Source organism: Ptychodera flava, chromosome 7 (assembly GCF_041260155.1).
Source record: "Ptychodera flava strain L36383 chromosome 7, AS_Pfla_20210202, whole genome shotgun sequence".
Taxonomy (NCBI): domain Eukaryota; kingdom Metazoa; phylum Hemichordata; class Enteropneusta; family Ptychoderidae; genus Ptychodera; species Ptychodera flava.
The window spans coordinates 12,241,418-12,313,506 of NC_091934.1; the positions used below are offsets into that span (position 1 = coordinate 12,241,418).

The 72,089-nt window shown below is 37.4% G+C and overlaps 1 protein-coding gene and 2 long non-coding RNA genes across 3 annotated transcripts; 1 reads left to right on the forward strand and 2 right to left on the reverse strand.

The window, feature by feature from the left end:
- Positions 1–542: 542 nt before the first annotated feature.
- On the reverse strand, positions 543–32,211 carry LOC139136798 (uncharacterized). The gene is made up of 4 exons (XR_011553245.1): positions 32,008–32,211; positions 8,765–9,084; positions 7,863–7,965; positions 543–688 (listed from the first exon to the last, which is right to left on the reverse strand). It is a non-coding gene; the product is annotated as an uncharacterized lncRNA (long non-coding RNA).
- On the reverse strand, positions 18,351–21,178 carry LOC139136123 (uncharacterized). Its single transcript, XR_011553112.1, has 2 exons — positions 21,141–21,178; positions 18,351–18,817 (listed from the first exon to the last, which is right to left on the reverse strand). It is a non-coding gene; the product is annotated as an uncharacterized lncRNA (long non-coding RNA).
- A 25,965-nt stretch (positions 32,212–58,176) lies between the features above and the next one.
- LOC139137825 (uncharacterized) lies at positions 58,177–60,557 on the forward strand. Its single transcript, XM_070706090.1, has 2 exons — positions 58,177–58,494; positions 59,451–60,557. Exons 1-2 carry the CDS (start codon positions 58,177–58,179, stop codon positions 60,555–60,557), a joined length of 1,425 nt encoding a protein of 474 aa, XP_070562191.1.
- Positions 60,558–72,089: the final 11,532 nt, after the last annotated feature.

Here is a 72,089-nt window from a genome sequence, read left to right on the forward strand (position 1 = left end):
CTCTTAACTAACTAATCTTTAACCATTCAATGGAACTGAACAGTTTCCAGAAAGAGAGAGACAAAATTCTAGCATTGATAAAGGTCCAAAATGTCTGCTGAATTGACAAATGTCGGAATTATCCACAAGGAACCAAAATGATCTGCTGCAAAGTACTATAATCATTTTATGTAAAAGGGGAGAAATTAAAATGTCAATAGTTTTGAAGCGTTGCAATAAGTATGACATGTTTATAAATTGCTATGTATATTTATTTGCTTAGAACTTTACCCTTCGGATATGTTACTGTCAGAGGTAAAACCGAATATATGAAATTTCAACGACAACGGTATTGTCTGTCACTGCTCAGAATTGATTAACAGATGAGAAGATTCTTAAAACTATACCACACTTCAATACCAATGAATATTAAGAGCAAACTGCCAGTATCATTTGCAAGTTAGAGTAACATGCCAAATAATATTGTTTAGATAACAATGATTTAGATACCACTCGCTAAAATCTTAATAACAAACATTAAGGTAACTCTTTTGCAACCCTACCTGTCTTAGGAGGTCTTTCTTTGTTCCTAAAATGATGACGGGTGGCGCAACTGCTGTCTTAAAACTTCCGTCTGATTGCTTGAGACGAACTTGAGATCCTTGGCTTGCATGTGTGTGAATTGAATTCATCCAAAAACTAAGAAATTCTACAGAAAAGACAAAGAACTAACGCCATAGTATACCAAACGATTTTGTACTAGTGAATTTACCTTTTCATATTACAACATTTCTATCCTATGTCACATTTCTTTCCTTCTTTCTTTTTTGAAAATAAAGTAAAATGTATTTAATAAATCGCAGCCATCAACATGAAGTGTCATGTCTAAATCACTGTTAATAAGTAAGGCAAACGGAAATTGTGTAAAGAATATTTAAAACACAAAGTGAATATAGCATAATATCTGTGCCATTGAACCGGCAAAATGAGTTCAATGTCGTCTTACCGGACCAGAAAATTTACAGTCAAAATCAACTTTATCCATCATCTTATTATAAAAGACAGCATTCGGGGCACATGAATATTCCACATTGATAAAGAATCATTAGCATAAAATTTCAACACCGAGACAATGCTCATTAATATAATTTGCATAAATTATACTAATATGCCCCTTATCGTGCACTAATAGCATCTCATGAAGATTTAAAAATTCTTCATCTGTCACGGTGAAAGCAAGCAGTATTTTAGGTGGCATTGTGCTCTCCTTTACTTAAACAACTTTTCTGTAGTGAAGATATATTGTATTTAAAGCTATCAAGACGGCCCATCCTTGTAAAGAGCGCTTGGTTTGTGTACTTGGTGTTCCGTAGGTGTTTTAGATTTTGAGCTTAAACAATCTTTTGCAACTCATTCATTTGCTAGGTCATCTTATTTTCGTGCAATGCTAATGGCAAAAGGCGCCCTCACATTGCTGCCTACTTTGCCTAAATATGAGCAACAGCGTGCATTTGTGAACGACCTTCATTCTGGTTACTGGGTGTGTTGCTGTTTTTACACTATGTTTTTTACTTAACTCATAAACAAGCAAGCGATTGATTCGAAGAGTGTTGTCTGCGTATAGCTGATATCGATTGAAAGTTCTGGGAGGAAGCTGTCAAAATAATGCAGAGTTTGCAGGGAATTCTTGCAAAAATTGTTTTTCTCTTGTTCGGTAATACCAACGGTAACTTTGCAAAGACAAGAACTAAGAAATCAATTATTGCACAGCAAAACATGGATTCCGTGACCATCTTCATCAAATCTCAGACAAAAGGTCAGTACTGTCACAGAGACCGGAAGAGATGTAAAGAAGATGCGGCGACTTATCTGATATGGGTTCGATGACGATCGACAGCTCTTTAACTCTGACATCTTATGAATGGATACTCGGCCGTATTTTACATTCAATATGAGGAAGGGCGACAGGAATGACTGCAAGCCAGATTTAATCTCGTGCTTGAAACACAGCATCGAGAGACATTTATTTGAAAAGCGGCACGGCGTTTCTTCGAATGATAAGTCATTCAAACTGGCTAACAAAGCAGTGAAGGCAAAGCGGAAGTAACTACACTGTAAAGTTAAGTGTTCAAGGATAGAACACCAATTAAACGCCTTTTTGTAACACTTTTTGAACGCGTCTAGACGTTCAGAAATTTAACACTACGTGTTCAACCAACGTTCCATTTTTGAACACACGTGTGCAGATTTTGAACGCTACGTGTTCATCAGACATTATATTGAACACCATGGTGTTCCATATCTGAACACTCGTTGCACAGGAAATGTGTTCAAAAAATTGAATGCTTTTACGCGTTCAAAGGGCTGTAACACTTTTTGAACGCATGGACGCCGTTCAACGATAAGTGCGTTAAAGGCTAGAACACATGATGCGCGCTTGTTGAACACCTTTAATTTTGGGCGTTCACGGGGTGTTCAAGCCTTGAAATAACATTACAGACCATTGATATCCAGTAAAATTATTTTATTCTAAAAATACACGAAACATTTCTAGAGTAACATACAATAATTTACTGTAAAATGGGCAAATAAACATTGCAACTTTGTATGTAAAGTTTGTCAGAGGAAAAAACCAATAGTGTTAACACCTTCCTATCAAAAACATAAGCAATAAAAATCACCATATTGTGGATGACGTTTTATGTTCATACTTGTTTAAAATGTACAAAAATCATCTGAAAAAGCTCAAAATTTGGCATACTTATTGTGTTGAAAAATATATGTATGAAATACATACTCCATTTTTTGACATTTCCTCTTGTATAGACAATTGTAAATTTTGAAGAAAATAGAAGTTAGTCAAGGCTTCTCTGGTGCACAAGGTATATAGTTGTCCAAACTAAAGTAAACACAACATGTCAAGTTGTCAAAGTGTCACAGTAAGGCACAACATGCAGAAAGTGTCTGAAACGTCTTTAATGTCCCAAAAATACAAAGTTGCAAATTTCTGCATAGACAAAGACTCTCAGTAGAGATCTATGTCCTAAATATCAAAGCTGTTCGATTAGCAGTTTTGAAATAGATTTTTTAAAGATTTTTTGACCAAAAAATGACAAAAATTGCCATGAAATATAAAAATTTGCATATTTCATCACAACTAGCACAAATTTGACTAAGGTCGTTTTAGGGACATGTTAACCCGTAATAAACGTGTAAAATTATTTTTTATACTTCCTTTTTTAGAAAAAACATGCTTTCAGCAATTGTAGGCCGTAAATATTTTTCACTTAGTGGTGAAATTCATCACATCAAATCCGTGTACGTTTACCTGACAGTGAAGCAATAGTAATTTTAAATAGCCATTGTAAACTAAAAAGACACAAAAGACTGTTAATTGTTTCACAGTAGTGTAAATTTCTGTGATGCTGAGTTTTTGAACACTTGAAGGAGATCGTTGTTAACACATAGTGTTCAGGTTTAGAACATCATTGTTAATATTATGAACACTGGTGTTAACAATATGAACACTACCGTTCAAATTTGAACACCGACATGTACATTTTGAACGCGTAAAGACGCGTCTAGCGTCCGCTATTTTTACAGTGTACAAAGAACAGAGTAACCTTGAACATCTGAGGCTATTTCTCCCATTGAAGGAAGAAGACAGGCATTCTGTGAAAGAAGGATGGGTAACAATAATCTTCACGTTATGGGGCATCATTAGGGAGTCGTCATTATTACGGCCTGGGGGTCTTAGGACTCTGATGGGGGTCACTCAAAAATTGAAAGCAGGGGGTCGCTGAATATATGGAGAGAAAGAAGGGGTGACTCAATTTTTAGTGCAAAATAAATTGAAACAACTCTCAAATTGCACCATTGCATACATTAACTTGTCAAAAATTTTGACGCGAGAGGGGGAGGACACCCCTCTCGTGCTCTCCCCCTTTGGGTGTTCTAACAGTTTTACAAAAGTAAAAATCCAAATTAGAAACACCTCTCAGATTGCACAAGACTGCACCATTGCATACATCAATTTCTCAAAATTTTCACAGGATCTAGGATAAAACTGAACTGGTGTGAATTAATCCTTAATTATCAAAGAAACATATATTTGAATTGATTTCAGTTCAATAACCATTTTGATATTTAACCATACCGTAATTCAGGCTTTTCATTCAGAAGCTGGCAGCTGGGGAAATTATATGGCTGGCGAGGTTGCAAAAAAACTAATGAATAGACTAAAAATATACTGACTCTGTTTGTCCTCTAATATCATCGTCGAAAATGTAAGATTTTACAAATGACACTAGAAGATCAAAGATTTTCCATTCCTACATATTCTTTTGTTTTCAATCGCTGGCAAACTGAGAACTGTTTTTGACAAAATTTATTGTCATTGTTTTATTGTTGAATATTGTGACTTAAACACTGATCACGCAAAAAATGTAATAAAAATACCATCGCTCAATGTCACTTCTAAACAGTTTTACCGAGTGCAAAATAAATTGAAACACCTCACAGATTGCACCATTACTCGCATCAATTCTCAAAATTTTCGATGCGACGGGTAGGGAAGCCCCCTCTCGTGCTCTTCCTCTTGGGGCGTTCGAACGGGTTTTTTTTGTTGGTAAAAATATAAATTTAGAATACCTCTCAGACTGCACCATTGCACCCATCAATTTCTCAACCTTTTCCAGGCAAAACAGGGGACAGCCCCTGACACTTCCCCCTCAGCCTCTCGCGTGTCCTCTCCCCCACCGTACTTTAAGTCAGATATCCTAATGAGAACCCTGTCATGATACCCATCCAATTTAAACAATACTATATGGTTGGATACTGGTTATAGCGTGAGATTTTATAAATATTTTGTTGTGACTTTGAATTTCATTTGTTGTTTTCACCTTTTTCAACCGTCATGAGATAACCGATGATCGGATAATTTAGCATGGTACACCATGATTCGAAAGCTCATTACTATTGCTATATTTTTATAAAGTTTAAAAATACATGTATTTATATTTAACTTTTCTAAGTGGGGACAGTCAAAATTTTTCAGTGTTAGAGAGGCGGTTTACTCAAATTCATCCTGGTTGGTGGGGGTGGGGTTACTCACAAAATTTCAGAGTTTCCGATTAAATTCCTCCGATCCCTCCCGGCTGTAAATCATGACGCCTCCCTTACCACGAACTTTGAACTCCATGGTTGCACAAAAAATGCATAGCTGTTTCAGAAAGACAATCGGGACATATTTCCCTGCAGAATTTCGAGAATGTGACATTAATCTCGAGACGGACAGTAAATAGATTATTGCTCTACTCTCTCACGCGTGCTTGCAATGAACGCAGAAAACAAACGCCCGCGAACGGCCTTACGGTAGAGAGCAACTCTGAGACTGATAGTCGGTGATTTAGAGACAGTTTGTTGGCCGTTCTATGACTTTTTCCCCAATTTCCGCTGTTTCATCACACGGTCCGTGATATTGAGAAGAAACTTGTTACAAGGCAATATTCATCGTGAAAGGCAATAATGCATTACATCAGTGAAATCTGTTTGTGCCAGGCACGTGCGCAGCAAACTTAAGGTTAAAATTGTTGGCCGTTCTATGACTTTGTCCCCGATTTCCGCTGTTTCATCAAACGGTCCGTGATGTTGAGAAGAAACTTGCTACAAGGCAATATTCATCGTCAAAAGCAATAATGCATTACATCAGTGTAATCTGTTTGTGCCAGGCACGTGCGCAGCAAACTTAAGGTTAATGTTAAACTACATGATTTTTAAACTTTAAATATCTATTAAGCGTTAAAATCTTTTTACGATTGACCTCTTCTTTCGATTCTTGCAATTTTGCGTCGTGTGTGTTTTGAAGTTTGTTAATGATAGCTCTCAGGTTAGAATAAGGGTATTTATATGTTAATAAGCGACGTCAAGCTCACATCAAAACGCGAGGTATTTCGTCTTTAGCTTGCGCTTATGAAATCACGATGTCATTAGCAAAATTTCAGAAGTAATAATTATACTTCTATTTGTGACCGCAGAAAGCTATCAGATAAACTGATCCGACCCTGATGTGGGTCTTTCGAGCCTCGGTCATGCGACGTACGGTCTCGCACACACATACTCTACCACCGTACTACCCTTGTCCTTAAAACTCGTATCGTGGCAGAAAGATTATTTTATTCGCATGCATATAAAATATTGAACAGCCATATTGAAAATAATACCAGGACATATCAACTTTTTTAACGTATTAGCAAATGCTGTCAGACGACCCGGTGTGTTCCAAAATCATAAAAATCGCATCATCAAGTGTATGTCAACCTACAGTATGCGTACGCGTGTCGCGCAACAGTCGCATTTTTCGCATCCGCATCGAATCACATCAATATTTTCCTACATCGCACAAGTATCGCATCGCACCGCACCGCATAAACGAGGAAAAACGAAGATTGCATCATTGTCGCAGCCTAAGGATGCATAGCATCGCATAGAGTCATTACTTTCTTGTATCACATTTGCACCTCATGCGTATCGCATCATTATTTTCCTACATTGCATACGCATCGCATCAACAGGGAAAAACGTAGATCACATCATTGTAGCAGCAGAGGATACATTGCATCGCATCGATCGATCACCTCAGGTAGCATCGCATCCCCGGGATCGTAGCTCGATAAAGGTACAATCGGTCACATTTTACCGGTTCAAAACCAAGGTTGAATCAGTAACTCCTTTTGTTCAAGAATTATGCTGAATAAAGAATTATCTCTGTAACAACAGTGAATGTGACGTTCAAATATGTCATTTTTAATTAAATGTCTGATAATGTCGTCCTTTCTTAGTTTCTTTTCTTTTAGAAAAGTTTTCTATTAGTAACGAAGGTATTCCTTTCATTTTCCATTTCAAAAAAACTGCTGACGTGACAAGTGTTTTAATTTATGATGGAACTATTACCTTCCGAGCTGGATTACACGATAATAGTATTTCTGTAAACCCATTTTACGGGCAATTTCCGACATCTACGGAGATAATGGTTATTCATATCGAATGTTCTATGTTGAGACAAATTTGCCGAGGTCGCATTTTACTATGAAAAGATAACTCTTTAAGCATATAATTCGTACAAAAGCATCACGACAGTACGATATTACCTATTTATCGTCCCATATCGATTTCTTTGTGATATTTGTGACTTTTTATTTTAAAAACAATCTTTGCTCTCATTTTAGTCATGTATTTTTTTTCTTCTTCAGTCATGTACAGCGCGCTGAGACGCATTTGTAGTGCGCTTTAAAGAAGTTTACAATAATATCGGTCAAAGCAATGTTAAAGGTTTTACACCTACAGACTGAAATGTTAAAGTCGGCCTCAGAACATTTCATTTGATTATGATAACAACGCGTAAATTGTTAGATCTTACCATGATTAAAGATAGAAAACAAACGTTTCGGAAAGTTTGTTTAGGTACGATTTGATTATTTCTGTACATTTACTATGTTCGATCTTTCCCTATAATGATGCAAGTTGACAACATTGATGCGATTTTTACAAGCAACGATTGATGCGTATGCGATATGGCGCGCAAGCGATCGCTGCAACTCATGAATGATGCCATGTCGATGCGACCAATCAGCGATGCAATATTTAGCCGATGCGATGCGGATACGATTGTGATACGATGCTGATGCGACCAATATGCGAGGCGATATGTAGACGATGCGATGCGTAACCTATGCGAAATGGTGCGATTGGTTATGAGACACGCGTGCTGTATATTCACTCGTCTGACATGTGACAACCGAGACCCTGGAAGAATAGAGAAACAAAGATCTTCAGATTGACCGTCAAACACTGCAGTCTTAATCACTGCCACCTTAGGTACTTACGCTTTACCGTCCAATATTCACCATCACCGACAGGCAAAGTGTCGTCAAGAGACTTGGTGAGATCAGTTACAAGAATGTAGATGACCCGACTTGCGAGGAATACCTGAGAGAGAGAGAGAGAGAGAGAGAGAGAGAGAGAGAGAGAGAAGAGAGAGAGAGAGAGAGAGAGAGAGAGAGAGAGAGAGAGAGAGAGAGAGAGAGAGAGAGACAGACAGACAGACAGACAGACAGAGACAGAGAGACAGACAGAGAGACAGACAGACAGACAGACAGACAGACAGACAGACAGACAGAGACAGAGACGGAGGGAGAGGGGGAGGGAGAGAGACAGAGCATACAGAGAGACAGAGACAAAGAGACAGACAGATGTGCATGAAATGCTGTTTATGGAAATCGTTAAAATTTAAGAGTTTTAAATTATATATATTCAATAATTATTTCTACATTTGATTAAAAAGGCCCACGTCACTGAGATATAGCAAGTATTAAGTCAAGTATAAGAAAGTCAAGTATTAGTGTCACTTTATCTCAACCACACATCATACTATTTTGGTATGTTTGGTACTTAGTAAATATTTCATCACCAATAAATCTCTCAAAATAAATATAAAAACGATTACTTTATCGGTGAAGTTTGCATTTTGATTGCCCATATAATAAGCTTACCATCGACTGACACAATGACAAAGCATTGTAGTGACTTTTTAGAAGACAAATGACTTGATGACAGGGAATCAAAGTATATTTCAGATCATTGGATGATATTTTTAGTAAGCAGTATGCAAAAATACAGTCAACGAGGTTTTATCTAAATTTAATGAAGCTATATACTTTATTAGGACAAGTATCTGTTTTTGAAAATTGACTCTTGAAACAAATATCACGGTAAAAACGAAACCAACCTGATGTGTGATGTAATATATACTCTGTCCTGCAAAATCCCATAAACTGAAGAATACGTCTGATTCTTCACTCCTCATCCATTGTCGTCTGCGCTTTTCTTTAAGCTGACGAGATAACCTTTCATGAGCTTGAGATATTCGTTCTCCTTCCAGTTTTACTGCATCCAATACATCGGCAACTTCAGCCGTTGTGGGTTTCTGTGTGTTTTGCGGTATATTGCCACTAGAGGGATCCTCGACTATTCCACCTATGAGGACATCTGTCAATAACTTCTGCGTTTCTATGATAGATTTATCACCTTTGTACTCGGTAGTAGACTCTACATGAAAACAATTAGATAATCACAAAGTTGCGTTATAAATGCTTAAATCATATAATTTAATAAAAAATACAACTATTCTGACATCTATATCTATCGTTCCTACGATCGATCTTTTGCGTTAGGAACAAACTGGGGAAGCGCAAGTGTCTTTGGTGAGAGTCATCATTTCAAAAAAACTACTCGTAAGCAAATTTGACTGAAAAAGATTTTCCTTTTCGTGCTCATATCTGTATTAGACTCCATTTTATCAATGGATACGATAGGTATCAATTTAAGAGACGTTTATTCAATGTTACTATCCCTTGATTGGATCGTATTGCTACGAGTGAGGATGCTTATTTCACCACAGGGGTCGAGGACGAATGTGATGCGGACAGCATCCTCATGAGTTCCATTAGTTCTGCTCCAAAATGACCTATGATTTATGTCCTAAACACATGTACCGGCCATAGTGATTGGTGTTTGCGGTCCGATAAGGTTCGCTTAAAGCTCACTGATTGGCTGGAACTTTTCTCGTAGGTCTCCTTGCCATGTAATGTTCTTCTCACGGCACTGTGATAGGTTGCCTTGTGTCCTTATGTTAATTCTATTGTGTAGCGTTCGCTGTCTCGAAATGTAGTGTCCCATGTACTTCCTGGATACGGCGCTGTGGTAACCAGATATTTAAGGTCACTTACCACCTTTGCGACTTTTTTCAAATGTGAGTTTTGCCGTCAAGTTGTGTATTTTTACCCAAGTATTATATATCACCTGAAAGCTATTTCTGTGATATTTTTGTTTGATCAAGAAAATTTAATGGGCGACGAATTTTTATGAAGAGTTTAGTGATAGTGTAAAGAAATTGGGTAAACTGACTTAAAAAAGTTTAAGTCAGAGTAAAAGGGAGCTATTTTCTAGGTGTCATCGAGTAATTGCACTTCAGAATACTGGCTACAAAACCGTGTCTCAGATTTTTGAAAAAAAGCCTTAGTTTTTTTCAGTGTTGAATCAAAGTTTATCAACCGATTAGTCTCACAATGCCGTCTAATTAAGCAGCAATAACTCAACTCTAAAGACCTAAATTAAAAATCTGAGACACAGTTTTAGAGACAACATATTCGACAAACATCTGTGAAAATCTGTGGACTTCCATTCACGCGTTCTCGAGTTAAACTCTTTTGAGCGTGCTGCAATGTGACAACATGCCAAACTGAGAAAAGGGCGATTTAGTAACGTGGTTCGTGTTTTTCCTTTTGAATGTCCATAAACAATTTACTCGACAGATAAAACACCAAAACAAGATAGTGCAATTAACTATTAAACAATAATAAGAATGTATAATGAGGTAATTGAACGGGTGGAATGCTTTAAATATTTAGGGGTCTTTTTCGACGAATTTCTTAACTGGAACGTTCATTTGTCATTGTTGAACAGAAAGATCTCTGCACGTCTCGGTGTGTTACGTCGTATCAGACCGAATGTCGATACTAAAACTTGCACTTTGTTGTACAACGCTTTAATTCAACCATTGTTTGATTACTGTGATATTATTAGGGACGGAGCAGACAAAACTGATATTGATAGGTTACAATCACCTTAACATAGAGCAGCCCGTATTATTCTGAATGATTTGGAAGAAACGGACATCATTTTGTTAAACCTGGGCCACAGCTATTCGCTGCATTGGGCTGGAATACCATTGATTCGAGTGTGTCACATGATGTTTAAGTGTTTAAATTCTAATCAAGGGGACATTGTTCCACAATACTAAGAAACCCTTTTCGATGCTATAAATCAACACATCGTTATCAGACAAGAAATTTCCACAGATTTATTCTTCCCTCTTATAGAACAACTACAGCACGTAATTCCTTTATTTATCGTGCAATAAATTATTTTAACAATTTACCTGCTGTTTTTCATGGTATCTCCTCTGTACGCCAATTTAAACAAATGCTTAAGAATATCCTCCAGTGTGATTATGTGTAGGTTTTGCAGTATTGTATACATTTGGTATATTGTTGACTTTTTGTTGCCACGTTATTTTACTTTGTCTACCTTGTTATGTATATTGCTTTTTATTCCCTTTAGTGTTATTTAAGTTTTATTTATCGCAATGTTTTATTTTATTTTACACTGGTCCTCCCTGGAAATCAGTGCATTTTGACTGAGGGAGTTAACTAGTATAAAGATGAATAAATAAATAAATAAAATAAAACTATTAAACCCAAACAGTATTTTCATTCATTGAAATTAGTGTCAGCGGTTGAAACAAGGCTAAAAGGGAGATTTTCGGGAGCGAAGTTTCCTTTCTGAGCACAATGTACACAGTGACCTATTACTAAATAAACGTGAGGATTCCCCAGGAAGGGATTATGCATAATTGTTGACGGATTAGCTGTAAGATTTAGACAGAGTATTAACTGTTCGACCTAACTGTCGGGACTGCTACGGCATCTCGATGCCGTCTACACAAACGTAAATACACTAGTATAATGTATTTTTATGTCAGCATTCGATCTCGGAAAGGGTTCATAGCCGCGGAAGGTTCTGATCAAGCAATCCCGATAATGAGTGACATAGCGAATGGAATATTGGTTGACAACACAACAAAAATACCTGCATTTGTATGTAGATATAGATTGGCAGTGTCTGTGATCATGAGGCTTAAAAAACCTCCATGCTGTGATTCAGTGAGTTGCTATTTTTTTAACTTCACGCGCCTAAACAGATTAACACTATTCAACTCCGAGCGTTTCTCAGACAATAGTTTGCCTTCGCTCTTTACGACATTTCTGTGGTGAACACCGTTTCTGGAGTCATTTTGGCAGCCATAACCAAATACCAGTCCGCGGCAACAAAGTCAAAGGAGAGAATTTGAGAAAACTTGAACATAAAAGACAAGAACGTCATATCATCTGATCCGCTATTCTCTTCGAGGTATGTCTCGAAACATTGCGTGTCAACGGTATCGTTACAAATGCTCTCATCGGACGACAAATCATCGAGCATCGGCGTTAAAGTGTGATTGTAGTATGATCCTTTCTCTGAAATTCGCAGCCTGTCTTTTACACTTATGGACATCGGTGTGGTTGTTGTGGACTTTTGAGGAACCCTTTTTCGTTTTCTTCCTTTCACGATGCTGTTCTGTCTCTGCCTTGAATGTTGAATATATAGGGGTATATGTAGATGTTGAATTAAGGTATTCGCTATCGATATGGCCTCTGGTGGAACGTATCATTTATGTATACGGGATGGGACGGCCTGAGCTTCTCTAAAAGATACTGAACATTAAGAAATGTATCCACTGCTCCGGGTGTTTTTGAAACGCGCAAAAATGTCTCAAATAAAGCATTCGGTATGTGGCAAAAGCAACTACAAATACACGACTCGCCGAAAAACTCGTCTGACTCGGATTATGCTGCTAAATATAGCCTTTGGATTCTGATGAAAACTACAGTCTGCCCCGATGATCATTGAAATGAACAGGCGTGATGGGCGGGCGATCTCTGACAAGCGAACTTGAATGTGACTTTTAACACTTTTCTTTGATAATAACTGCAGGTCCTGCCGTTACTCATGCTGTAGATTGTAACACTCGATATACGCTGCTTTTTGTGTTCGTACTAACCGGAAATTGGATCTTCAAGAACTTCACATGTATGGCCTAGTTGTGTCGCTAATACTTATAAGTTGCCATCTTTTAGGGGCGGCCACCCCTATGAGAAAACCGTATGATCCCCCTTGCTACGCCTGATCCGCTACACGCAGTGAACAGTAGGTGTCAATGGGATTTTACCGTGGACGAAAACAACAATTCTCCGTGCTGTGTTAAATTTATCTCCGCGCTGTGTTAAATTTATCTCCGCGCTGTGTAAAAAGCTCCGCGCTGTGTTAAATTTGTCTCCGCGCTGTGTAAAAAGCTCCGCGCTGTGTTAAATTTGACAATTTGATATGGGGGCTGGTACGGCAACATTTTTTTCACCCATCCTTGCAGCTTTTTTTCCCCCGAAGAAAGCAATTTGTTCAACAAAAGCAAAAACATTCAACAGCAGTCTTTGTAAAATACAATGTCCCTAAAGTGACAGTAGCAGTAACTAGATTCATTACGATGTTCAGTGTATCGACGACTATATATTTCTTGTTCTACTCTTGAGAGTTAATTTAAATGGCCAGTATAAGCATGGAGCTACCAAAAGGTAGCTCCATGGTATTGGCTTGTGAACACAATAGGTATACATATGAAGTTCATTTATATTGTGTACAAAGGAGCTCAATCAAGAAAAAAATATAATTGTGTACAATAACAATACAATGTACTCCTATAATGGCTGTAATTCTTGGTGTGTCCATTGCAAAACAAAATATTGTGGATAAAAATACTGAATTAAATAAGCAAATGTTGCAGTTACTTGTCTTTAACATTTCATTGTCACCGTCTTAGTTTTTCAAAAACCCAAAACTGTATTGTTCTCCATAGAGTTAGCACAGTGATGGTGGCCATTTTTAATGTCAAATATCGGTAAATCTTTGGTCATTTATTTGTCCAGTACCTAAATTTGCATGGTGACCCCTGACTTTTATTCTTGATTTTGAAAGAAAATGGTGGAAAGAGTCATTGAGAAAAGTTTGAAAAAGTTTTGCACAGCGCGGAGATAAATTTCCAACAGCGCGGAGATTTTTACACAGCACGGAGATTTTTACACAGCGCGGAGCTTTTTACACAGCGCCGAGATTTTTACAGTGCGCGGAGACAAATTTAACACAGCGGAGATTTTTACACAGCGCGGAGGAGAATTGTCGTTTTCGTCCACGGGATTGTCTCAGCGGATGTTGTCCAAGTGCATGCGATAATACTGTGACGTTGTCGCTTAGCTTAATCCTTTGCCAATCAAGATTTAACGGGAGTCTCAAAACGCAAAAACGTGCATCTGTTCCTCTTGTAAATCTTTATCGCAAAATTTAAGCCAGAAACAGAAACTTTCAGACCAAGATATTCTTCGCACTTAAAGATCAATATTACAGGAATAATTTTCAGGGGAAAAACAAATTTTCGTGTTTTCGACATAAAATACCCCGATAAAGGTGGAAAGCTACCTTATAATGTTTGCACCTGGAACGTGATTCGATCACAATGCACAAAGACAAAGACAGTAGGCCAACTTCGCCTTAGAAACATTCACTTGTATTGTTCAATGTCTATTTAGCTCCGAATACTTGCTGGAAACGATTCACTTTTAGGTAATATTTTTACTGTTGCTGGCGTGAACTAAAGTCTCTTCTATTGTAAATTTGTTCGAAACACAAAAACATTCTGAATAATATAGAACATATCGACTGTTCACCGATAGGGTATGTGAACCATGTAACACTTATATTGAACACATATATAGCGGGCCGTTTTCAATTTCCGAGCATGCCTACAGAATACCCTGAATTATAATATACAAGCTCGCGAATCCAACGCTCTGATTGCTTCAGAGACAAAAAAGACCCGTTGTATTACTCGTGATGTACCATGGTTGGAACACCACAGATGGTATCAGCCGGCTGGAGAGCCTTTTACATTCGTTCACTTTTGGTTGGGAGAACAACAATTAGTGTAAATTAGGAATATAGTACACAAGTTGTAATAATTCATTTTCTCATTGCGATATTTCCATCCAATTTTATGAAACCGTAGTGTACTTAGAACAATTTCAAAGACATCATCGCCAAATGACTCAAAACAGTATGCTGCTTTAATGTACCCCCTTTTCTAAGAATGAAATCGAAATATGGTTTGGTGGAATTACTGGAAACATGGAAAATGGAAAACGAAAAACGGAAACCGGAATCCAGGATAAAGATTCAGTTTGTCCTTTTTGTGACAAAAGGTTCCTAGCGATGAGTTAGAGAATAATACACAAATACGGTAAATCCTATACAGAAAGAGCTTGAAAAGCGCGGTATCTCATTTCATTCGTCTGCATGTACACAAACTTCCTTGGTCAATCGAGGTGGTAGCATAAGCGAAATTGAGACAACATCAACCGAACAAACACCGAAGCAGACAGCTCAAAGATTGCTGAAAACGTAATTGCAAGTATATTACACACCCTATCCATATTATTTGATGACAGTGTCATCACTGTAAGGCTATTATAAACGTCCAGATGAAATTCCGACAACAGGGAGCACACCGTCATCAACTGTGACCGAATTTTATGCCCTCTCCCACATCAGCGACTGTCCGTACCAATGAATGGTTCCCACTATTCCCAAAGAACCTTCGTCATCGTATCCACACACGTCCGTTCTCGTTTTAGAGGCCCTATCCATGTTTAGCGTCAGTTGTTTTTCCATAAGACGGAAACACTCATTCATAGCATTATTTATTTTCTTTGTTCAAGACATGGATATATTTGTGGAAAACATCCATGGTGAAATCAACACCATGAAAAAGTAACAGGGTCTGGTAACGCCAGCACGCCTTTTCAATAAAAAAAGATTTCATGACATTTGCTATAATGCCTGTATGTTTTGTCTGTGAAAACGTCAATTGCGCGGCACTAGAGAGTTCACACTAACTTTATTTTCGCTGTATCTGTGCTTACACAACTTTGAGATGCTAGAAAAACTCTCTACTGTTTTTATACTATATATTCGGAAAAGCTCAGACACTGTGATCTAGAACGTATGTATGTCATTAGTCATGAGCGATCCAAATTAGGACCGCAGGTAGCCGGTTTTGTCTATGGACCTTAGCAGGCTGTGGTGGGCGGCCGTATAACTCACAGGAAAACAGCATCGTACGCAAGGCTGTGTATCTTGATACGTCGGAAAACACAGTAGTGAGTGTTTTCACATTTCTCACATTACAAGATTTTCGTTTTAAGGCGCCATGCTACACATTCTGGATTCCATTTTCCATTTCCATATTCCATGTTTCCGGTAATTCCACCTAACGTCGAAATATCGGTAAATCCGCCAAATCGACACCTTATGATATAACGATATTTACAGCATTGCTACTTGACGTCCCAATTTTTTTCGGTAACAAGTGACATTAGTCGTAAGGGATTCAGAATTCAAAAGTTTACAAGTTCCATGCTTTACGGGCAGTGATGATGTTTAAATCATATGTTTCATGTCTGACCTCTGTAAGCATTGTGAATGATAGCAATCGTACCAGACGTCTTTCCTCATTGCACAAGATGTCATCACTGGCCAAACGTTTCCAATTTTAAAAAAAAGAATATGCTTATTTTGTGCTACCGACCACATCAAAATATTACTATTGAAAGGTGGAATCGCTGAACACCAAGCGTGCAGTGCAAAATAAAACAATAATTGAATGACTTCATGTTTCTCAGTGAACACTGATTCTCTTTGTCATTGTCTTCACGTCGCGGTCGAACCACGTTCAAACATCATGAATGACTGGTTACTACAACGGTTTCTAGGAAGTACATGGAACACTACATAACGAGGCAGTGAACATAAAAAAGGAGGCTATTAGTAACACAGGGACATGAGGGAGCCAAGCACAGTGCCGTCAACTGAACATTACACGGTAATGAGACCTAAGAGAAAGGGTCCAGCCATTGAGTGGGTTGTAAGCGGACCTTATAGGACCGCAGACACCAATCACTGTGACAGGTACATGTGTCTCGGACCTCACTTATGAAACAGGACGAATGTGTCCCGACCAAGCGGTGAAAACATGGGATATCACCTTTTTATCATATCCGAATGACTAAATTTAAATGAAACTGATTGAAAACCTACAATAAAATTTGATGTTGCCAGAATTTTGAAGGAACTGTTTGTCCATGCGCCCACAAAGAATTACTACGGCGACATTTACCGAAGTTTAGTAGTTTACTGGCATGAATTTACCTCTACTAGGGAAAGACGAGTGTCTGGATATTATTTTAAGTTTCAAATAATTATGATAATGCTGAGCGCTTGCCAACATATGGCTAACATGACTCTGCAGGAGACAATACAGCACATAAGATCGGATCGCAATTTGCATAGAGTGTGATTTACTATTAAGAATAACACTGTCTGAAAATTATATTTCTCTTTGCCAAAATATGACGTTAAACTTGTTCAATAATCATTTCCATTAAGTATTCATTTACTCTATCTTGCCTGTATTGTTCTTTGCTATAAAGTTAAGTGACATTTAGCCTAACTTATAATTTCTTTGCGCGTTTCGACATACTAAATACTATGAACATAGAGAATGGCTGCAGCCTGCCCAACAACAACAACGTGTTAACTCTCGACAGTATTGTACGATTACACGGCTCCGTACAGTGTTTATCTACGATAAAATAACACGTAACACGTCAGCACGTGTCCTGAACACCGTAAGGCCCAATTTTACCGGAAGTTCTGTTTATTCTGTTTTAATAATAGGTGATCGCCTTTAAATTATAGTCCATTCAATCTAAGCCAAAAAGGGTAAACCTACACTGCAAATTTTTTCTGGTTTGCCGGCCAGCTAAATTCAAGCCAAAAATAAACCGGCTTGTTTGTCAGTAAACGGATTGTTTCGAGTTGTGAATTTTGGCTTATATTTGGCTTTCTGGCATGCCAAGTCTGGTTTCTGTGCATGCCAGTTTTGTTTTTGATACGGCATATATACACGCCAAGCAAAGATCACTTCAGCTTGCCAGTAAGCCAGTTAGTACTGAACAATGGTTTACAGGCAATCCACTCTTATATGAACTAGGCTTGCTAGCAAGCCATGTTTAAGATACTGTGGCTTGCCCATATACCAGATAATGCTGAACAGTGGCTTATTTATAAACCAATATCACACTTCTCTGGCTCAACAGTAAGCCAATTCTGGTTCCATCTGGTTTGAAGATAAGCCAATATTAGTGCAATGTGGCTTACCGACAAACCAATTTCTGACTAATTCTGGTTTACAAGCAAGCCACTATAAGGATTCCTCTGGTTTACCACAAGCCATTACAAGCTGGCTTGCAGACATGCCACTCTTGGGCTTTTTGTATGGCTTGCTGACAAACCAGTTCAATATTAGCCATATTGCCGGGGGGGGGAGGGATAATTATTTCTGACCATCCTTCAAATTTAAATTGGATGTCTTCAAATTTTGTAGACACAGAGGAGGATTATCATCCCATGGAATGGCCTATTGGGTCCTCTATGTGATGGAGCTACACAAAGCAGGACTGTAAAATATCTGAAACACAAACAACAGCTGAAATAGTTAGAAATCCTGCATGCAAGCTACATTAAAAAAACAACAACAACAATCATCAAAATTAATTTCACATTAACATTTATTGCAATTTACAAGAAATGAAACAGCAATTGTTGCAACATAATTAAATCTAATACTTACAAGGGTATACTCACTGAAAATGATATTCTTATGAACGCCTTGATGTTATAAAGTTTACCTCATGCATCTGATGCAAAATTGCTAGCTGTTTCACCGGGAAATCCCCTGTGCATTACAGACCACTCATAATTGTCAGCACATTTAGTTCACATCCCAGCTTTGTCAAGCCAGAAGTACTCTACAAATTGACAAGTTCCTTTCAGACATCTGATGTAATTAAACTTTGAAACCCTAGATAACTAAGCAAACCCAGCATAACATTGTCTCTTTCCATGCTGCAGAAGATTACACCTTCAAGAAACAACACAAACTGCTTGCTCCTTCATAGACGAGCATACCTAAACAGGGCTGCTGCTTTGCATCTCTTCCTCAGAGTTTTCCAGTATCCTAAATATAAAAGATGTAAACATTTAAAATTTGAGGCACAAGATTAGATCATGGTAAAACACTCAGTGCCAAGCTACTAGTACAATGAGGGCAAGGCCTATCTACTGGTGTATTAAGGGAATTTGTACAAGTATATTGGAATGTTCATTGGTAGCACTCTAAGTTACAGTCATGTTCTTAAACACATATTTGACTGCAGGTACACTATTATCAAGTCTTTCTTGTTGCACCAATAATCTGACATGACTACTCAGGGTAAAGTCTCTTAGCATGAAAAAGATAGCTCTTACAAGTTATTGTCAATGTCATAGGCCTTGCTGCATCACTGCACTGGCAAAAAATGTGTAAAACTATGGTTTGACTGTCATGATAATGAATTTCAAATCCAGAATATCAAAATGAATATATTACAAGGCAAGATATATAGAGTCACTGTGCAATGTGCTTTTGAGACTTGCAAAGAAGTTTGAAAGACTTTGAGAAAGCATTTTATCACTCTGGTTATGCAACAGCTATCATAGTGAAAATACGAGTGACGTAATGACCGTGTCACCACTTGTCTTCGACTCGTGGTGACACGGTCATTACGTCACTCGTATTTTCCTTCGCTGAACGAAGAAAAATATCAGGGAATAATATCTAATTATCTTGAAACAAATTGACAAATGCAGATTTGACATGGCCATGTCCTTGTACAACATCCTGGCACAGCTTTGACGAGCACTCAGTGTACCACCCATGTACCTGACAACACTGTAGCAGGGGTAATTTTATACACATCCCTGATATACAGTCCGGGTTATGTCCATATAGAGGAGAGTAGGGAAGAGCCAATTGCGTACCGTATATGTAATGAAATTAAGGCAAGAACCAATCACGTACTGTATATGTAACAAGGGTCAAAGGTTACGTTGGTTCACTTCGTTCAGATCGCGATATGACCTGACAGATCCACCGATCGAGTGAGACTGTTGGCTACCCGGAAGTATCTTAGCTCCAGTCGATTGGCGACGTTCTACCGTGTTAAAAATTGTAAGATTTCTTCAGGAATAGTTTTCTGAGTTTCTTTACCCTTGACCATATTCGACAAAGAGTTATTGGACGTTTTTTCGTTCTCTTTTCCAGCTTTTGGTTAACTTCTCGGCGATTGATCCGGCGCGCGTTTTTCTGAGCGAAGGGTCAATCGTACCGGGAAACGCATGGTGATCGAAAAAATCGTGCTCCATCGTGCTCCGATGACCGACTAAAACAGTTGACCCATCTTTGTAAAGCTTGAAAAATTCTGCATACTGCAGATGGCAAGGTTAAATTGAAATTTGACCAAAAATAGGCGATATTTGGCGACAAATAACTTACTGTAGATTTACAAGGGTCAAATGCTGATTTCTAGGAGCCGTACCCGGCCAGGAAATTCATCCAAATAAGTAATTTTCAATGTACTAACCACTTGTGTCGGTCACCATCTCGGCCGCAATGAACATTGTGCGTACGTCTACAACTAAAAACTACCCAGTGCTAAAAATAAAGGGCGAAATCAAGCCGAAAAGTTCCAAACTCGTTGCAATGTACGAGCCAAGGTTTGCATGGTTACGTATTCATGACGTTGGCGGCGGCAGGTTCGCTGATTGGTCAATCGTACTATCCTCTCTATGGACATAACCCGGACTGATATAGAATGTGTGCTGTAGGTATGTGACGTGCCTAGCACTATATGCATGTACCAGAAGTGCTGATCACCTCCCTGTACAAGGACCTGTGTTCAGCATTTGAGGCACTCAGAGCTGGTACAGGTATGTGCACATCCCTGAACCAGCTCTTAGAATGTGACAGGGCTGTGGGAGATTTCCAGTGTAGGGTTACATGGACTTCGTTGTACTGAATCAGACAGAAATTATAAATCCAGCATGATGAAAACTCCATCAGCTGTAGCCATTGGCAATTTCAAAGTAGTTTTGTTGTGTGTATATACAGCATTTTCTTGTTCTACTTCTTAGGCATAATGAATGTCTAACATACATTATCAATCCAGTTCATATGTGTATAGCATGGTTATTAAAAATCTAATTTCAGTCTGGAATAGAATTCATTTGTCAACAATAACAATGGTTGTTAAGCATGTACACAGTACATTGTCAGGCAGAACACTGGTATTCAAGAGACTGTTACATAGCTATCAAAACTGCAGTTTGTACACACAACAATGAAGATTGAAAATTGCTAAAACTTACAGCTAATGTCAGAGCAAACTAGTCAAGGCACATTATGTGCCTTGACTAGTTTGTACTGAATCACAGTAACAAAATTTTCAACAAGCAATACTTACGTCACAACTGTTACCATTTTTCCAACTGCAGTTTTTTCCACCAAAGACACTCTTGAGAACCAAAATGTTCAATGCCTGTTTAAAAATAAGGGAAATGGCAAATTATGTTTGATACAACAGACTAAGATTCAATATCATAAACTAGGTGCAAGCAAGTGGCTCCCCTCTTATAACAATTTGATTATAACAATAAAAAGTTTAAACGTGTCTGTCTGTTGTGTGACCATGACAAAGATAATATGTCACAGATATGTACATTATAATAACAGCTGAAATTTAAACAAAACCCAAAGTGTTAGTGTAATATGTGGAAATATGAAGAACATTCATGCCTGATGTAATTATTATAACTGCACATAACGATACTTGATCACCTTTTATATTCGTTCTTTGAATTCCATATCTGAGGGTAGTCTTCATTCTGCTTACACATTGTACTCAGAGAATCAATTGTTAATTTGTGGAGCTGAAGGCATTTTCTGTATCAAGTATATTATGTCCTGGACAATCTGTTGAAAAAGAAACAAATAATTATCTATTACCGGTAAGTGGAAGTCGAAAGTCACATTTGTACAGGAAGTTATTTGCTGAAAATGAATCACTTTAATATTTACCCGTCTTGAGTGACAAGATGGCTCACAAAATTTGTGTAAGCAATGTTGAAGGACCCAAGTTCAAATTATGCTGTGGAAACATAAATTTGCCTTGAATAACAGAATCAACCATTACATCATTTGGACAAAGGATTTGTGAGGTATGTGTCTGTATTAAATCATCTAAGTTGCAAGTTTGAGGTTATTATCAACATAAACAAGAAATATCATCCATGAACAGTCTATGTTTGTTATTGAAAGAATGGCATGAGGATATCTGCAAATAAGCTGTGGCAAGTCAGTTTGCCTGAAAATCACACAGAAAGGTAGCGTGAAACAAATGTGCAGCATGCAGTTTTACTCACATTTTCTAGTAAAATCTCTTTACTGTGGCAATAGCTCTTGTTGCAGCTATTTGTTGGTGTCTCCGTCCTATACAATAATGACAAAGGTTTTAAATGCAATTTTCCTGTGAACTGATGGATGAAAAATTTTAAATGATTGCCATCTTTCCGTTCAGGATGGACAATGGCAAGGGGTTATTAAATGTACAGCGGACTACGGACGACGTACACCGGACGACGCATCCATGATCCACCTCTCAGAATAACCCTGCGTACAGTGTGTTTCCCGCGTTATAACTTATAGTTACATGGCCTCCGCCACAGCCCTGCAACGGTCTATGGAGATAACTGGGGTCTCTGCGGTCCGGATGAGGACCGCAACAAAAACGCGGTCTGTTTGGCCAAAATTCAGCTCTATCGTGCAAAATCCTTTTCCTGCCTACCTTTACCTCGTTACCGACCCAAGGAAAGATGCGATTAACTTATAGTAAGCAAAATTTATATTCTTTAACCTGAGTGGACAGTATTGCTGGTGGATATTTACTTGTCCCCGAGTCTGTCTGATAGCTCAGTAAAAAAGCTTCGTGCTTTTCCGATTACTATATGTGTGTGTACTGTGTCTGTGTGTGTACTGTGTCTGTGTGTCGTCTGCTCCACGCACACCGTGTTGTTCGGTCGCGCACAGAATTGCAACATCTAAGTCGGTTGCTGTGACCAACTCTTTTGGGTTGGAAGCAGTGGCCGACTGGTTTTGTGTGAGGCCTATCAGCTAGGCGATGTTGCCGTGAGTGTGTGGGGGTTCGAATCCCGTTTGGGTTATAGTAAAAAAATTATATTCTTTAACCTGAGTGGACAGTATTGCTGGTGGATATTTACTTGTCCCCGAGTCTGTCTGATAGCTCAGTAAAAAAGCTTCGTGCTTTTCCGATTACTATATGTGTGTGTACTGTGTCTGTGTGTGTACTGTGTCTGTGTGTCGTCTGCTCCACGCACACCGTGTTGTTCGGTCGCGCACAGAATTGCAACATCTAAGTCGGTTGCTGTGACCAACTCTTTTGGGTTGGAAGCAGTGGCCGACTGGTTTTGTGTGAGGCCTATCAGCTAGGCGATGTTGCCGTGAGTGTGTGGGGGTTCGAATCCCGTTTGGGTTATAGTAAAAATTTATATTCTAACATCCAAAACCGCTCGTTTTCTGAAACATAACGTACTCGACAAGTTGTTTACCCACGGGGTTCGCCATTTTGAATCTCGCTGCAACAACCCCAGTTATCTCCATAGACCGTTGCAGGGCTAGCTAGTGGTGGAGGCCGTATAACGCCGGGAACCGGGAACACACAGACCTGTACTCAGGGCTACTCTTAGAAAAGTTCCTCGTCGCTGACCAGCTGACACAGTGGAAATTATGCATTTGATTCACCGTGCACGGACGATTTCGGGGAACACATTCATTCGCGGTGGTGAAAAGCCATACAAACACGATAACATACAAAATGAACAAACACACATCAGTTCAGCCTGATAAATGAAATTGAGGCTAATTTGTTACATCCTTGGCAATGATCATTAATGAGCAGTGCTATCAATTTTCGCTGGTGCACCCGTCCATGGTCATGATGGTGTAGCGGTATGTCAAAGAAATTTTCAGTTTTTCCAACAATACTCAAACGCATGTATGTTACTTAAAAATGGTTCAAGCTAACCGATATGCTTTGAGGAAAAAACAAGCCCGGTTTAAATCAATGACTTTGCAAATCTTCCACAGAATATGCAAAAACAAGCTTACGTTGATTTGTGACTGTATATTCCAAGACGTCGGTTGCAACTTGCATCATTACCCGTGTATACGTGGTGGCGAATAGCTATCGTTGAGGTACATAACCAGTTCTTGCTTGCGAAGTAATTCTTCATCACTGACAGAAGCCATTACTGTCAACTTGTGCCGGGGTACGGAATCGTAAGCGCTGATACGATCGTCAATAACGCCTCGGCATGCTCGGCTACGGTGCGAAGGCCAGTGAAATTCAGAATATTCGCGCCCAGCAGTATTAATACTCAACTGCCTAAAGTGAAGGGATGGGGATTCCACTAGCCAGCGGTCCCTTTGAGATTACGATTACCAACAAGTACTATAATTCTTACATATGTCACGGAGATATAATATCTATAACGAAGTTTAAACATTGGCTTGGTGAATCATTGTGTAAATTGAACTATTTTAAAGTGTAATGTTACAAAGGGTGAAACGACGGTCAAAGGTTAAGGACTTCCTCCTTGTACGCTGTTTTGGTAATTTGAACGACCGTCTGAATATCAGTTGCGTTTGCTATGGCTTGTGTATATTTTTGGCGCATTCAGGGCATAGAACATCCATTTCAAACATGTCCTTATTAATAAAATGCGTCGGACTTATCCCAGGATCAAGGCTGTGGCCTGGCAAAAATTCAGGATATGCCTACAATCCGGGCCTACAGAGAATAGCATTGATCGCGATTTCAGGTTTGTTACTACAGCACGCGCGCATTCGGCCAAAGTTTGTTGTTGCATGCGTGACTCACGGTTGTGGTAGCTTAAGTCTGAGCCATTAATTATTGTGGTTTTTACTTTCGTCGTTGTCTTGGGAAATGTTGACAATCCGACGTATAGGCCCTACATTTATTTTTGCATGTTAGGCCTAATGAAAGAAAAATGACGTCATTTGAGATCAACGTTTTTTATTGTCAATTAGGCCTAATTCCTTCAATTTGTTTTGATATTTATGTGCCCACAGACTTCAAGCAAGTCCATGTCTTTTGTTCAATTGAAAACTTCACAAAATTGTATCGCCCAAAATTAAAGCTAATCAATCTGTTGCACTGAATGCGCATGGTCCTCCCTATCGTGCGAAAGGGCTGTCAAGTCGTGACGTGATGTCAAAAATTCTGGTTTAGAAATTAACCAGTGACTGATGATGACAATGGCTTGAAAACAGACCGATTAATTTCTTAAACTTGAATGGTTTAAACTCAAACCATGCCCACAAAGTTGCCACTTGTGATTGGCTTAAAGATTAGCCAATGAATTTTGTCGGTATATAAACAAACCAACCGTGCCAGTGGCTCAAATTTAAACCAATAAATTATATTGTGACGGGCTTCAAAAGAAGCCATTCGGCTTAAATTTATGCCATGACGGGCTTGATAATAAGCCACAATGTATTGGTATGAATACACGCCATTCATACTCTGTGTGGTGGCGTGACTTCAAACCACAAAAATCTTAGTGGATTTCGGGCAAACCGAAATATTTCAAACATATACACACTGGTTCACCCGCAAGCCACCTACAAACCAAGTGGTTATATTTCAAGCCAGCAGAATTTGCAGTGTGGGACTAATTGCAACAGAAATTATTTCTCCGCCATGCATTTTAGAAAGGTCCTAGAAATAACATACTAAAAGTATAATAAAATCTAAGGGGTTCAACAGTACCTAATTTGCATAAATGTAAGGGGGCTCATGGTATAAAATTGTCGCTGATAGATGGTTTCTACTTAAAATATGTGGCCAAACATTATTTTGATACAGTTTTTTTTTGGCTAATTTGCCTCATTTTGGCCAAGGCAATGTTGATTGAAATATTTTGTCGTCATAGAAATGTTCCTCATTTGCATAAATCCAATATGGCTGCCACAACACTTCACTTTTCTTTGTTTTTCTCTAATTAATAACTATTTTTTAGCTACTACTGACAGCAACAGAATATTATTTTCACTTTGTATTTTAGAGAAGTCCTAGAATAACATGCTAAAAGCCTAGTACATTTAGAATTGTAATCAGTGCCTTATTTGCATGAATGTAAAAAGATTATGGTTACAAACTACGTACTGATAGAATGTTTCTACTAAAAATTTTTGACTAAACATGATATGTTATGAAGGTTTTGGGCTTATTTGCCTTTTTTGGTTTAGGCAATGTTGATTGAAATATTTTGTCGTCATAGAAATATTCCTCATTTGCATAAATCCAATATGGCCGCCACAACACTTCACTTTTCTTTGTATATCCCTAATTAATAACTATATTTAAGCTACTTCTGACAGCAATAGACTATTTTTTTCACTGTATATTTTAGAGAGGTCCTAGAATGACATACTAAAAGTCCAATACAATCTAAGAGGTATAACATTACCTAATTTGTATAGATATAAACGGATAATGGGTGCAATACATTCACTGATAAAAGAAATATGCATATTGAATTGAAAAAAACGCGAAATGTTCAAGTAATGTATGCATTTACCTTATTCTTTGTCCAGACAATATTTTGAATATATTTTATCGCCCGAGGAATATTCGTAAATCAAGAATATTGCGTAAATATTGCGAGAATATTGCGTAAATCAAGTATGGCTGCCACTGTGTTTCACTTTTTGCTGCATTTTACTTAAAAGTTATATTTAATCTACACAAAAAGTAGTTTATGTTTCCACTCTGTATTTCGGGAGGGTCCCAGAACGACAAACAAAATGACAAGTAAACTCTAAGAGGAAGAGGCGAAACAGTGCATAATTTGAATAAATGTAAAACTAAGTAATGGGCCCAAAATCGATGCTATTAATAGAGTTCTTAAAATATATTGAGCAAATTGACGTTTTATTCAAGCATTTGATTATTTAATGTATTTTTTGTGTGTGTAGGCAATGCATCAAATCATTTACGATTCCTCCTTTTACATAACTGCAATGTGCCCCTCCTACCACTTTACTTTTCCCTTTCTTTGGCCTATAAATTATTATATATATTGTTAAAAAAATAATAGAGATCATTAGAACTATTTCTTCATTGTAAATTTTAGTAGGGTCACGGAAATTACATAAAGCAAGTTTCATGAAGTTGTGCATAAGACAGCCAATTTAGCCAAATGCTTAATGGGTCATAGATACTATACAAATCTGGTGCTGATAATCTATTTACGAAAGTGATTTAAGAGATAAGCTGACATTGTAATGACTATGTAAGATCAATTTTGTGTTTGCAGTTTAGGCAATGTTTTCAAATATATCTTACAGCAATAAAACAGTTCTTATTCGCATTAGTCCAATTAGTCAACCATGTCACTTCCTTTTTCTAAATCGATCATGAGTTATTTCTTCACCTTAAATATTTAAACGGTCCAAGAAAAAGTATATTCAAAGTCTATGTGCAACAGGGCTAAATGTAAAGATTTTATAGGAAATGCCTACATTCTATTATATGTAATACTTGAAACTTGAAATGTTATACAATATCGTAAAGAGAGATAGGAATTTTTTGCTAACATTGCTAAATATATTTTACCTATTTTTGAACAATTCCTCATGTGCATAAATCCTATATGATGATCATCTAAATAATTTTCTTTAATTTTTCAAATTGACGTCAACTTGTTTTAATTAATCATTTAATTAATTAAATTAATTATCAGTAAAATGACAAGTTACATTAAGAAACACTGCTTGTTTAAGTTATTTTAGTACTTCAGGTACTTCCTATCGAAAGATGACCATTTAATAACTTGAAGTAACATTAGTTCAGTACAAAGACATTGACATGATTATTTATTTTCTGTGTATTTTAACTCATTGTAATGATTATATACTAATAGGGCTTACAGAATGAAAAGCCCTGTGAAACTAAACAATGATTGATTCGTATAGTTCGTTTCAATTATCTAGAGAATTTGCATAATGTCAAGACAATTTAATCCCTATACCTGCCAATAATATTTGGAACTTTCTGGCGGATTTGGATTATCTTAATGCATACCAAAATGCTTGGCCAAATACCAATGCTTTGTACTAAGGGAGGCTGAAGAAAATTTGTGTTTCAGCTCTAATGGTTTCTTCTTTTTTCACCCTTACCGGTATTACTAATATAGATTAAGTGTTGGTAAAATGTAATTAAAGACCAGGTTATGTGGTCACTGGTAAATCAGATATACTTTTGACTGTGTGCAACTTGCCTGTTAATGCCAAGTACAGAAATTTATGATAATAATGATATAGAAATACAATTATAATAATCATGATATGGCGGTACAATTATTATACTATACTGCCAATTATCATGAAATATGTAATGAGCAAAGCTGTTCCTTAAACAGCTGAAAGACATTACGATAATCAAAGGACACCGCATTTCTCAAAAGTTTGAAATTTCTTGAAGACAACATTGAAAATTAATATACAGTCATATAATGGACTGAAGAGAGAGATTTTCTGTTTAATCTTACAGTAAACAGCCATAGCATTAAGGAAAAACTGAAAAAAAATCTGTTGACTGAAACATGATAATCTAAATCACAGGTAAAAGCAAATCTAGATACTTTTATTATGTTACTAGTCTAGCTGCTCTTTCTAATTTTTATAACTGTGGAACAAGAAAACCAAAATGTGAAGGGATTTGCATCACAGAAGCTTCCGTTAACGATTCATCAATTATCAATTAAGATATCAAATTTCTAACATCAAATTATCAGATAATAGCTCATCCTGTATTTTGAATCTTATGGAAGTCTCATCTCATATTGGCCATACTGTCAATTCCTTGAATGATCGATCTTATTGGTAATGATACAAAAGTCTAATAATCTGCAAATGGAAAGTCCATTACATAAACAGCCCCATGAGTGATACTTGCACATCTAAGATCTGATATGATACGCGGTACAATTATATCATCCCTTGCTTCACATCTTTTCATTGAGTTACCCTTCCCCATTCTTATGGGTTCTACAATGAACTGCAGCAGCCTCAATAACCCCGGCATAAAGCAAAATCTAGACTTTCTGTTGTCAACGAAAGGATTCTGGCTGTAAACAAATGATCCACCTAGAGGAAGATGTGAACAGGGGGAAGAGGAAGAAATTTATGATATGATAATGACCATCATAACAATTGTCATCACCACCACCATCATGGTGATTCAAATGATGTTCGTATTTATACTAATTATAGTTCAATAATGAGAAAGATGATTCACAGGCACAACTGTTAATTGTGGTCAACCATATATTAGTAACTGAATATTTCCATCGTCATTGAAAAATTGACCAAAAATATAAAAAATTCCTTCAAAAATTTTACTGCAATCGAATATGTTGTAGGTAAAAATGACTGAACTATTGACAATATGGATGTCAAAAAATTGAACACGTCTAATGTTTTTTCATGAATAACCTAAACGTTGTAAAAAAAGAAGAATATCCAAAGGAAGTATTATAATTCCCTTTATTTAAACACTAATGCTCTGAAACTCTTCTCTTTATTCATTGCATTTCTGAATAACAAGAAATGTCAATGGAAGCCATTGTAGTCGGATTTTCAGAAAACAGTTTGTGTCAATTATGCAAATTAGGCCTTTTGTATCAAAATAATTAGCATGCAACTTAGGTAAACTTCATATTTTTTGGTATGGAATTGATAGTTCTTGCAAAATCTTAACAATTCCAAAGAGAAAAAAAATATGTTTATATAAGAGCTTTAAACACTCATTTTGTCTGAAATAATGAAAAAACTGTGAATATACGCTGAGTTAATTTGCATGATATTTATTGTTCAAGACATTTAGAAAATAACTTGTTTAACCTTACTAAATTGTGTTGCAATGAAAAAAGTAACTTGAATTCAGTTAACATGCCCAAAATGTGAGTAAAACAGTCATTTTAAAGGCAATATATAGCTAATTTGAATATATGCAAATTTAACCAATTTACACCCCTTAGATTTTCCTATACTTTTAATATGTCATTAGTGGGACCTTTCCAAAGGTCATGGTGAAGAAATATTTCTGTTGCAATTAGTCCTAGGTTAAACCCTAAATTGACTGGACTATTAGTGCGGGTTACACCAAAAGAGTTGGTCACAGTTGATAAATCACGTTCACATCAGAGGAGACACTGATGAGTTCGTGGGCATATGATCACAAAGTATGCACAGCATATACTCAAACTGTAAATAACATTTCAAGTTGTTAAAAGTGGCCTAAGCTTTTGTTATCTTACATCATTCTTATACGTACTTTTGATCAGCTCAAGTTTACGCTCTATAAAAGGAGATTGATGCAATTGGTTTATCAATAAGCTGATTTCAAAGTAATGGTATCTCCTTTGTACTTTACAGAAAGTGAAAAGTGATGTGAATATAGCGTTCCAAAAGTAAACAAAACAACAATGTAATAATTTGAATACCATTCATATAATTTTTTACTATTGTATGTTCACGGCGGGACTGTTTCGTTATATCAATACAGAAAGCCGATCAAGTGGTAAGAGGTCAGAGATAAAGACAAATCAGGCACAGCCATATTACGTCAGCAACTAAAACAACAATGATCATTTGCTGACGAACGTCTGCCAAACTCAGTGAAGTCCGGCGATTAAAACTGTTCCAGCTTGGAAAGTACGTAACCACACGTTTTCTGTCTTTTTATCTTTAAAAAATAGTTGCGACGTCTTTTAATTTCGACGATTTGTCGAACAACATTCCGCTAAGAATAGATTAGTAAAATAGGGTGAAATTTCATTCGGTGAAAATTGTGCCAACCTCTCCTCTGTTCTATCAGGAAACGTAATGTATTGCTCTGACCGAGTAATGCAGGTACAATGTTGCTACATTTCGAGAGAATGAAGCGTCATTGACAACGTAAACAAAATGTTGACCTTAAGGTTGTGAGTGGTAAAATTAAATATAGATTGAAGAGTAACAGAAAATTGAGAGAAATGTTTAGTTGTAATTTGGGATTGAGAATATAAAATAGAAGTAGACATAGAAAGTCGAGTTTTTAAATTGAGTAAAGAAATGGTAATAAAGGAAGGCAAGGGCAATCTTGAGTTGTAAAATTGAAATTAAGAATAGTTAACAGAAAGAACAAATTTTAGCATGGATTGGACCACCTAGTGTTCTGAGCGTACGAAAGACGACGTCTAAATGATTTCACGATTTAGTTGCTGAGTAGGACAATATACATAATTTATTGTCAAATGTATTGTCTGCAGAGATGCGGATCCTTTGAAATAGCAAAGTTTCCCTGCAACATTGATATATGCGTAGACACATTTTTGTTGTATCATTTTATATATTTTCATGTACCCTACAACAACGTTGGCACTTTAATAATTAACATTCTAACTTTACTCTCCTTTTCCGAGTTTTCATTTTCAATCACAAGTCCACCAAGATAGCGATAACCTCGATTGTAGGTCTTGACTAAATAAGTAACTCGCACGTGGGATGTACTGCAGCTGCTGATGGTAATTAGAGAACAAATTTTACAAATTTTCGATGTTGTCCATTATTGTAGCACATGGTCAGATCCTTTTAGATGTAACGTTTACACACTCCGTAAGAGCATTAGCGCTAAACAAGTACTAAGTTCCCTAGTCCTATAAAAGACATATAACGGAATGCTTCGTTGGATCTTCAGCTGCAGGACGAATATTAATGTTTGCATATCACTTGAACTCTGACGTGGGTAGGACTTAGCCATATTATCATTGCAATACTCGACGCATACATGATACCAAAAGATTCTTAAAACTTTGATCAATCATTTCATGAAATGGGGTGTTGCATTACAATTTTTCTTGCCAAGAGAACACAACAACGTAGAAATTGCTTACATTTGAGTAAATAAACCACACATAGGTGTTTTGTGGTCTTCCAATGTCTATGTTAGTATCTTGAGTTGTAGAGTCAGTCATTCATTTTAGAGGAGAGTTCGACATCAAAATAATACAACCAAGAGTGACTTGAAACGTAGAAAGCAATTACAAGGATTTTCCACCGCGAAGGTTGCCCAGACGTAAACAATGTTTCCTAATACCCTATTGTGCGTATTAACCCTTTAAGTACTTTATTTTTTCGACAACAATTTTAGCGCAGCATTTCATTCATCAGACAAATTAAAACGTTACCTTTAATAATCCATTCTGTGATATCTATACTGAAGACATCAGCTCCATCTGTGCTCAAATGCTCTGTTTTATAAGGTTCTTCGAAAAGACTTCTTTTTGTCGATGTCTTCCCTGCACCATATGCCCCTACTAACATAACCCGTCCTCGATAAAGATTTTTGCGCGTTTCATTTCTTTGAGAGGATTCTTGAAGACTCTGGAAGAATTTCTGGTAAAAAAGTAACCAAAAATATAAAATGTTCACACATATTGCCATAAACATTTTCATAAGGGGAACGCATACAGTACTATATTGACATCGAAATTTTCATAAGGCGTGTGCCTGCAAATTTAACGCAAAACGCAATGAGAAACTAGCGGTTGACAGCTTATGTTGAGATTTTCATCAACATTAAGGGGTTTGCATAGTTTTAACAAGTTTTTTTTCGAAAAGAAGTTATGTTATTATTCGCCATCTATTTACGCAATCAATAACTTTAAAACGAATGAGACTCTGGCTAAGGAATATCGGCTGGATAGTGACTGGATGGTGACTATCGGCTGACTTGCAGCGTGTTTACAAGGCTATATTTGATTGATCGATTGTTATTATTTTCAGAAATTTAGGGAATTTATTTGTATAAGTCAATTATAACGCTGCAAGTCGGCCCCACTCTGTAGGTAAATTACTTTATAACGCATATGAGCAAGCATTTAACTTTTCACATAAACAACTTTAAGACATTGCTGTTAATCTGTCTTCTAATAAAAAGAATATAATGTTGAAATGTGTATGGATAATATCAGTATAATGTCTGAGATATCGAAATGATCAAGCTATTCGAAAGAAAGTGTTTGGCCTTCTTAGTAGAAGAAATCACATAAAGACAACATAGACTATAGTAGAACATAAAACAGTGCAATAAACCGGAAGGTACATCGTGCCAAGTTATTTTACTTTTTCATAAAGACAATGGGGTTATCTTGATTAAAATGCATGTGATATTACTTATGTTCCTGCATTTGTATTCTATATATCTGTCTTTGTAAAACATGCCTAGAAAATGATATATATTTACAAATATCGATACATGACAATACGGAATGACAAGACCAGTTATACCTCTATTGTATTTAATTTTCTTTTCTTTTCTTTTCTTTTCTTTTCTTTTCTTTTCTTTTCTTTTTTTCTTTCTTTTCTTGTATAAACTTATATAGTGAAGCGATGCTGAAATGAATTGAAAACTTCATACATCTTATACATGTGCTGAAATATTTTTCTGTCTGATACAATGACAGTATCATAAATAACCAAATTGTTTTGGGACACTTACCGGCTATTTACATTCGGCATACGAGAGAGAGAGAGAGAGAGAGAGAGAGAGAGAGAGAGAGAGAGAGAGAGAGAGAGAGAGAGAGAGAGAGAGAGAGAGAGAGAGACGAAATGTTTTTAATCACACTGTTGTAAAGCAGACAATATTTTATTTAGCAAATTCCAGTCTTTCTATTGTGTATTTCACATTTTTTAAATAAATGGCTCAAAAATGAGATGAACTATGGACTTGAACAGAATCACTACTAAGTATCAATGAAGGGCAGAAACAGTTTATTTTCATATCTAGTATAGGATTCGATAATGTAAGTAATTGGCTTTTCCAGCTAGAAAAGAAAACTTTAAGTTAACATGATTATTTTGGAAGGATAGTGATTTATTATAGCCTTGTAATTTAACCTTGAAATATTTTATTGTCTGATACCAATGACATTATCATAAATAAACCAAATTGTTTGGGACACTTACTGGCTATTTACATTCGGCATAAGAGAGAGAGAAACAGAGAGAGAGAGAGAGAGAGAGAGAGAGAGAGAGAGAGAAGAGAGAGAGAGAGAGAGAGAGAGATATGTATTTTGTATGTCGCCTTTTTAATAAATGCCTCAAAATAAATATGACCTTTCTACTTTCATCATAATCACTATCAAGTAAAAATAAAGAGCAGAAACAGATTAATTTCATGTCTGGTATAGCATTAGATGACGTAAGTAATAGGTGTCTCCTGCTAGAAAAGAAGACTCTTAATAAACGTGAATATTTTGAAAGGATATTGTTTTCTCATATAATACTCAATCACACTGTTGTAAGGCAGACTATATTTTTATATAGCGAATTCCAGTCTTTCTATTGTGTATTTCGCATTTTTTAAATAAATGGCTGAAAAATGAGATGAACTATGGACTTGAACAGAATCACTACTCAGTAGCAATGAAGGGAAGAAACAGTTCATTTCATATCTAGTATAGGATAGATGTTTTAAGAAATTGGCTTTTCCAGCCAGAAAAGAAAACTTTTAATAAACATGAATATTTTGAAAGGATAGTCTTTTATTTTAGCCTTGGAATTGGCATTCCAGGTTAGAAAAGATAACTTGTTATACACATTAATATTTTGTTTAAGCCTTGTCAGACTGCCAGTGTCTTAAATCAGAACTCTCCTTTTGGGTATACTTACATCCTGTATCAGAGAGAGAGAGAGAGAGAGAGAGAGAGAGAGAGAGAGAGAGAGAGAGAGAGAGAGAGAGAGAGAGAGAGAGAAGAGAGAGAAAGAGAGAGAGAGAGAGAGAGAGAGATAGAAATATGTATTGTGTATTTCGCCTTTTTTAAATAAATACCTCAAAAATGATATGACCTTTCTACTTCATCATAATCACTATCAAGTAAAAAAAGAGCAGAAACAGTTTAATTTCATGTCTGGTATAGCATTAGATGACGTAAGTAATAGGTGTCTCCTGCTAGAAAAGAAGACTCTTAATAAACGTGAATATTTTGAAAGGATATTGTTTTCTCATATAATACTCAATCACACTGTTGTAAGGCAGACTATATTTTTATATAGCGAATTCCAGTCTTTCTATTGTGTATTTCGCATTTTTTAAATAAATGGCTGAAAAATGAGATGAACTATGGACTTGAACAGAATCACTACTCAGTAGCAATGAAGGGAAGAAACAGTTTATTTTCATATCTATTATAGGATAATTTGATGTAAGTAATTGGCTTTTCAAGCTAGAAAAGAAAACTTTTAGTAAACATGAATATTTTGAAAGGATAGTCTTTTATTTTAGCCTTGGAATTGGCATTCCAGGTTAGAAAAGATAACTTGTTATACACATTAAGATTTTGTTTGAGCTTTTTCAGGCTTCTAGTGTCTTAAATTCGAAGTCTCCTTTTGGGTATACTTACATCCTGTATCAAGAGAGAGAGAGAGAGAGAGAAGAGAGAGAGAGAGAGAGAGAGAGAGAGAGAGAGAGAGAGAGAGAGAGAGACGAACTATTTTCTCATGCAATACTCAATCACACTGTTTTAAAGCAGACAATATTTTTATTTAGCGAATTCCAGTCTTTCTATTGTGTATTTCACATTTTTTAAATAAATGGCTCAAAAATGAGATGAACTATGGACTTGAACAGAATCACTACTCAGTATCAATGAAGGGCAGAAACAGTTTATTTTCATATCTAGTATAGGATAAGATGTTGTAAGAAATTGGCTTTTCCAGCCAGAAAAGAAAACTTTTAATAAACATGAATATTTTGAAAGGACAGTCTTTTATTTTAGCCTTGGAATTGGCATTCCAGGTTAGAAAAGATAACTTGTTATACACATTAAGATTTTGTTTGAGCCTTGTCAGGCTTCTAGTGTCTTAAATCCGAAGTCTCCTTTTGGGTATACTTACATCCTGTATCAGAGAGAGAGAGAGAGAGAGAGAGAGAGAGAGAGAGAGAGAGAGAGAGAGAGAGAGAGAGAGAGAGAGAGAGAGAGAGAGAGAGAGAGAAAGAGAGAGAAAGAAAGAGAGAGAGAGAGAGAGAGAGAGAGAGAGAGAGAGAGAGAGAGAGAGAGAAATGTTTTCTCATACAATACTCAATCACACTGTTGTAAAGCAGACTATATTTTTATTTAGCGAATTCCAGTCTTTCTATTGTGTATTTCACATTTTTTAAATAAATGGCTCAAAAATGAGATGAACTATGGACTTGAACAGAATCACTACTCAGTATCAATGAAGGGCAGAAACAGTTTATTTTCATATCTAGTATAGGATAAGATGATGTAAGTAATTGGCTTTTCCAGCCAGAAAAGAAAACTTTTAATAAACATGAATATTTTGAAAGGATAGTCTTTTATTTTAGCCTTGTAATTGGCATTCCAGGTTAGAAAAGATAACTTGTTATACACATTAATATTTTGTTTGAGCCTTGTCAGGCTTCTAGTGTCTTAAATCCGAAGTCTCCTTTTGGTATACTTACATCCTGTATCCCAGAGAGAGAGAGAGAGAGAGAGAGAGAGAGAGAGAGAGAGAGAGAGAGAGAGAGAGAGAGAGAGAGAGAGAAGAGAGAGAGAGAGAGAGAGAGATTGAAATGAGGGAGAGAGAAATTGAAAAAATGGGAGAAGAGAGAGAGAGAGAGAGAGAGAGAGAGAGAGAGAGAGAGAGAGAGAGAGAGAGAGAGAGGAAATGTTTTTTCTTATACTACTCAATCACACTGTTGTAAAGCAGACTATATTTTTATTTAGCGAATTCCAGTCTTTCTATTGTGCATTTCGATTTTTTTGAAATAAATGGCTGAAAAATGAGATGAACTATGGACTTGAACAGAATCACTACTCAGTAGCAATGAAGGGAAAACAGTTTTTTTTATATCTAGTATAGGATTAGATGATGTAAGTAATTGGCTTTTCCAGCTAGAAAAGAAAACGTTTAGTTAACATGAATATTTTGAAAGGATAGTCGGTTATTTTAGTTTTTTAATTGCCATTCAAGGTTAGAAAAGATGACTTGCACTACACATTAATATTTTATTTTAGCCTTGCCAGACTGCTAGTGTCTTAAATGACAACTCTCCTTTTTGGTATACTTACATACTGTATCCCAGAGAGAGAGAGAGAGAGAGAGAGAGAGAGAGAGAGAGAGAGAGAGAGAGAGAGAGAGAGAGAGAGAGAGACGAAATGTTTTTAATCACACTGTTGTAAAGCAGACTATATTTTATTTAGCGAATTCCAGTCTTTCTATTGTGTATTTTCATTTTTTAAATAGATGGCTCAAAAATGAGATGAACTATGGACTTGAACAGAATCACTACTCAGTAGCAATGAAGGGAAGAAACAGTTTTATTTTCATATCTAGTATAAGATTAGATAATGTAAGTAATTGGCTTTTCCAGCAAGAAAAGAAAACTTTAAGTTAACATGATTATTTTGGAAGGATATTGTTTTATTATAGCCTTGTAATTTGCATTCCAGGTTAAAAAGATAACTTGCACTACACATTAATATTTTGTTTTAGCCTTGCCAGACTGCTAGTGTCTTAAATCACAACTCTCCTTTTTGGTATACTTACAACTGTATCAGAGAGAGAGAGAGAAGAGAGAGAGAGAGAGAGAGAGAGAGAGAGAGAGAGAGAGAGAGAGAGAGAGAGAGAGAGAGACAGAGAGAGACAGAGAAGAGAGAGAGAGACAGAGAGAGACAGAGAGAGACAGAGAGAGAGAGAGAGAGAGAGAGAGAGAGAGAAATTGAAATGAGAGAGAGAAATTTAAAATAATGAGAGAGAGAGAGAGAGAGAGAGACGAAATGTTTTTTCATGCAATACTCAATCACACTGTTTTAAAGCAAACTATATTTTCATTTACCGAATTTCAGTCTTTCTATTGTGTATTTCGCATTTTTTAAATAATGGCTGAAAAAATGAGAAGAACTCTGGACTTGAATAGAATCACTACTCAGTAGCAATGAAGGGCAGAAACAGTTTATTTTCATATCTAGTATAGGATTAGATGATGTAAGTAATTGGCTTTTCCAGCTAGAAAAGAAAACTTTTAATAAACATGAATATTTTGAAAGGATATTCTTTTATTTTAGCCTTGTAATTGGCATTCCAGGTTAGAAAAGATAACTTGCACTACACATTAATATTTTGTTTTAGCCTTGCCAGACTGCTAGTGTCTTAAATCAGAACTCTCATTTTTGGTATACTTACCAACTGTATCCCAGAGAGAGAAAGAGAGAGAGAGAGAGAGAGAGAGAGAGAGAGAGAGAGAGAGAGAGAGGAGAGAGAGACAGACGAACTATTTCTCATGCGATACTCAATCACACTGTTTTAAAGCAGACAATATTTTTATTTAGCGAATTCCAGTCTTTCTATTGTGTATTTCACATTTTTTAAATAAATGGCTCAAAAATGAGATGAACTATGGACTTGAACAGAATCACTACTCAGTATCAATGAAGGGCAGAAACAGTTTATTTTCATATCTAGTATAGGATAAGATGATGTAAGTAATTGGCTTTTCCAGCCAGAAAAGAAAACGTTTAATAAACATGAATATTTCGAAAGGACAGTCTTTTATTTAGCCTTGGCATTGGCATTCCAGGTTAGAAAAGATAACTTGTATACACATTAATATTTTGTTTGAGCCTTGTCAGGCTTCTAGTGTCTTAAATCAGAACTCTCCTTTTGGGTATACTTACATCCTGTATCAGCAGAGAGAGAGAGAGAGAGAGAGAGAGAGAGAGAGAGAGAGAGAGAGAGAGAGAGAGAGAGAGAAATGTTTTCTCATACAATACTCAATCACACTGTTGTAAAGCAGACTATATTTTTATTTAGCGAATTCCAGTCTTTCTATTGTGTATTTCACATTTTTTAAATAAATGGCTCAAAAATGAGATGAACTATGGACTTGAACAGAATCACTACTCAGTATCAATGAAGGGCAGAAACAGTTTATTTTCATATCTAGTATAGGATAAGATGTTGTAAGAAATTGGCTTTTCCAGCCAAAAAAGAAAACTTTTAATAAACATAATATTTTGAAAGGATAGTCTTTTATTTTAGCCTTGGAATTGGCATTCCAGGTTAGAAAAGATAACTTGTTATACACATTAAGATTTTGTTTGAGCCTTGTCAGGCTTCTAGTGTCTTAAATCCGAAGTCTCCTTTTGGGTATACTTACATCCTGTATCAGAGAGAGAGAGAGAAGAGAGAAGAGAGAGAGAGAGAGAGAGAGAGAGAGAGAGAGAGAGAGAGAGAGAGAGAGAGAGAGAGAGAGAAGAGAGAGAGAGAGAGAGATTGAAATGAGGGAGAGAGAATTGAAAAAAATGGAGAGAGAGAGAGAGAGAGAGAGAGAGAGAGAGAGAGAGAGAGAGAGAGAGAGAGAGAGAGAGAGAGAGAGAGGAAATGTTTTTTTCTTATACTACTCAATCACACTGTTGTAAAGCAGACTATATTTTTATTTAGCGAATTCAAGTCTTTCTATTGTGTATTTCGCATTTTTTAAATAAATGGCTGAAAAATGAGATGAACTATGGACTTGAACAGAATCACTACTCAGTAGCAATGAAGGGAAGAAACAGTTTATTTTCATATCTAGTATAGGATTAGATGATGTAAGTAATTGGCTTTTCAAGCTAGAAAAGAAAACTTTTAGTAAACAGGAATATTTTGAAAGGATAGTCGGTTATTTTAGTTTTTTAATTGCCATTCAAGGTTAGAAAAGATGACTTGCACTACACATTAATATTTTATTTAGCCTTGCCAGACTGCTAGTGTCTTAAATCACAACTCTCCTTTTTGGTATACTTACATACTGTATCCCAGAGAGAGAGAGAGAGAGAGAAGAGAGAGAGAGAGAGAAGAGAGAGACGAGAGAGAGAGAGAGAGAGAGACGAAATGTTTTTAATCACACTGTTGTAAAGCAGACTATATTTTTATTTAGCGAATTCCAGTCTTTCTATTGTGTATTTTGCATTTTTTAAATAGATGGCTCAAAAATGAGATGAACTATGGACTTGAACAGAATCACTACTCAGTACAATGAAGGGAAGAAACAGTTTATTTTCATATCTAGTATAAGATTAGATAATGTAAGTAATTGGCTTTTCCAGCAAGAAAAGAAAAACTTTAAGTTAACATGATTATTTTGGAAGGATAGTGTTTTATTATAGCCTTGTAATTTGCATTCCAGGTTAAAAAGATAACTTGCACTACACATTAATATTTTGTTTTAGCCTTGCCAGACTGCTAGTGTCTTAAATCACAACTCTCCTTTTTGGTATACTTACGAACTGTATTGAGAGAGAGAGAGAGAGAGAGAGAGAGAGAGAGAGAGAGAGAGAGAGGAGAGAGAGAGAGAGAGAGAGAGAGAGAGAGAGAGAGAGAGAGAGAGAGAGAGAGAGAGAGAGAGAGAGAGAGAGAGAATTGAAATGAGAGAGAGAAATTTAAAATAATGAGAGAGAGAGAGAGAGAGAGAGACGAAATGTTTTTTCATGCAATACTCAATCACACTGTTTTAAAGCAAACTATATTTTCATTTACCGAATTTCAGTCTTTCTATTGTGTATTTCGCATTTTTTAAATAATGGCTGAAAAAATGAGAAGAACTCTGGACTTGAATAGAATCACTACTCAGTATCAATGAAGGGCAGAAACAGTTTATTTTCATATCTAGTATAGGATTAGATGATGTAAGTAATTGGCTTTTCAAGCTAGAAAAGAAAACTTTTAATAAACATGAATATTTTGAAAGGATATTCTTTTATTTTAGCCTTGTAATTGGCATTCCAGGTTAGAAAAGATAACTTGCACTACACATTAATATTTTGTTTAAGCCTTGCCAGACTGCTAGTGTCTTAAATCACACTCTCCTTTTTGGTATACTTACCAACTGTATCCCAGAGAGAGAGAGAGAGAGAGAGAGAGAGAGAGAGAGAGAGAGAGAGAGAGAGAGAGAGAAATGTTTTCTCATACAATACTCAATCACACTGTTGTAAAGCAGACTATATTTTTATTTAGCGAATTCCAGTCTTTCTATTGTGTATTTCACATTTTTTAAATAAATGGCTCAAAAATGAGATGAACTATGGACTTGAACAGAATCACTACTAAGTATCAATGAAGGGTAGAAACAGTGTATTCTCATATCTAGTATAGCATTAGATTAGGTAAGTAATTGGTATTCGCCGCTAGAAAACAAAACTTTTAATAAACATGAATATTTTCAAAGGATATTCTTTTATTTTAGCCTTGTAATTGACATTCCAGGTTAGAAAGAGATAACTTACAATACACATTAATATTTTATTTTAGCCTTGCCAGACTGCTAGTGTCTTAAATCACAACTCTCCTTTTTGGTATACTTACATACTGTATCCCAGAGAGAGAGAGAGAGAGAGAGAGAGAGAGAGAGAGAGAGAGAGAGAGAGAGAGAGAGAGAGAGAGAGAGAGAGAGAAATGTTTTCTCATACAATACTCAATCACACTGTTGTAAAGCAGACTATATTTTTATTTAGCGAATTCCAGTCTTTCTATTGTGTATTTCGCATTTTTTAAATAAATGGCTCAAAAATGAGATGAACTATGGACTTGAACAGAATCACTACTCAGTATCAATAAAGGCAGAAACAGTTTATTTTCATATCTAGTATAGGATTAGATGATGTAAGTAATTGGCTTTTCCAGCCAGAAAAGAAAACTTTAATAAACATGAATATTTTGAAGGATATTCTTTTATTATAGCCTTGTAATTTGCATTCCAGGTTAAAAAAGATAACTTGCACTACACATTAATATTTTGTTTTAGCCTTGCCAGACTGCTAGTGTCTTAAATCACAACTCTCCTTTTTGGTATACTTACATACTGTATCCCAGAGAGAGAGAGAGAGAGAGAGAGAGAGAGAGAGAGAGAGAGAGAGAGAAGAGAGAGAGAGAGAGAGAGAGAGAGAGAGAGAGAGAGAGAGAGAGAGAGAGACGAAATGTTTTTTCATACAATACTCAATCACACTGTTGTAAAGCAGACTATATTTTTATTTAGCGAATTCCAGTCTTTCTATTGTGTATTTCGCATTTTTTAAATAAATGGCTGAAAAATGAGATGAACTCTGGACTTGAACAGAATCACTACTCAGTAGCAATGAAGGGAAGAAACAGTTTATTTTCATATCTAGTATAGGATTAGATGATGTAAGTAATTGGCTTTTCCAGCTAGAAAAGAAAACTTTTAGTAAACATGAATATTTTGAAAGGATATTCTTTTATTTTAGCCTTGTAATTGGCATTCCAGGTTAGAAAAGATAACTTGCACTACACATTAATATTTTGTTTTAGCCTTGCCAGACTGCTAGTGTCTTAAATCACAACTCTCCTTTTTGGTATACTTACAAACTGTATCCCAGAGAGAGAGAGAGAGAGAGAGAGAGAGAGAGAGAGAGAGAGAGAGAGAGAGAGAGAGAGAGAGAGAGAGAGAGAGAGAGAGAGAGAGAGAGAGAGAGAGAGAGAGAGAGAGAAAGAGAGAGAGAAAGAGAGAGAGAAGAGAGAGAGAGAGAGAGAGAGAGAGAGAGAGAGAGAGAGAGAGAGAGAGAAGAGAAATGTTTTCTCATACAATACTCAATCACACTGTTGTAAAGCAGACTATATTTTTATTTAGCGAATTCCAGTCTTTCTATTGTGTATTTCGCATTTTTAAATAAATGGCTCAAAAATGAGATGAACTATGGACTTGAACAGAATCACTACTCAGTATCAATGAAGGGAAGAAACAGTTTATTTTCATATCTAGTATAGGATTAGATGATGTAAGTAATTGGCTTTTCCAGCTAGAAAAGAAAACTTTTAATAAACATGAATATTTTGAAGGATAGTGTTTTATTTTAGCCTTGTAATTGGCATTCCAGGTTAGAAAAGATAACTTGCACTACACATTAATAGTTGTTTTAGCCTTGCGAGACTGCTAGTGTCTTAAATCACAACTCTCCTTTTTGGTATACTTACATACTGTATCCCAGAGAGAGAGAGAGAGAGAGAGAGAGAGAGAGAGAGAGAGAGAGAGAGAGAGAGAGAGAGAGAGAGAGAGAGACTTTCTTATACGTAATTCAATCACATTGTTGTAATCTATGTTTTATTTTTATTTCTATATCCCTGTGTTTGAATTGTGTATTCTCCTTTTTAATTAATGCTTTAGGAATTAGATGAACTTTGTACTTTAAGAGAATCACTACCAAATAACATTTAAGTGCAGAAAGAGTTAAACTTCAGAACTAGTATAACGTACTTAAAAATATTTTACTACGTATTGGACGGCTATGATGTTGACTTGATCAGCTAATCCGCTGATACGCACAGCCGATTAACAAGTTGGTAATGTTTGCTGAGCAATTACATTGGTGTGTACACTGGCTGGAGAGAAGATAAGCACTTGTAGGCAATACACAAAGCAGTCAGACAGTTTGGAGTCGAAATATTTATTTGAATTTCACAGTCAAAATTAATAAAATAAAAATAAGATAAGGGGACGGACTGATGTGCCCTCTGGTGTGTTGGCAAAGATTAGAAGATCTGTGCTGCGGCATTTTGTAATACTGACGTGTTTTGTAATAACTTACGCAAAATGTAATAGGGGGTATCAGCATTTTGTAATAACTGACGCATTTTGTAATAACGTCTGCAGTATTTTGTAATAAACCAGTCTACGCGTTTTGTAACAAGGGTATCAGCATTTTGTAATAAAAAATTGTCTACGCAAAATGTAACAAGGGTATCAGCATTTTGTAATAATTCGCACTTTGTAATAACAGTTAACGCATTTTGTAATAATTTTAAAAACTTTTCCCAGTTTTAAAGCATTAACTGATATTTTATTGACTTTGGAATGGTATTACAAAGTGTGTGTTTACTCGGTAAGTAAGTACAAAAAATTGATCGCTCCCTGACTTCAATTTCAAGTTAGAAAGACTTAATTTTAGATAGCTGTCAATCAATTTTTTTACAAACTGATCATCTGAGGCAGGTAACTACTAAATTTGACTGGTTATTGTCATATATTTGAGAGAATCATATATGGTATACACACTCAGTTGATTTATTAAATAGAGGTTAACGACATTGCAGGTACATACTCAGATAAAATAAAATAAACTAACATAAAATAAATTATTATACATCTGACTACGCAAACGATAGAATCGAGCTTCCGTAAAAACGGGCACTAACGGGCATGCGATAACCCCTTTCACTTTCATATTGATGATAAAAATTGCGTCATTGAATGGCTTACATGGAGGAAACCCCTAGCGCGACGTCTGTCACAGGCAGGCACCTCCATGTTGTGAGCGAAACTCCATACTGTACTTTTAAAATAACTTCTGATAGAAGAAACGAAGGTATAATGTATTACGACTGTTTGAAGGTGAAAAATATTATGAGGTAATAACGAAAGTGTTCACCAAGACGGCACTGTACAGATATGGCACGACATCGCTGCTCGGCTCGTGCTCGAAAATAGGTCAGAATAATCTGATGTTCAAGTGATTTGACTTGTTTAGCTACTAAAGCGGAAGTATATCTGACCTGTTGAGTATGTATGTATGTATGTATGTATGTATGTATGTATGTATGTATGTATGTATGTATGTATGTATGTATGTATGTATGTATGTATGTATGTATGTAGGCCTATGTATGTAGGCCTATGTATGTATCTCTGCATCTATGTTGGTAGGGAGGGAGGGAGGGAGGGAGGGAGGGAGGAAAGAGTGCCTGAGTATGCCTGTCTATCTATCTATCTGTCTGTCTGTCTGTCTGTCTGTCTATCTATCTTTCTATGGCTGTTATCATTTAATGATAATGGCAGATATTTGGCAGGTATAACCATAAGGATAGCGAGTCAAATTTAGCTTAATCATAGTATTGCAGGGCAGCTTATTCTAGCTCGTTGGCTAGACAAATTTTACCATTGGAGAAAACACAACCATGGCTCAGTAGATATGAAGTTTCACCTTTTACATGCAAGGAAAAGTGGCAGGTCTGTCGATAGAGCTTTATTTCGTCCTTGTATATTAAAAATTAATTATCCTCCGTATTTTAATTGGCTGCTTCACGTCAATGTTTATTAGTCCCCCAGACGAAGTCTTAGGGACTTATGGTTTGGGTTCCGTCCGCCCGTCCGTCGACGAAGATATCTCACATGTCTGGGCCAATTTCCTTCAAACTTCGTACAGGAATAATGCATTATAGCATACATGTGCACGTCCATTGTTTTGGGTGTGGCACGCATAATTAGTGCTAATTTGCATAATTAGTGATTTTTGAAAATAGAGCTCTGTTTCTTAAGAGATAGCACCAAATTTGACGAAACTTTGTGCAAATGTCGGTCACACACAGCTCTAATAGCACATAAAGACATTGTCAGTATTGTTTAATTGATTGTTAATTTGCATAAATAATGCATTTTCATAATTCCACTAATATATCGAAAAATACTGACTCAAATTTAATGAAACTCTTACAGATGTATACATACCAGAATTGTTACTTTCTGCAAAGGGCATATGGCAGGATTATGTCAATTAATAGCTAATTTGCATATTTGATCAATTTTATAATTAGGGTACTAAGTCAAGAAATACCCACTCGAATTCGATGAAAACACGGTAGAGATGCTGATATACCAGAGCTGTAACAGTATGCAAAGACAGTTAGCAGGATCATGTCATTTAATTGCTAATTTGCATATTTTATGAATATTTGTAATTAAGGAAATATGTCTAGAAATACGAGAGCAAATTTGATGAAACTTGGTATAGATGTTGATCTCAAAGTGTTGTAATAGCTAACAAAGACATTCAGCAGTCTCTTGTCAATTAATCGCTAATTTGCATATTTAATGAACTTTCCTAATTAGTGTGCTATGTCCAGAAATGTTGCACCAAATTTGATGAAACTTGGTACAGATGTTGATCTCAAAGTGTTGTAATAGCTAACAAAGACATTCAGCAGTCTCTTGTCAATTAATCGCTAATTTGCATATTAATGAACTTTCTTAATTAGTGTGCTGTGTCCAGTAATATTGCACCAAATTTGATGAAACTTGGTACAGATGTTGATCTCAAAGTGTTGTAGTAGCATGCAAAAACATTAATCATATCATATCAATTAATTGCGTATTGCATATGTAATAAATTTTCATAATTACGCTGATACGTCAGGAAATACTGCTTCAGATTTGTTGAAACTTGGTATAGATGTTGAGCTCATCTTGTTCTAACTGTGTATAGGTACATTTATCAGTATAATGTTAATAAATTGCTAATTTGCATATTTCGTGACTTTTCCTTATTAGTGTTATACGTCCAGAAATCCTGCATCAAATTCTATGAAACATCGTACAGATATTGATCTTCCAGTAGTGTAAAACTGAATAGTGACATCCTGTTGATGAATTATTTATTGACTTATTTAATGACCTTTTGTGATAAGGGTGGCACCCCAGATTTGCTGAATAGGGAAACAATGTTTGTAATGAGAGATCTATATTCTGAATGACTGCACTAAATCTGATGACACTTGCTACAGATGTTGATCATACAAAGATTTACCAGTCAAGAAAGGTGTTTTAATTTTAGCAGTATCAATAGCTAATTATAGGAAGTCTCTTCTTTACTGAACATGAGGACATTTTTGGTTCACATCTGGTGTTCTGACTTTTTTATGTCAAGAGCCATTACTCAGACATGCCTAGACCAGTTTCTTGCATATAATTTGAATTTTGACATTTAAAAAGCCAGGGCATGGCATACCTAATTCTGTCAAACTTGGTAAAAGGACATAGCCCTATGCCACTACTTGTTTACAATCCAATCCAATGAGGGCATCAGTCACAGACAGGGCTTTGGTACCCGCATTTCCTGTTTCATGCACATCATATCGACTTCAATTTTTAGTCACTTCCAGTGACAAATTCCCAATTACAAGGGGGGACTATGTCATTGTCAATGATTTGTTTCAGTATATTTTGATAAATATCAGCTGTCAGCATTGACATATTAACGTGCCCCCCTCTTATTACCGTAAATCATCGACAATAAACTTTAGAGAAACACATATCATACGTATAGAAGTTGCTTAAAATACTGCAACCTTTCGTACGTTTATTTTCCACTTTAATCGGCCGTTTTATGTCAAATTCACTTTTTCTAACAAAATGTCATGACATCGCGCTTCATATATGTGAAAATGTTACTAGTGAGAGCATGTCTTCAGTTAGCGGTAGTCGATTATGAAGAGCATTATCAATGAGAAAGCAGTTTCCTGTCACAAAAGTGCATCTCGGCCTCAATTTTGACGTGCAATATAAATTTAAAGAATATACTCGGCTGTGCGTGGTGATTTTGTCTAAAATATCCAGTTGCTCTTTATAGAAAAGGTGTACGAAACGTCTTGTGATAAATTGCGCAGAGTTAGAGCAGTGCTATGAGCAATCACGTATACTTGATCAGTTTTTATAAAACGTAAATCTGTAAAGAGTTGCCAATCATGATCGACAGCTAATATGGGAAGACAGTTTGACCTTGTTTTCCCACGTAAGCTGATGTCTTGAATGAAAAAAAGAGTCTGAAAAAGTAAATGTGACTGATGTACCTATATCAATTTGAACCGTCATACTGACATATGGATTTATTTGCCCAGAAGCGATCCATTTCTGGTTTACAAGTAAAGATACATATAGAAATAAATTTCAGCTTAGGGATGACCTTGTTGTCTTGACTGCGCAATATTGGTTGAAAAAATGTTTCATGGAAAGAGCAGAGTCGTTACCTTAATGTAGTTCCAGCTGCCCGACATTTGGTTCACAAAAACAGCAAAAAGTTAAACTGACTTAATAGTGTCCGAACAACGCCCGCTGAGGTTGATTTGGTGATAGTACGTGATCACCTGTTCTGAACCGTTGGTAACAGTGTTGAAAGTTAAATTGAGTCTTGAAATAAGGAAACCAACGCCATGGGACGATTATTTTACAAACAATTACACTCATAATTGTTGGCCTGATACCGGGAATCAGTTGAAAACAGACCCCCTCATCTGACGTTATTTTGATAACCTTGTACAGGTAGTGAGATATTATCTCGACATCATTATATGCTGTTACATTTTTACGTATTCAGAAACCACAAAGCATTTTGAAATACCTACAATATCAGCGGATGTTTATAATTATTACAAAATGCGTTAACTAATGTTACAAAACGCGTTTTATTACAAAACGCTGATACCCTTATTACAAATCGCGTAAACAATATTTTATTACAAAATGCTGATACCCTTATTACAAAATGCGTAGACCATTTTATTACAAAATGCTGATACCCTTATTACATTTTGCGTAAGTTGTTACAAAATGCGTCATATTACAAAATGCCGCAGTACAAGATCCACAAAATAAAGAGAACAATTCATGATCAAATGAGAGCACTGAGGAGACGTGGACAACGAAGAATGAGCCCTTAATTCATCAGAAATAATAGTGTGGAACCTGGACAAACAAATCGATACTTCAAAGGAATTAAAATATTGTCATCACGCCACAGTTATCATAAATTAAAAAGCCAGCGGAAATGTCGCGACCGATGAATCCGAACACCAAATGTCTCTCACAGTGTCGACCTCAGCTGTACTTGGACTTTCCGAAACTAGATTTATCATGCGTGTTTTTTACATCCATGGATTCATCAATTTCCACAATACAGACGGGTCACAAATATGTTCAGAAGCATGATCGCAAAGACAAAAGAAACAAATTTCTGGACAATTATGAAGGAAATCAGTAACATAGTTTGATCTTATATACGTGTGATTTTTGGTCCGTGGAACAAGTAATGCAAATGAGAAGATACAAAGTATTTTGGCTCTCTTTACGAACGCTCTGTGAATTTGAATTTACTCTAGATCTGATCTGTTACGTAACAGGCTACTGTTTTTGGCAACTGCACTATTAAAACGGAGTCAATATGGCCATTCCTGTCGGGACTATTTTGTATATGACAACAAATTTGATATATAAAATGTGAGAGAGGTGATGAAATACCCATGCGACGGAATTTCTGCCTCGATGACATGAACAAACTAACCCTAACCCTAAAATGTGTGTAGGATTTAACTTGCTTGTTTTAGAACTTCACTCGCTTACGCTTGCTCCGTTCCAACAATTTGGTCAGCAAGCCCCAATTACTGGCCCTTACTCAGACTGCTTCACTCTACACAAAAACTAACCAGTCGAAATTGAGAGAGTGATCGGAAGAAAGTGGAAATTTCTTATATTTCATCGTTATTATCTAGTCAGTGCCGCTATTACAAAGCGTCTTTGTTTTGTGTTCGGAGATTCGTCGTCATCATTTTGGCATGCCACTGCTTCATCCTTGCCAAGTTTGTTCATCTGTCGTGACTTGAAGAAATAAATTACGAAAAGTCAACAGAAATACAACCAACTTCTCTCAACACTTCCCGTTCTGCCATGGTGGACGTAAAAGATAAAAGATAGTAAGACATGAATCATTGCACTCAATTATTGAAGATAAGTTGCCTATAAAAATAGTTTATCCTGAAGCCGCATGGATGTTAGGTCCAAGCCTAAAGTGTGTGCGTCCGACATGTAGAATGTATGTCTGTGTTGGAAATACCGTGATGACGATAGTGCTGACAGCTTTTGTTTCAAAGTTAAACTTATGGCCGTAGAGCAAGGGCAGCAGGAAAGAGAGAGCACAGCAATTACTAGCTATGAAATTTCCCTAAATTCGTGGTAAAGCAGGAAGTATTGTCTTTTCAAGATGTCACGTGCCAAAGCGGGGCCAATCAAGTGATTGGAATGTGGTTTAGTACAGGTGTTATATTGTTGATGTGTTCTATTTATTAAGTTGTGAGTGCTTCTCTCGGCACTATTTTACAAGTGGTATACCCACAACTGATAACATCAAATAGCCGTACACAAAACACAGACGCCTTGTAATTATGGCAATGTGTATTGTTTACGGCGATTTGACGTCATCAGTTTGTGGCTATACCACTTGTAAATTGATGCCCTTCTCTCCGCGCATGTTTAGTTTTTCTCCTGTATTTTCGTTCTCTCAATGCTCGGATGGCTCATCAGCGGACAGGCATTGTAGAGTGTGATACAAGGGCAAGTGCAGGAGGCTGTAGCTAAGAACAGTGACAAGCTTTTGAGGAATTTGGAAAAAAAAATTGTGACAAGCAGAATGCAAGGTCTTGAGGACGTTATTGCAGCTAATCAACGAGTATTTCCACAGTCACACATTAATGGTATCAACTTAAAGGGTAGACCCACCTTCCTTGAGTGATTTTGGTCATTTTTTGTTTTATGGTAAATTTTGAATCTGTCTTATATGGCCTTTGAGTGGACGATAAGTTTGAAACCATATCATACTCGGAAATGAGTTAGATTTTAACAAAAATGAACATTGTAGGCCAGTTCGCGTGCCGTGTTTTTCTAATGTCTTAACGGTTTCCAGATTAGTCAAGGCTATCTCAAGAGCGTAAGTAGATTATGTTAATTCCGTCCGGAGGAGTGCGCATGCGTCAGTCTTCTTCCCAGCTGCCGGCAGGAAGTATGTCATGGCTACTGAACATGCTGAAGGTAGCCGTCGATTGCAAAAGCATGGTCCACAAAAGCGAAATATCAAGCATATGGCCGGGAATGAGAGGACAGTTAAAATTGTCAGAGTTACAGTCAGGCTTAAAACTCCAGTTTCCGATGCGTTGAAAAGGTGTAAACTGGAAATGGTCGCAAGCGAGGACTGTAACGCAGAACGCTTACTCATTCAACAAGTTGCCTGTCCCGTTTTTCTCGAGGGTCTATGACTAAACTGAGCTTCGAACAAAAGCTTGTGATACATCTTGCACACAACAGAGAGGCTGCTCGTTGTAGTTTACGTTATTTTTACCTCGTTTTCCTATGATACGTATTTAATAAAACTGTTCCCGTATAAAACAAATAACGGCCGAAAATCCAAATAGTATAGGTCTTTGTCTTTACATGTTTGCCAAATAACTTGAAGTCCAACATTCAAAATTAATCGCCGCCGAAAACCAAAACGTACATTTGTGTCCGCTAACAAATGACGTGGACTCAATGCAAAGTATAGTCTGACATTCAATGACCCCGCCCCAATCAAACTAGGCTACTCCGAAAATCCAAAAATTTCGTCTTTTTCTGATAACAGTATACATGTTTGTCTGCACTGACATTCAAAATTGGTCCCGCTCCGAACTAATTGCGACTGTTTATAAAAATGTCAGATGATTTTTTTACGTCTGCAAATGCCCAGTGAAATCCGGCAACCAAAACTGTTACCGGCCCCGCTTACGTTACGCTTTACTCGTAAAGCATGCAATGAAGATTACGTTCCTAGCCTGTACGTCACCACAAGTTTTCTATAATTTTTTTGTGAAAATGGTTGCGACGTCTTTTTGTTTCGACAGTTGGGCGAGCAACATTCCTCTCCGTAGAAATTAGAAATATGCCAATAGTTTGAAATTTTATAACGAGAAAACCGCGCCGGTGTCTGCTCTGCCCGGTTTGGAAACGTGAGCTTAAATTCTATGCGGACACAGAGGGAACGTGATGCGGGTAACGCACGTACAGTTTTGCTATATTACATTAGAATGATGCCGTGATTTATAATGTAAACACAATGTTGACCTAGCATTTGTTTTTCAATCTGTACCGGAGCTAATCATACAGCAGACATAATTTGTCTCGATCAACTGAACTTTTATTGGCGGACTGCTCATGAAGTGAGTCGAAGTCCAGGGTCGAAATCAATCTCGATTGAAAAGTATGCGATATTTCACAGCACAAATTCATGTCGGTATAGCTTTAAAATGATTGCGATTGAATTGTTATTAGGTAATTATAAACTTATGCGGTAAATTTAAAGAAACCAAAATTGAAAATGATAGAATAATTTCCATGAACTAAAAAAAATTAAACAACCATGAACGTGCTTTTTCTGAATCAGCAACTACTTTTCTCTGTGGATAAACTCAATCACGCTGAAAAAGAGTGCTGCTGGTCTGTCTATCGTCGTTAGTAAAGTAGTTCAATGGACAGTCGCCACCGGAGAACGACGAATGCTCGTTTCCACATATCAGCCAACACATATTCAACTGTTTGACTGAAGTTCACGCATTTCATTATTTGTACAAAATTCGACCGTCGCGATTTTAGAATGACGCATTCAGTTTAATATCAGCCTTGTCACAGATTCACATCTGTTTTAGGTACTCGCCTCCATCGTACTCGCGAAGCCAAAACAAGTCGCTTTTAGAAATGTTCAAGTTTCGTGTCAGAATCGATTTATTTCAGTTTTTCGCCAACTTTTTATCTTACTATTCGGAAATCGTTTTAGATACAAGATATTGTCAGGTGCTATATTTAGTTTAGCCTAACGATGGGTTCTAACCTGGCACAACACAAAGTTAGCCCGGCACTGGTGCTTCTGAAGTCGGTAACCGCGTTCATGCAGCTGTCCGTTTTTAGCTCCATGCTATGTTCAAGGCGGACTGTGGTCGTACTTCAACATGCAGTACGGAACGTAAAAGCTAACGTACGCAACACGGCGTCTGAATGAACTTCGTTTTTGTCGGTATGTACCACATTGTAAATTCATTGTCACGTGTCTCTCTCCGGGCAGGAAGCTGAAAACGCGATGACGATTGCGCAACCAAAAGAGAGGAAAACAATGTCATCGGACTTGACATGCAAAATCACATACATTTTACGAAGTATATACGCAGCCAGCCATTTCTTCGCTTGATAATCAAATTTTACCTGGTACACTATAGTGCACAGTTAATACGCTAGTTTGTATTTAGCAAGAAGATTATCCCCAGATTTAGCTCGGAATGGCCGTTTCAGTGTTCACTTTCTTCCAATTTTCACGTCATGTATCATTTCATTCATACCACAAATTCAGACAATTGTGTAAAAAGTCCTGTACTTCATTATGGGCTGGGAATTTCCACCGAAAATGTGAGCGAACCGGAATTATACATGAGAGAAAATGCCGAGAGAGTTTGACCGGTTGACCTCGCTGTTAATTTTATGCAGGAAATTACAATAACAATGCTTGGTCGAATGACGCAGTGCCTTGAGGATGGGATCACCAGTGGTATATGGGGAGGAGTACCTTCCCGATGGTGATAAGTGGTGCAGATTACCGTCGCCTAGGTGACTGGCGTATACGCGTGCCAAAAGACACCTATGGTTGATTTCCTGTTGACCAGTCGGATGGCAGAGTTGCAAATACCTGGACTGAACCATTTGGTTTTTTGTGGGTGTCGGTGGTACTTTGACAATATAAGTAAAATGCACATATATTGAGTTTATTGTCTTGTTTATGAGCGGCCAGTATTTCCAACAGCATAAATTATGTGCATTTGCCCTTGAAGGAATAAATAATTTTCGAATAAAACATCGCGAATGTAACTACCTTCCTAACCCCTTGACTACCTATGGCGCCGGATATATCCGGCGCCATATTGAATTACCATATACCTTGAGTGCCGGAAATATCCGGCACAGTTAAATAGGCGTATTTGCTTCGTTTTTGTTGCTAAAAATCCCTTAATTTCGGCGTCGGCACGCAGTGCGACTAGGATTGATGTATTCCGATCTGGCCTGAATGTGATTGCGCCCCCGTACGTCCGAGTATGGACAAAATCCGGAAGCAAATGTCGTGACCCATGACCTCGACCCTGAAAGGTCAGGCTGATCACAGAAGCGTCGAACTGATTGTTTACAGTTTTCAGAAGTACTGACGATCACGAAGATTTTTATGGTTTGTTTTTTTAATTAAATGGAATGTTTATTTATTGAAAACAAATGATTTATAAGTAAATATGTTCTATTAACAGCAATATTCGTGAATGAAGCTAGAGGAAATACAATTTTTTACTATGAGCCAGTGAAATTTTATAGCATCCATATTATCAATATGACTGGTCACATGACTGGTCATGTGTTTGGTCATGTGATATGTTGTTCCCTAAAATGTATTTTTAAATATTGTGAATTATGTTTTGATAAATCATAACCATTTTAGATGCATGTTTCTGCAAGGAAGACATAATGCAGGTGTTTACAAATATAAAATGTGTTGATTTTCAAATACAGAATCATGTCAGATGCTGATGTTTGTAGTTCATTTACTCTGCCTTTTGTGAGAAAAATCTTAAATAGGTACATCTATAAATAAAGTAAAGGGTAGTTATTATTACATATATGTAAAGACAATGCCATGAAAATTGCAACTGTATTCAAATTTGCGTCATTTTATGGATTCAAAACACGTCCTGAAGCTTCAAATATTCATATTCTTTGCCAACTCTGGTCACATGATGTGTCATGTGATCAGTCACGTGACCTGGAAATACAAAACTTATGTATGAAAAAGTGGGAAATTTCATGCTGATTCAGAAAATATATGGTTTATTGGTACTTACTTAATTTTTACTCTAAGCAGTGTTCATGCAATGACCACAGACAAGATTTTATCAATATTTACATAAGGGGCCTGGTATATAGGAATACATTGGCCTTGGTAGTCAAGGGGTTAAGCTCGACGTACACTTAAGTGCCCCAAAGAACCATGAAATCGCCCGACTTTCGATTGAAGAGATGAGTTTTGCCAAACCGCGTATACAGAAAAAGTGGCAGATGACTTTATTTTAGAATCATAGACAGTATAGCGAGATGTAAAAAATGTGAAACAGGCTCCCCACCTAACTATCCTAAATGTTTTTGTGTCGAGTTTGTGTTTGATTCGTTTCGAAAATGTGTTCCTACATTCTTATCCGATTGTTTGTGTTAATGAAATGTTTGTTTCGCTTTGGATATTGTAGAGAAGTTTGGATTAGTGTGTACGGTAATGTTTTGTTTGTGTGGGGAAAGCTTATGGCGAGACGCAGCCGGACCTATGTTGTTACAAAAGTTGATAGAGTCGCCCTTTGACGCTTGCGTTTCGAAGCCCGAGTGTGGTTTCTCATCAGTCGCAGTGTAGATTCTTTCCTTAGTTTGTGTTTGTGAAAATTTATTTTAATGCATTTTAGTGGTCTTGCTTTCCGATTAGCGAGGCAAGTATATTAATTTTGGTCACGTTGTGAGTCCGTTTGGTGGTTCGGTTTGTTTGTTCTATATTTCTTTACTTCGGTAAATTTTGTTTTGACTGGTGTGTCTTTTAGATTTTTGCGGAGGTTTGTGAATTTTTAGGCAATAAGTACCACTGCGGGGTACGGATTTTATGTTTATTGGATCAAGATACTTACAAGTATCCTGGTTGATGTGCTTGTTCTCGTACATTTTAATTAATAGTTCATTTACTTTGTTTACTGTTTGTTCTGGCTTGTTGTGTATAATACTGAGTGTTACGTAATTGCCTTTCGCATTCGAGTACGTAATCGTTTGTGTTGACAATAACGAAAAACCGACCCTTGTCGAAGGGTTATTTTCCCAAAATTGTCCAATGTTTGCAAGCTGGTTTATCGCGATTCTTTGGCACGCGACATGTTTTGTTTCTTGTTTGAAAGGGTATCTCTAGAAGTGCGAGTTTAGAAGCTTCAGATAGCTTTCAAGTTTTTGTTTTTTTTGTTGTTCGTGGAGTCCAATTTGACTTTCTTTGAATTGGTGTTGTTGCGATTGTTTGTGTCTCACGATGTACCGTAGTCACATTATACGACTTTATTTGTTGAAATCCTGAGGTGGTTTTATTCTGTTTGGTTTTGTTGGTGTCCGAATGAATTTTAAGTCTTTTGCCTAGTACTATTTTTCGGAGTTTCATAGTTTGAGCGATGATAGGTTGTTGTTGAATTTCATGTTGTTGTCGGCTTTTCTTTGGAAATAGCTGATTTATTTCCACGGCCATGTTTCTGTTACGTTACTGTGATTGTTTATTTTGTATTTAATGTTGTGTTTCAGTTGTTTGTTATGTGTACGATTTTTGTTATTTCTTTTAAGTGTTTGTGTGTTCTATGTCATCTTATCGTATTTTTTGGTAGTTCCCTTTTTGAGTATTTGGTGGCCCTGAAAGGGCCGCTTGGTATGGGTTTTTGTTAGCGCTTGGCGCGTTTGTTTTGGCGATAAGCCTAGCTTTTTATGCTTCTTTTCGCCGATTCGATGTGCTTGGTGAGTAGGTGTTTGCCGCCTTCTTGTCACTGTGTGTGCTTACATGGACAGTCTGCATAGCCCTTGAATGTGGTCTCGATTTTGATCAAACTTACAATTTAGGAGTATATATCAAAACTGATAAATGATTTATGTGATTACTGTAGCTATAGATAGGCTACATTCAGGACGGGCAGCGACGGGCAGTAATTAGTAGGCAAAGCAGGTGGTTTTCACCGTGGGCAGAACTCGGTGCAATGATACTGAACATTAATAGTAAGCCTGTCACCTTGAAGGTAATGCTGTAGGTGAAACAAGGACACACGATGGTACAAACAACACCACAAGTGAAACGTACACACAGAAATACACGCGTTCCTACGTTGTGCCCACCCGGGCCACGCGATTAAAATATGACTGATACTGCTGGATAGTGTTAATTGGGTCGGTAAACAGTCAATTAATAGTTTAATTGACTACCTGGGTGATTGGCAGGTCGTGTCCAACGACGCATATGCAAAGCAGGCCAAAAGACAAAAGCCCCCAAAGTTATTGACAGCTGGCCAGGGGTCACCATGAATATGTAATGAAGCTTCACTACGCAGAAACTGCGTAGTCAAGCCCTTCTTAACCGGTCAAACTCTCTCGGCATTTTCCGGCATGTAGATGACTTTGTGCGACTCCAAGGGTCGCATACACATTTCTGCGATTTACTCCGTTCCGTTTTTGGCAATGTATCGCAACTTCTGGAGAGTGTAACTTGGCGCCACATTGACGGATTAGCCTTATCTTTGCACAGGTTGTAGTTAGTGACTGTTTCTACAAAACTGTGTCTCAGAATTCCGATAATGTTCCAAAAACAAAAGATATTGTGACAAACGTGGACAAAAGCCGTTAATTTATTCAGAATCCACCACTTCTCACTTTCAAGGCTAATTGTGCAAAAACAAAGCGGAGTATCAAAAATCCAAGACACGGTTTTTTACACACCTTACCCTACTATCGATTGCAGTAAAACGACTCACCAATTGCCATCACCCTCTCGTACTTACACTTTTTAAGTGAAAAACTCAAAAACACACATTTTTGAGCAAAACAAACACACGCAAACAGGTTTTGAAATATTCTTACAATTTTATAATCTTCAATGTCGAGCTACCCAAACATATACTACATGACGGGTTAAAGATTCATTTTAATGGTGAAAAATCAGGTTAAAGAAATGTGTCTGCGAATGTGGGTCTCCCCCTTAATCAAGGAGGCTAAGTACACTGTAACGCCATTCAGTTTTAAGACAAAAGGGTGCGAGGAGCAGTTTAAGTTAAACCAGAAGATAGCTCTAATCCATTTTGCAACAAGAAAGCCCTCAAGTTACAACTGCCTAAGTGCATATCGCAAAGATATGGAAATTATAGCTGATAGACATAGACACAAACACAACCACAGACAAACCGAATGATAAAACACTCTGTCTGTGACATACGTTGGTACGAATGGCCAATAAATCTGATCGTAGGTGTTATGGTGGAGGAATATGAGACCCAAGAGCTAAATGAAGGATCTGATGACGAAAAAAGAATTTATAAGGCCTAAGCTAGAGCTAAAACAAGAAACAAGAGCACTTGGCCAAGCGACGCGCCAAAAGGGTAATATCGGGCAATTTCTGATGGAGTCCTTACCAAACCGAGGACAAAAAGATTATTTCCTCAGCAGCTTACAGCAGCAAAACATAAGAGAACAATCAGGATCGTGTTATGATGATTGTCGTGAATTACATTATTGATTATATTTTACTGTTATTATTATTGTTTACATTGTTATTCAGTCATTTCCTGTTCAAACCAGTAGTGTTCTAGTATTACACGCGTTCCTGTGGGAAACTGACACAAACTTTATGGACCAGGCCATTCTAGCCAATCACAACGCAGCCCGCTAAAATTGTTTTGTCCTACCGAGCCTATAGCATATAAGCACGCATGCCATGTATTTTTGGGCACTGTGCTGTCAGCGTGAGCGTGAGCGTGAGCGAGAGAGACACATTTAAGTCATGTTACAATACTGCAGTCAATAAACGTGCGTTCCCAGTTACAGTTCAGCCAAGTGTCATTGTCTTGTATCGTCACCCACTCATTGCTGTGAAACGAACCCCCTTCCATTGTGGCTCACCCACAATTTGGTGCCGAGACCAGGATCACAGCCAACCATGCCGACTTTACAAGCTCTACTGAAAAGACGAGAAAAGGCGAAATTTCTTCTCATCGGACATCTGGAACCGATAGAAGATCTCATCAGACGACATGACACTACCACAACCAAATCGAAGGATTACCACGAAATCATCACTGGGAAACCCACACTCGATCGGAAACTTGAAAGCCTACTGACTGTCTGTCAAGAACTGTACGATCAATTAGACATTTCTCATGCAGAATTCGGAACTACCGCCGATCTCGAAAGAGCCATCTCCGCCCGATGTTCAAGCGTCGCCGTATTCATTGACACAATCACAGCTGCTGAACAGGTACGTGTCACCACTCCCGCACTGTAAGTCAACACCATTGATACCTCGCAACAACCAATTCCCACTCAACAAAATCGACCAGCTACTCCATACAAGACTATACAACTACCAAAATTGGAAATCCCGATCTTCTATGGAGACTACAGACAGTGGAATCAATTTTTCGATAACTTCCGGTCCGCCATCGACGACAACGAACATTTGTCAGACGTGCAGAAATTCGTATACTTGCGCAGTTTCCTCGGAGGCGAAGCCAAACGTACTATCGATGGATTCGCGACCACCGACGCAAATTATGCTACCGCTGTCAAACTACTGAAAGAGAGGTACGGTCGAACTCAACTCATTATCAGCGCACACATGAGATATTGTGGGAACAACCACCCCCTTCGAACAATCCAGAAAGTTTGCGACAATTTCACGATGAACTGGAAACCCGATTTGCGAACTCAACGTCATGGGAAAGAATGAAAACGACTTCGGCGAGCTACTCATCCCGATGCTACTCGAGAAATTACCTAAGGAATTCCAAATGCAACTTGCACGTGGTCGCCGACGACGATTCGTGGACTCTATCGGAATCAACCAAAACCATGACCAAGGAAATTTGCGTATTATCAGTCGGAAGTAAACTCTCGGATTTGTCTACGGTTGATGGAGATACTACCCCTACGGTTTCTGCGTTCTACACAAAAACTGCTCGCGGATCTAACCACGCTACCACTGGATTTAACCGCCGAAAATCGCATAATACTGCTCCCGCGAAACGATCGCCACCTACTCAAAGAAAATGCGCGTTCTGTAGCGGACAACATTCTCCGAATAATTGTATCAAGATCTCCGAACCAAGTCAGAGACTGGAAATTGTCAAACGCGATCACTTATGCTTCAACTGTCTAGGTAAACATTCTGCGAACTATTGTAAATCCAGATTCACTTGCCGTGTGTGTAAACAGCGACATCATACCGCCCTTCATGATGACAGCAAGGTACGTTCAAGCTCTCCAAACTCGGACTCAAAAACTAACCAGGCGAGCGTCAACTTCACACACGCGTCACGTGATTCCACCTCTACGGAACATGTGTCTCCTCCTCGCCGCATACTGTTGAAGACTGCAAAAATCCGCGCCAGTTACAGAGGTAAAGAAGCCATCGCTAACGTACTATTCGATGAAGGCGCCGACCGATCATTCGTTACCAAGCGATTTGCCAAATCACTCAACGCAAATGTGCATAACACTGAACTTTTGAAGCTGAAATCGTTCAACAACTCGCAAGCCGACTACACGTCCGTTCCTACCACATCACTACAACTACACACGCGATACGGCAAACGCGTACTCATCGATGTCTTGTGTGTAGAGGAAATATCGGACAATTTGGACAATAACGTAACTTCTGAAATCGCGAATCTACGATACTTGCAAGGACTCCCACTCGCTCATCCCATTTCTGACGAGTCTGTAATATCAATCGACATATTAATCGGTGCAGATCGTTATTGGGATTTCATCGGTAATCGCGTTGTTCGCGGACCGGGACCAACAGCTGTGAGCTCATCATTTGGATTTCTACTATCTGGACCACTACGTCACGGAAAACCGCGTTCGGCTCAAGCACAGACATTTCACATCACTACCCTGCCTCCTGACGACGAACTTCTGGACAAAAACGTCGCTTCGTACTGGGATCTGGAATCGATTGGGATTCGCGATACAATGAACAGTCCCCTAGAGAAATCTACGCCCGACGAACAATTCAAACAATACGCTACAAATTGTTTGACCGAAGAAAACAACAGATTCACAGCTAAACTGCCTTGGAAATCGAGTCATGACCCACTACCCACGAACTATGACATTGCTCGCAACAGAACACGTCACATGATCCAGAAATTACCACGTGACATTGTTTACATGTACGATAGGATCATCTCGGAACAGCTGGAGTCTAACTACATCGAACAAGTGAATGAAGATGATAACACAGAAGGACATTATCTTCCGCACAGAGCCGTGAAGCGCGACAGCGACACTACGCCAATACGCGTCAACCCAGCTTAAACGACTGCCTCGACACCGGTCCATCACTTCTCAACGATCTAACAGCGATCCTATTACGCTTTCGCTCTAATCCGGTCGCATTGACAAGCGATATTGAGAAAGCATTCTTACAAATACGCCTGCACCCCGATGATCGCAAATACACCAAGTTCTTATGGCTATCAGATGTGAACGACGTAAACAGTGACTTTGTAACTTATCAGTTCAGTTCTGTACTATTTGGAGCAACATGTAGCCCATTCATCCTGAACGCAACAGTCAAAACATTGGTAGATGACAATACCGACTTGCCAGCTGCAACTGCTAATAATCTACGCGACGATATGTACGTGGATGACGTCATAACCGGATGTCGCGATACCTCTGAAGCCTCACAATTCTACGAAGACGCGAACAAACTATTCGCTACTCGCGGTTTTAATCTTCGATCATGGTGCTCGAATGACCCATCTATTCAACAAATCGCCGCCAAAGACAACAAATGAATAGTTCTTGCACTACCGGAATCTATGGAAAGCCGTCACTGTCTTAGGGAGCTGTTTCCAACTCAACAATGTGCATTGGCATTATGATTATACCATTAATATTATGATGATGTCCATTTACATTATGATGATACCCATTTACATTATGATGATGTCCATTTACATTATGATGATGTCCATTTACATTATGATGATGCCCATTTACATTATGATGATGTCCATTTACATTATGATGATGTCCATTTACATTATGATGATACCCATTTACATTATGATGATGTCCATTTACATTATGATGATGTCCATTTACATTATGATGATACCCATTTACATTATGATAATGTCCATTTACATTATTAATCAGAGTTCGCGTTTACGCAAAAATCGTGCGTATTTACGCATTGAAATTGACTCTCTACGCATTTTCTTCATCGTTATGCGTTTTCTGTACGCAAAGGATAACACCGAAAGCACTCCCCACGACTGAGCGTCGGCGACAACCAGACGAAATTTGTTGCAACACATTTCTGTCAATCACTCATTTTGTGTGGAAGGTTTCGGATTCTCTGGGCGTTGTCTGAAAAATCGGCATCGTAGTCAACACGTTATCACGTTAGGCACGTTACCATGTCAGCTGTGCCTATGAATTACGTTGCTAATTTTCAGGCGAGCGATAGTTTCTGAAAGTGAGTGATTGACAGAAATGTTGCGACAAATTATATAAATGCCAACCGTGCACGATCATCGCGTCTCGCTGTTCCCAAATTTTGATCAAGCACATATGCAGCATGGCGTCGAAGCAGACAAATCTGTTTTAATTTCTTTAAAGTTTGCTCTACGAGTCCGTGAAAAAAATGATTCATTGGTAGAGCTCGTCGGAATCCCGATAAATTTTGAACACTGCAGAAGTGTCTGGATGGTAACTGGTCGTTCAGGCACCAAGTCGTTTCGGCCAAAGTCGTTTCGGCCTCTCAATTTCTTGCCCCAAGTCACTTAAGCATCGCAACCCAAGACGTTTCAGCATCTGTGTTTCGGGTTTTTTTTCAAACTATTTAGTAATTGACTGATCCGTCATATTTGTAAGCGTGACCTTTGCGTTCTGACCAGTACTTTATGTGCATTTTGTGTGAATTTTGCCGTGCTGTTTCGTCACCGCTTTCAAACTTTTGCCGTGTCGGCGGCTATTGATATCGATAAACTTGTGTCACAGATTTAAAAATGATATGAAGTTTTTTCTTACGGTCTCTTCCCATGCATGTTCTCACAAAGATTAAAGCATGTACTTGAATGTTAGTTGACACTATACTTTTTAGTACTTTGATTTGTAACATCATGCTCCAGAACTAGTTCCCACAGGTAGCCTTCAGCGGTGTCCAAACGTCTTGGGTTGCGGTGCCGAAACGACTTGGGGCCTGAAATTGGAAGGCCGAAACGTCTCGGGTTGAAACGACTTGGTGCCGAAACGTCCAGAAACCGTCTGGATAAGCTGCCATAACTTTAACTTTTGGTTTCCCGATGTGTTACTTTAATTTTGGGTTTCCCGATGTGTTTTGACGGTTGCATGTATACCCTTCGCTGTTACGTTTCAACATTGTTCAAGTTGTTCGTTAAACTGTTTTCATTAACTAATGTTACATCGTACACTCCGAATATGTAGTGTAGGTTTATTCAACGGCACACTGTATTTTGCAGTCAGTTTGTTCATCAATCGAGTGCGGAAGTGAAATTACGCACTCAAATCCAGCCAAAACGCAATTTTAGCAGAGTAATGCGTATGCCGTACGCGAGGAGAAAAAAGTCACCGCGAACACTGATAATGTAAATGGGTACCATCATAATGTAAATGGACATCATCATAATGTAAATGGGTATCATCATAATGTAAATGGACATCATCATAATGTAAATGGACATCATCATAATGTAAATGGGTATCATCATAATGTAAATGGACATCATCATAATGTAAATGGACATCATCATAATGTAAATGGACATCATCATAATGTAAATGGACATCATCATAATGTAATGGACATCATCATAATGTAAATGGACATCATCATAATGTAAAAGAGTATCATCATAATGTAAATGGACATCATCATAATGTAAATGGACATCATCATAAGTAAATGGGTACCATCATGGTACCCATTTACATTATGATGATGTCCATTTACATTATGATGATGTCCATTTACATTATGATGATACCCATTTACATTATGATGATACCCATTTACATTATGATGATGTCCATTTACATTATGATGATGTCCATTTACCTTATGATGATACTCTTTTACATTATGATGATGTCCATTTACATTATGATGATGTCCATTTACATTATGATGATGTCCATTTACATTATGATGATGTCCATTTACATTATGATGATGTCCATTTACATTATGATGATGTCCATTTACATTATGATGATACCCATTTACATTATGATGATGTCCATTTACATTATGATGATGTCCATTTACATTATGATGATACCCATTTACATTATGATGATGTCCATTTACATTATGATGATACCCATTTACATTATCAGTGTTCGCGGTGACTTTTTTCTCCTCGCGTACGGCATACGCATTACTCTGCTAAAATTGCGTTTTGGCTGGATTTGAGTGCGTAATTTCACTTCCGCACTCGATTGATGAACAAACTGACTGCAAAATACAGTGTGCCGTTGAATAAACCTACACTACATATTCGGAGTGTACGATGTAACATTAGTTAATGAAAACAGTTTAACGAACAACTTGAACAATGTTGAAACGTAACAGCGAAGGGTATACATGCAACCGTCACAACACATCGGGAAACCCAAAAGTTAAAGTTATGGCAGCTTATCCAGACGGTTTCTGGACGTTTCGGCACCAAGTCGTTTCAACCCGAGACGTTTCGGCCTTCCAATTTCAGGCCCCAAGTCGTTTCGGCACCGCAACCCAAGACGTTTGGACACCGCTGAAGGCTACCTGTGGGAACTAGTTCTGGAGCATGATGTTACAAATCAAAGTACTAAAAAGTATAGTGTCAACTAACATTCAAGTACATGCTTTAATCTTTGTGAGAACATGCATGGGAAGAGACCGTAAGAAAAAACTTCATATCATTTTTAAATCTGTGACACAAGTTTATCGATATCAATAGCCGCCGACACGGCAAAAGTTTGAAAGCGGTGACGAAACAGCACGGCAAAATTCACACAAAATGCACATAAAGTACTGGTCAGAACGCAAAGGTCACGCTTACAAATATGACGGATCAGTCAATTACTAAATAGTTTGAAAAAAAACCCGAAACACAGATGCTGAAACGTCTTGGGTTGCGATGCTTAAGTGACTTGGGGCAAGAAATTGAGAGGCCGAAACGACTTTGGCCGAAACGACTTGGTGCCTGAACGACCAGTTACCATCCAGACACTTCTGCAGTGTTCAAAATTTATCGGGATTCCGACGAGCTCTACCAATGAATCATTTTTTTCACGGACTCGTAGAGCAAACTTTAAAGAAATTAAAACAGATTTGTCTGCTTCGACGCCATGCTGCATATGTGCTTGATCAAAATTTGGGAACAGCGAGACGCGATGATCGTGCACGGTTGGCATTTATATAATTTGTCGCAACATTTCTGTCAATCACTCACTTTCAGAAACTATCGCTCGCCTGAAAATTAGCACGTAATTCATAGGCACAGCTGACATGGTAACGTGCCTAACGTGATAACGTGTGGACTAGCGATGCCGATTTTTCAGACAACGCCCAGAGAATCCGAAACCTTCCACACAAAATGAGTGATTGACAGAAATGTGTTGCAACAAATTTCGTCTGGTTGTCGCCGACGCTCAGTCGTGGGGAGTGCTTTCGGTGTTATCCTTTGCGTACAGAAAACGCATAACGATGAAGAAAATGCGTAGAGAGGTCAATTTCAATGCGTAAATACGCACGATTTTTGCGTAAACGCGAACTCTGATTATGATGATGTCCATTTACATTATGATGATGTCCATTTACCTTATGATGATACTCTTTTACATTATGATGATGTCCATTTACATTATGATGATGTCCATTTACATTATGATGATACCCATTTACATTATGATGATGTCCATTTACATTATGATGATGTCCATTTACATTATGATGATGTCCATTTACATTATGATGATGTCCATTTACATTATGATGATGTCCATTTACATTATGATGATGTCCATTTACATTATGATGATGTCCATTTACATTATGATGATGTCCATTTACATTATGATGATGTCCATTTACCTTATGATGATGTCCATTTACATTATGATGATGTCCATTTACATTATGATGATGTCCATTTACATTATGATGATGTCCATTTACATTATGATGATACCCATTTACATTATGATGATGTCCATTTACATTATGATGATGTCCATTTACATTATGATGATGTCCATTTACATTATGATGATACCCATTTACATTATGATGATGTCCATTTACATTATGATGATGTCCATTTACCTTATGATGATACTCTTTTACATTATGATGATGTCCATTTACATTATGATGATACCCATTTACATTATGATGATGTCCATTTACATTATGATGATACCCATTTACATTATGATGATGTCCATTTACAATATGATGATGTCCATTTACCTTATGATGATACTCTTTTACATTATGATGATGTCCATTTACATTATGATGATGCCCATTTACATTATTGTGATGGGCATTTACGTAATGATGATGGGCATTTTCATTATGATGACACCCATTTACATTATGATGATACCCTTTTACATTATAATGATGTCCATTTAAATGATGATGATGTCCATTTACATTATGATGATGTCCATTTACATAATGATGATGCCCATTTATATCATGATGATGTCCATTTACATCATGATGGTGTCCATTTACATTATAATGATGCCCATTTGCATTATAATGATGTCCATTCACATTATGATGATGTCTATTTACATCATGATGATGGGCATTTACATTATCATGATACATTTTACATTATGATGTTGTCCGTTTACATTGTGATGCTGTCCATTTTCATCTTGATGATACCAGATGACATTATGATTATGGGCATTTACATGGTGTTGATGTCCATTTACATTATGATGACGGTCATTCACATGTTGGTGATGTCCATTTATATCATGATGATCCATATTTGTGTCATGATGATACCTATTTACATTATCATAGTGCTCATAACTTTATGATGATGTCCGTACAATTTGTGGTGATGCTCTATCACATCGTTATGGTGGCCATTTACTTCGTTATGTGGGCCATTTACTTCGTTATGATGGTCAAATTTCCCAGAACCCCATTTAGACATGCGCATTCGTTTAAACTAGCTGAAACTTTTGTCGGAGATCGAGAGTAATACTCAACACAGTATCCAGTAAGAATGGATATAGCCCTACGAGTATGGCGAGAGTGTCCGGCTTTGGCTACGCCGCCTCCCACCTCCGAGGCGGCGTAGCCAAAGCCGGACACTCTCGCCATACTCGTAGGGCTAGAATGGATAGTATCTTGAGAGTGTTATCTCTGCAAACACTTACGCCAAGATTCCAACAACAGAGGCAGCTCCTGTTTCACTGTGACAGAGAAAAACCGCAATCAGAGAAGGAGATAATGCGGTCCGACGACTACATGGAGTGATGGACTCATTTGGCGACAATGACATTGACTCCACTCTAGGCGTAATAAGATACATACTCTAAAGACAACAAAGCCAAAAGGAAAGAGAAGAGAGAGAGAGGAAAATTAATTCAATCAATTGCAAGCTATTAGGGTAGGGAGGGAGGGAGGGTGTGGAACGCTCTGGGGTTGAAGCCAGTTCTGCTTAACTGTTAGGTAGCCTCGTCCGCAGACCGTCCCACTCACAGCCTCGAACCCGGCCCATTTAAACTACAATAAAACAAGTATTATTGTTCACTATACTGATAACATACAGACAGACACAAGTGTTGGGGGTCAAGGCCAACAACTTTATTCCCATGTTGACTGGCTATGAGTCGATTTCCACCAAAAGCCCCCAACATTAGTAGTAGGCGCTAGCCCTCTGGCGCCCTGGAAATAGAGTCATTGTCGCTATTGATTGCTTTCTTAGGTAACTTTACAAGCACGGACACTCCATTTTATGAAAAGATCGTGTGTGTTCTAAGTCGAGGGCTAGCAACACGAGAATACCCTCCGGGGTATCCATCGACTACCTCATATGTAACGTAGTAAAAAAACCAGCAAATACATGGATCATTTCAACCATTATCTTTGTGTAAAAATATATTCATATTTTAACCATGGCTCTTACACGGAAACCATTGGGACAAAATAAACTTCATCAAAGTTTAGTGCCTGAAACCAATTAACCTATCAGATAACGGTCCACTTTGATGTTGACGTAATGTTATGTAAATATACTCAAACCAGTAATCACGTCCTCCCTTGCTACAAATATAACAAGCTCAAACAGTTTGAGACGAGCACAGATAGCGATGTCTCTGTATGTACGGCCTGCTCGCTTAAACTGAGCACATAAGGGAGGACGCTATCAACACAGGAGAGTGAACTGAAAATCACTGCAGCTGAGCTAACTTCTGGGATCAACCCTCGAGTTGTTTTCTAAAGACACTCCTCATGGTCTATAAAACGAGCATGCATCTAAAACAAATCCTTCTTACAAAATCATAGCTCTTTATGTAACTTTGACCAACATGTGAAGGAGCAAGCATTCCGTTGATATCCGGAACGGTAACCGAAAAGTCCGGTGAGTTAATTCAAACACACTTTGCCCATATCGCTCAAACAGTTAAAAGGTTTCACGATAGTGGTTTTAACAACAGGGAATCTGATTTTTTTTGTCTCCATTTTATGCCACAACTTATCGTATAAAACCAAGATGCAATCTGTCATCGAATTGGTACTGCAATCAACAAAACTAAAAAGATTGCTGATCGATACAAAAAACAGCATCTGGCAAAGAAAATCAAAAACTGAGAAAGCTGCCATATTAAGTAATCAAAGTTGGTGGCATGAATTAAATAAACCAATACTCTCCTCAGACCAAACCGATTTCAAAGACCGTTTACAGCAAATATTGTTAACGAAACCATGAAACCTGGGAATGGCTAAACACAGAGAAATAAGATTTATTTCTCGAAACAGCCTTTCACAACATGCTTTTCAAACACCGGAAAGCAGGCACCAATATCGACCCGAAATCTATTACAAAGTCCATGAAAAATTGACACAAAACCAAAAGTTCGGATGATCAATTTAAATGCCTAAAACAAACTAATCGTTGTCAAATTAGTACAACATTTACTGTTAACATAACGAGCACTAGCAACGCTCAAAATATGCCCTAAAACAAAAATCCTTATAAGCGTCCAGGAACTCCGGTCTATGCTGGGTCATGTTAACCCACACCCTATCGCTCACCTAGTATAGAGTCAGTCAATAGTGGCTAACTCTCTCAATAACGAATCTGGCTTCTCCTCGAGGACATAGATGACTTCATCACACAACCAGCGGAGGGGATACAAAACAAGAGAGCGACTTATGAAGGAACCCCATTTTTGGTTCCGAAACACATCGGAATTTGGCACATTAATGGAAAGCCTGCTTCTCGCACCTGGTCGTTTATTGATTGCAGGGGACTTTAATATTCATGTGGACGACACCAATGACAATGACGCATGCCATTTTAATAATCTAGTTCAATCTCTTGGTCAACACGTGGCTGGGAGTACACATCAAAACGGTCACACTTTAGACCTTGTATTAACCCGAACCTCTGAATCATGGCTGGGAAACTTCACGACTGATAATTCATTGCCATCGGATCATTCTGCAATTCACTTCACGTCGGTAGTCACTCGTCCCCTTCCTATTAAGGTTACAAGGGAACAACGCGACATCAAGAACATTAATTTATTGGAACTTAAACACTCTATTAGAAGTATATATCAACTTTCTGAGTCGACCCATAGTACAAATGAACTATCGGAACTTTACAATTCTACGTTGGCGACTCAACTTGATTTGCAAGCTCCATCTAAACAGCGAACTATCGTGCGAAAGGCTCGTGCCCAATGGTTTACGGACGATCTATTGGCCGAGCGCCGGATTCTTCGGTCCTTTGAACGGAAGTGGCTTAATTCTAAGCTTGAAGTTAACCGGCAGATTTTCATCACAGCTCGTGGTGAGTACAATAGAAAGTTGGATCTGAAGAGAGCAGCATTTCATCGTAGTAAAATCGAAAATGCAAACACCAAGGAACTTTTCAGAGTTGTCGATGACATTTCCGGTTCAAAGAAATCTGCATCGGACATTCTTCCGACTAATTTAGAATCATCTAAATTACCTGTTGCTTTTTCAAGGTTTTTCGAACAGAAAATAGTACATTTACGTGAAAGATTACAGATTAATGTTCCCTTTACTGTTGAATCGACCACATCTCGGAATTCACTTTGTACCTTTGATCCTTTGTGTATTGATGATGTAATATCTATTGTTAGTAAAATGCCTGCTAAATCATGTCAGTTAGATCCACTTCCAACACATCTGGTTAAGGCATGCAAGGATGAATTAGCCCCAGTTTTACTTCGTATTGTAAATTCTTCATTTTCCTCTGGTGTTTTTCCTAATATCTGCAAAACAGCTATAGTTCGCCCACTCATTAAAAGAATTGGTCTTGATTGCAATGTAATGAAGAATTATCGTCCTGTATCCAACTGCAGTTTCCTAGACAAGTTTTTGGAGAAATGTGCATTTTTGCGTCTAAATCAATATTTATCTGACAACTCTTTGTACGGTCGTTTTCAGTCTGCTTATCGAGAGGGGCATGGCACCGAAACCGCTCTTGTACGTATGCTCAATGATGTAATGCTATCTCTTGATAAACACCAATGTTATTTTAGTTTTGCTGGATTTGTCAGCCGCTTTTGACACTATTGATCATGACATCCTTTTAGGCAGGTTGCGTTCTAGGTTTGGTATACAAGGGACTGTTTTAAATTGGTTTGAATCATTTTTAAAGGTAGAACGCAACAAGTGTCTGTAAAATCTCTAGTGTCGGATAAATGTATTTTGAAGTATGGGGTTCCACAGGGATCAGTACTTGGTCCCGTGTTGTTTGCTTTGTACATGACTCCGATTGAAGACATCATCACACGTCATGGCCTAAATACTGTAATATATGCAGACGATTCAGGGTTGTATATTGCGTGCGACATCCTAGCCAGCTCTGTCGTTGTTGCACGTGTAGAGGCTTGTGTGGATGAAATTCGTAATTGGATGATGGCTAACAAGTTAGCTCTGAATGATGGAAAAACCGAGGTGGTTTGGTTTAGACCTCGTACTACTAGTAGTACAGCTAGATTACAGTCAACTTCCATGAATGTACGTGTAGGTGAGGCCATGATTTCACCATCAACTACTGTGCGTGATCTTGGTGTGATGCTAGACTCTTTCGGACTCATGGATGAACATATTCGTCATGTTTGTAAAGTCGCATCTAATTCACTTTGGAGGATAAGTAAGATTCGCAAATTATTAGACCAGTCTTCTATTGAAAGTTGGTACATGCATTTGTTTCATCAAAGTTAGATTACTGTAATAGCTTATTTTATGGTGTACCTGCATACAAATTAAGCAAACTTCAACACATCCAGAATTCTGCTGCTCGGTTGGTAACCAGGCGGAAGTTCAGCAGTCATATTACACCCATACTTAAGGAATTACACTGGCTTCCGATTGAACACCGTGTACGTTTTAAAATCTTGTGTCTTATTTTTAAAGTAATTCATTGTAAATCAGCGCCATCATACCTAGCAGAACTTTTAAGTATTGAATGTCCAGTTCGTAATACAAGAAACAGTGCAGGTGTTAGACTCTGTCCGTTTTCAATCAAAGATCATGGAAAGCAGCCTTCAAAAATATATGGTGACAGGGCTTTTAGCGTTTACGCACCTAAACTTTGGAATAGTCTGCCAATTGAGCTCCGGATCGTCAAGGAATTTGTTTTATTTAAGAAATCTTTGAAAACTTTTATTTTTCGCGACTGCTACTGCTTATACTAGACTGTGTGATTTTTAAAGTGTATGGTTTTAGTCTATTATGCCAGTTCACATTTTTTTTCTTATGATCTTAAATTTAATTTTTTTATTTAATTTCTTTCTGAATCGTTTTAATTTGATTGTTACACTTTCATTTTACTATTTTAATTTATATTTTTAATTTTTACTGTACTGTACAGACCGCTGAGACAGTTTTGTGTAGTGGTCTTTAAACAATAAATTATTATTATTATTATTATTATTATTATTATTATTAAGACGAATCACTCAATCAACAAACCGGTTCACCGGGGACCCAGATCACAAAGCACTATCGATTCACCGATTTCTCGCCATGTATTCAACACAAAATAATTGCAATGATCCTTTTATTCACGTCACCATTTTGTAATATTAAACAAACGTGGTAGAACCGATGTGTGGAGTTGCCCTCATTTTCCTTTATATTGAAATTTAGAATAAACACAATCATGGTATGCAAATAGCCATCACCATAAAGTTAATGAGCATCATCATAATGTAAATGGGTGTCGTCATAATTTAAATGGGCATCATTATAATGTAAACGGGTATCATCATGATGTAAATGCCCATCACCATGATGTAAATGGGTATCATCATGATGTAAATGCCCATCATCATGATGTTAATGGGTAAAATCATGATGTAAAAGGGTATCACCATAAAGTTAATGAGCATCATCATAATGTAAATGAGCATCATCATAATGTAAATGGACATCATCATAATGTAAATGGACATCATCATAATGTAAATGGACATCATCAAAATGTAAATGACCATCATTATAATGTAAATGGGCATCATCATAATGTAAATGGACATCATCAAAATGTAAATGACCATCATTATAATGTAAATGGACATCATCATAATGTAAAT

Bases quoted from the DNA above. Each gene is read 5' to 3' on its own strand.
- LOC139137825 (XM_070706090.1), top strand. From the start codon at position 58,177: ATGCCGACTTTACAAGCTCTACTGAAAAGACGAGAAAAGGCGAAATTT. The intron at 58,495-59,450 runs GTACGTGTCACC...GTGTGTAAACAG, and splicing joins CAATCACAGCTGCTGAACAG to CGACATCATACCGCCCTTCA.